Below are 72089 nucleotides of genomic sequence, written 5' to 3' on the forward strand. Positions count from 1 at the left end.
ATCAGCTAACTAGACTTCCCTAACCACATTTACTGTATGAGCAAGGGCTTGGCTCATTTCCTTAAAAATAGAATTTAGGTGCGTTTGAGAGGCCACAGGATATCAGTCATTCACAAGAGACTGGCAGAAAAGAAAACAGAACAAACAACAGGAAAAATAATTGGTGATTTTCTTTTTTATAGTTTTGTTGCTGGCTGCTAAAAATAGGTTTCTCTGAAGAATTACATGGATAGACAAGTGTAGTGAGTCAGCAGTGCATTAAAGTAGGGCAATGAAGCACAAGGATTGCTTTCTTCAAATAAGCTTCCAAATGTAATTTAGATTTTGTTAGCTAGTAAATAGGTTCCAGCAGAACTGATACAGCTGAACCAATATCTAACATCAGTTCACTGGAGTGTGGCTGTACTCCAGGGCTGCAAATGTCAACATAGCAAAGCATTTTATGAGCATCTATATTCTGGACAGTTACATCAGGCACCATAATTTTGTCTACTTGAGTCCTTAATAAATGTATTCCCTTCACATCTGCACATCATGGTATATTTTCCAAGGTAAGAAGCCTCGGATCTATTTCAATTTGCACACACTGATCTTGTAATTGTTAATTAGCAGCACAGTTTCCGACTAGTTGGACTCCTCCTTTTCTTAATTTACCTTCTGTTTCCTAGTGGTTATACTGCTACATATTTTACACAACACAAGATTTCCAAAGGGTGTTGAACAAAAGAAGCTAAAAGGTAAAGACTGCTTTCAATGAAAATAATAGCAAAATGACCTAAAATTTTTGCTTACACAATTTGGTCTTTTTGATCAACGGAAGTTTATAATTTCACCTTCCTAAAGGACAGAGTCCATCAGTTTTTCTTAAAGAAAAGGTATAAAAGCTTTTAAATATGACTAAAAAAACCATTAGATTTGAAGTTCTAAAATCAAATTTGTTGCCACAAACTAAGAACTCATTTTTTTAGATAGGAATAGATTTAGTTAAACTGCCCATGTTAGATCTTATTTAAACAATAAGTAAAACAAGAAATTCCGTTACTGGATCCTGGCCTAATAAAGCTAATGTTCAATTTCTAGCATAGTGAATTAGAGGTCCTTACATGGGCTGATATAACAATGAACTGAAAAGAAAACCTTTTAACTAAAACTTGTTGAACTGTGAATAACAGGAGTATTTGTGAAAGGGGGGCGGTATGGGTTTGGCTTTTATGTTTGTTTGTTTGTTTGTTTGTTTGTTTTTCCTGCAGAATAATGACTAAGTCAAGTAATACAGGCATTTTAATTCCTATAATAGGCATTTATTTATAAATGCAAAGGTTAAAGAGCTTATTATTTTCTTTTTAAACCAATTAACAGATTACAAGTCATTTTGGAAAAAGAAAAAAAAACCCAAAACCACAAACAACCAAACAATCTGCTCCCACAACTTTAACCTTGAGATTTCCCTCAATGCAGAACAAGGATGAGAGAAAGGGATGGGAGAAAAGGAGGGAAGGAGAAAAGAAAAAGGCAAAGAAAGGTTTAATAATACCTATTTTTCAGGACACTGGCTGCTAATACACATAGTTGCAAAAAAGGAATAAAAAGGAAATGTTTGCCCAGTGTTAACAAAATAGAGAACACTATTTAAATTGGTGAGGGAGTGGTTGTGTACTCTTCTTTCCCCGCTATAGCAACATTGTCCCTTTCCTGTGTTCTCTACCTATTGCAAGATTGTCCTTTGCCCCTAATTTCATTTCCCATAATCTCATTTCCCATAATCTCATAGTCTAAACTGAACCCAAACCTCAGTGTCGCTTTTCCCTTCACTAACCTTTTACATGGAGGTTGGATTCATCCTGTATGAGGAATCTAATCCCACTTCTTTACTTCTCCCACTCATCACAAGGACACACACATCTCTTCAAACCCTTGATACCTATTTTTACTCTTTTACTGAAACATCACATCACAACATTGTCCTTTCTGTGTTCTTTGTCAATTACCAGAATTCCAGCTCTACACCTTCAGATTCACCAGAATGATGTGTTAGGGTACATGTTGTGCAGGCCTTAGATAAAATATTTGTTCTGGTTTTACAGAAAACTTTGATGTCAGCATTAATCTCTGTAGCAAGACCTGATTGCATTTATATGTAATTTTGCTAAGTCTTCTACAGTCTCCCTGCTGTAAGTCTTCCTGTCTGTTACTCTTTTCACAGAACGAAACAGAATTATTTTAAAAATCTATATGTATTCCTCATATCTCAGATTGTACTTGGAGGTAAAAAGATTTATTCTATCAAAGTGTGTTATCTGTGTAAACAAACATGTAAGAATACATAGACTAAGAAGCAGTGTGCAAGAGGTAAAGGCTCTTGTATCAGGAAAAATGGATCTAGAAGATTGCCCCATAGTCCATGAGCAGTTAATACATTATAGTTTAAACATATGCAAGTTCAGAGAAATAAAAAACAATAATAAAATAAACCCAACAAAACAAATGTGGTGGGTTGACCCTGGCTGGGGGCCAGGTGCCCACCAGAACCGCTTTGTCACTCCCCTCATTCACTAGACAGGGGAGAAAAAGTGTAACGAAAAGCTTGTGGGTCGAGATAAGGACAGGGAGAGATCACTCACTAATTATCATCACGAGCAAAACAGACTGAACTTAGAGAGGGAATTCATCTAATTTATTACCAAGCAAAACAGAGTAGAGGAATGAGAAATAAAATCAACTCTTAAAACACCTCCCCCCACCCCTCCCATCTTCCCAGGCTCAACTTCACTCCTGGCTTCAACCTCTGCCCCGCTCAGCGGCACAGGGGGATGGGGAGTGGGGGTTACGGTCAGTTCATCACACGGTGTTTCTGCTGCTTCTTCATCCTCAGGGGGAGGACTCCTCTCATCGTTCCCCTGCTCCAGCGTGGGGTCCCTCCCACGGGAGACAGTCCTTCACGAACTTCTCCAATGTGAGTCTCTCCCACGGGCTACAGTCCTTCACAAACTGCTCCAGCGTGGTCTCTTCCACGGGGTGCAGACCTTCAGGAGCAAACTGCTCCAGCGTGGGTCCCCCACGGGGTCACAAGTCCTGCCAGCAAACCTGCTCTGGCGTGGGCTCCTCTCTCCACGGGTCCACAGGTCCTGCCAGGAGCTTGCTCCAGCGCGGGCCACAGCCTCCTTCAGGTGTCTCCACCTGCTCCGGCGTGGGGTCCTCCACGGGCTGCAGGTGGAATCTCTACACCCCCTCATCCTTCCTCCATGGACTGCAGGGGGACAGCCTGCTTCACCATGGTCTTCACCACGGGCTGCAGGGGGATCTCTGCTCCGGCGCCTGGAGCACCTCCTGCCCCTCCTTCTGCACTGACCTTGGTGTCTGCAAAGTTTCTTACATCTTCTCACTCCTCTCTCTGGCTGCAAAAGCGCTCTCTAACTGGTTTTTTTTCCTTCTTAAATATGTTATCACAGAGGCGCTGATTGGCTTGGCCTTGGCCAGCGGCGGGTCCGTCTTGGAGCCGGCTGGCATTGGCTCTGTCAGACACAGGGGAAGCTTCTAGCAGCTTCTCACAGAAGCCACCCACTGTAGCTCCCCCCCCCCCCGCTACCAAAACCTTGCCAGGCAAAACCAACACAACAAAACAGTCTATCAGTTTTATACTCTACCAAGTTAAATTCCATTTAATATATTGATTTAGCTCTCTGAATGTCCTGTAAGTTGGATTTGTCAGAGCTATCATTTAATGTTCACTGAAAAAAAAATGCTTGGGGAATGGACAGAAATTATTTGCTTCAACTACATATAAACTTGTCAGAAATATATGTACATAAATGCAACATGAGCCGGGAACTGCCTCCATATAGGGCAGAGCCAGTTCCAGCTGTCTCCAAGATGGACCTGTCTCAGCCAAAGCTGAGACAATCAGTGATGTTGGAAACTCCTCTATGAAGGAAGACCATGATGAAGCAGATTTCCTCTCTACAGCCCATGGAGGACCCCATGCTGGAGCAGGTGGATACACTCTGGGGGAAGCTGCAGCCCATGGAGAGGAGCCCATGCTGGAGTTGGTCTTCTGACAGGACCTGTGGTCCGTGAAGGACCCATGCTGGAGCAGTCTGTTCCTGAAGAACTGCAGCCCAGGGGAAGGACCCACGTTGAAGAAGGTTGTGAAGGACTGTGTCCCATGGTAGGGACTCTATGCTGGAGCAGGGAAACAGCATGAGGAGGGAGGAGTGGAGGAGGAAGGAGTGCCCAAGACAAAGTGTTACAAAGTGACGATAACTCCCATTCTTCATCCCCATCTACCTGCCACTCAAGGGGAAGAGGCAGAAGAGTCAGGAGTGAAGTTGAGCCTGGGAAGGAGTAGGTGAGAGGAAGATGCTTTTAGTTTTGTTTCTATTTCTCACAATCCTACTCTAGTATGAACTGGCAATAAATTAAATTAATTTCCCCATATCAAGTCTGTTTTGCCCTGTACTGTAACTGTTAAGTGATCTCACTGTCCTTACCTTAACCCATGAGCTTTTCCATCTTTTTTTTCCCCTTGGCCCACTGATGGATGGGGAGTGACAGAGCAGCTTGGTGGGTACCATGCAGCTGGCCAAGGTCAATCCGCCATTAGTACTAGGCTAAAATCTAATACCTATGTATTATATACATGGGTTTCATATATACCATTATATTCCAATATGTACTTAATACCCGTCTGGCAAGAAGTGGTGCAGAATTAGAACTTCTTTGCTATTCCACTAAGCAAATATTTTCTTCAATGACAATATCAAAAATGGTCCTAGCTTTTTTTTTTTAGGAAAAGAGCATGCATAGTAGGCAGGCAGCTTGCTGTTCTCATGAAACTGGTTGAAAGAAACATTTACTAAGTAAATGAATGGTTTATGAATATTTTCAGTAAAATTTAATAAAAATGATATGACATAAACATAAAGGAAATGGGTTCTGGTTTCCAGCTCTTGGTATTCCATGTTTTGTAAGCTTAATTAATTTATGTTTGTTCTATTAGTGCTGACTGGAAATTTCCCTTTGATTTAATTTTCATCAGCAAATCTAACTTCTACAAATATCAAATTTTCCCAGGCAAATGGATTATATTGAAATCAGAAGAACATATAAATAAATTACTTTGAACCAAGTAAAACTATTGAGTATTGTTGAAATGATTTTATCTTTCTGTTTTCATGCAATTTCATTATGAACTATAACCTGGTATTAAACCCATTGGGTTCACACTACATGGAAAAGGCTGAGGTACTGAATGTCATCTTTGCCTAAGCCTCTACTCGCAAGACTGATTGACTGATCTTCAGAAATCCCAGGCCCCAGAGCCCAGGGGGAAAGTCTGGAGCAAGGAAGATGTATCGTTGGTGGAAGAGGATCAGGTTAGAGAATACTTAAGACATTCATAAGTCACGGACATTCATAAGTCCATGGGCCCTGATAGGATGCACCCACAAGTGCTGAGGATGCTGGCTGATGTCATTGCAAGGCCACTCTTGATCGTCTTTGAACAGTCTTGGCAACTGGGAGAGGTGCCTGAGGACTGGAGCAAAGCAAATGTCACTCCTATCTTCTTGTGAGAGGGCTAACTGTTTTCTTTTAGTTCAGTTTGTTCTAATCTTTAATTTCCCATACCTGTTTAAAACTGATTAGGAACATGTCCAAGTACTTTTATTATTTTTAATTTTTTAATTTTTTTTTATAACAAAATAAGACAGAGTAATTGTTTGGGGTTTTTTATTATTTATTTAGCTTAATAGCACTTTTAGAATAATTATTTTAAATCCAGTTGTTATTACTGAAACAATATATCCTAAAAGAGTTCCTTATCCTTAAAAAATGAGCTCATGTCCTTGAAAAGACAGGGTTAAAACATTTGGCAATAGACTCAGATGAAGATAAGGATTTAGAAATAAAATATGCCTATACATGGATATAGTAAAAGAAAGAAGAACTCAATGTCAAGTAGATTTTTTACAAATATTAATACTGAAAAACCTGCTGTGCAACTTGAACTGTTTTGAATTCCAAGGCCTAATCTATAACAAATATGTTTACTTTTGAAAGAGATTTTTGAAGTGGTTTATTCCTATGTGATATGTGCTTAACACTGAGAGGAGTACGATAGGGATTTTCCCAGGTTTCAATATTTTTTTAACTGTAAAGCTTTTAATGTGTCTAGAATACATATTCTATTAAAAAAAAGTAATTAGATGATAGAAAACCAGAAAATAAATATGAGTAGGATGATAATATAAACCACATATATTCATTGCATATTTAAAATGATTAACTACCTCTATAAAGTTTTCAAATTGCTTTATTTTATCAATATTTTTGTAATGGAGACAGCTGTCTGGGATATTCACTACAAGAATGCCAAGTAATAATAACAAAATTCTAAAACAATAGCCACGATCCTATCAGAAATTCAATTTTAAGAATTACATGCATACAAACAGGAGTCAGAAATAGTACAAGATGTTTGAGTGTAACAAAAAAGTGCCTTGGGCAGTATATTAAAACCCCAAATTCTACACTTAAGAAACCTTCCCACCCCCCCACCGCCCCAAATACTTTAATTACAGACTTGGAAAAATTACTTATGGGACATATACAGAGAAAGGTGACCTTTGGTGACTGTATTAGTTATTACCTCATATTACAAGCAGAACATATTTCTTCTTATATGTGTGAAGACATTACAAGTCAGACTAGTTTTGGGGTGACTTGAACCTGGTATGTAGTTTTTACTACTACTACTACTACTACTACTTTTTTTTCTGTTTTCCTTTCTTTCCTTTTCATCCTTATTATCACTGAACATAGGAAGTTAATCCAAATTCTTCTTAATAAAATCTGTTAGAAATAGTTTGCAGTAGTTAGTTATTTCTGGTGATGCTTTATGTTGCATGTCTATAAAATAAAATAATTATATTTTAATATAGTCTAAATCCATTGCATACATTCATATTCATGCAAAGTTAGAAAAAACCTGTATCCAGTTATTCCACTTCATATGTTCATAAAATATTTTCAGTTATTTACTGCAAGCTGCTTTAAAACACATGAATTTTCATGGTTGAGGCATATTCCTTCTGTTTAGTACACAATTACAAGATTAGTATACAAAGGTTCAGAAAGGTTACAATAACACATTAGGCATGTATAAGCTGAAGATGTTTTTTCTGGGTTATGGGTTTAGATGATTCCAAGGAGGTGATGTATTAGTTAGTCAGTCCCAGAGTCTGCTAAACTAAGAATTCACAATGAATGTAAAGAAAAGTTAAGACTAATACTTCACTGTGAAAGGAGACAAATGCTCTTTAACAGTGGCTAAAACAACGTATAGTTTGAATGCATGACAAAGGAACTTTCGGTCTTCTTCCACAGAGTCTTCTACATTACCTAGTTCTACCTGTTTCCCTCTACAAAGTAATTTCTATTTCTTTCTTACAATTGGAAATTCAAAGTGGCAATAAAAATTCTTACTTAGGCATCTATTTTAATCAATTTAAATGGCAAAGTTTTATGAGTAGTCTATTTTTGTCTTTGAAATTATAGCATTGTAGCAAATATTAGAGATGTGATTCAAAATATCCAGGACATTTTACATACTGCCTTTAGCTGTACAATTTAGGAGTATATAGGAACATAAATCAGATCTGCAAGTCTGACTTTGTATGAGCAAAATTGATAATAGGTCATCAGGATTTCAGAAAGCAAACAGGGAAGATTTATTTCTAAGAATTTTGCTTGACACAAACAAATATCCTTAAAGGTATAGAACATATATATGTTTGACCATTATACAAATTGGTTATGAGAATTGTACTTTAGTGACCTGAGAATGCTTTAGGTATTTTCAGGAATTATCTGTGGTTGGTCAGCTCAAGAGTCAGTTGTTTATTCATCTACACAGAGAAGTATGTTAGCAGATACTGATGTTAAAGTACATAAATAAGGGCTTATTTAGCCTCTTTTCCTTCCTTCCTTCCTTCCTTCCTTCCTTCCTTCCTTCCTTCCTTCCTTCCTTCCTTCCTTCCTTCCTTCCTTCCTTCCTTCCTTCCTTCCTTCCTTCCTTCCTTCCTTCCTTCCTTCCTTCCTTCCTTCCTTCCTTCCTTCCTTCCTTCCTTCCTTCCTCTTGATCCTCTGCTCATTCATCCTCTTTTTCTCTCTCTTTGGCCATCCTGTACGTGAGTCTGTGGCCACACTGGCAGCAGAAGGGCCCGTGGGAGGAAGGCAGTGGGTTAAAAGTGGGCTTGATTTCGTGTAGTGTTACTTGGCAGTGTGCAGGCTCTGCCCCTGATGTCAACCGCCTGGGCAAATGCTTGGAATGGCAAAACTGAGGGGGCAGCATTTCTTTCACTCCACTTCTGATTGGTTTGCATGGCTCGCTATATGAATTGGAAGTGAGTAGGAAGTGTAGTCAAAACGTTTGTTGCCTGGGGCAGGAAAATAATTAGGACTTGTTCTGGCTGGGTGCCTTGGCACATCAACAACAGTGACCATAGTTAAGAGAATGTTTGGCAAGGCTGTTACTGTTAGACTTTTGAAATACATGAAAAAGCCTTCATGGCTGATGAGCCAGAAAAGACTAGTAAGCTATGAACATGAAAAAAACCCCAGATTTTCCATAAAACAGTACAAGAGAGGGAATTAATTTAGGTGACTGTAATTCAAGCTAAAGTATGCTATTACTCTAAAATTAATTTTTTGCACAGAAAAAAAAATATTCTTATAAAGAAATATTGTAATGTTTCCACAGTGATAGGTTAAATATATGTATTTTCTTCTGTATATAACTGTCACCTCACTTACACTGGATTACTGACTTTAAATTTAAATACACCTAAAATAATTTACCTAAATTTACATAAATTTATACATTTAGTCTAAACTGGTCAGCTACAGTACTTCTACAGTCAATGAAAAAGATCAGCATCTTTGGAGCACAAATTATTCCACTTGTTTTAGGCATCTAGATTCCTTTAGACATGACTATTTCTTTCCATTGATGAGACAATCTTGATGGATCATATCACGTTACCATATCAGAACCATGATTCTGTATCACACAGTAAAAGACAATATAAAAATTACTACCATCCCTACCAGAATACCAGCTGAAACATTACCAATATTTTTTGCCATGCCGTGTACTGAATGCAGTACTAAATGCTCTCAGAATCTTCAAGTAGTTTAGCTGTCTATTCTTTTTCTATGTTCATGACCCTTTCACTTATCAGGACTACAGTCTTTGCTTCAACAGCACAAATAAAGTAGAAACAGATTTTTCTTCCCTGTCTTTACTATCATTCCTTTTCCAAAATGTCAAAAATCAGCATTGTCACATATGCAGAGTCAGGAATAGTCAGCTGAGGTTTAGGTAATTAGTAAGTGGGTACAGTCAAGTCTTTCAACTCCAGAAACACAACAGAAATCTTCACTGAAAGGTCACTGACATCACAAAATTTGGTTATATCCAATTACTTTGTTTGACATCCTTATCATGAATGATTGATATGATATTTTCCATGTGAAGACTGTGAAGAAAGTATTATGAAGTATTTAAACTATGCACTTCCAGGTAGCTAAAAATAATTGCAGACCACCTGCTGAGGTCAACAGCAGAAAGAATTTATTAGGAGCCGAAGTATTTCTGAATCTTCTCCTAGAATATCTAGCAAGAAGCTCCAATAGCTAGTAACTGCTCCAATACAGCTCTAAAAGCTGTCCTTGATGAAAGTGAAGCCAGTTTAGTAGGTAGATTGTTGGGTTTTTTCATTATCTCACCCAGTGTCTGTGTCATTATTCACTGAGTGCCAAATAAGCGTGAATTATATTTTTCCAGACCCTTTGATATATATTTTGCAGTTGTATAAATGCCTACTAACCATGTTTTAAGGGAACACTAAAATCAGTGCAGTGGAAAGATGACTACGCAAAGTGATTGTAGCTGACACAGAGCATGTATTATGAAAACTCTTTTTCTAGGTTTTATGAATCTCTCACTGAAAGTCTATCCCATCTGGAAGATTCTATATGTTGTCCCCAAAATATACAAATTATATACTTATTAATTATCCTGGTTTTACAGGATTTTCTCAGAAGCTAGAAACTTTTTGTTTTATTTCCTTCTGTAACATGTATGCATAAAAATGACTGTATACCTCAGGAGAGCTACAAAGTTAAAGAACCAACAAACTGGCTCAGCCATTTTTGTTCCTTTCAGTAATGCATCACGCTTCATAGTGTGTATCTGTAATCGGTGTCAATGTAGGGATCACGCTTGTATATATGCCACTACAGGCCTGAAGTGTTTCAGCCCTGACCAGTGTCAGGGTTTCAGCTGAGACAGGGTTAATTTTCTTTATAGTAGCTGGTATAGCTCTGTGTTTTGGATTTAGTATGAGAATAATGTTGATAACACACCGATGTTTGTAGTGATTGCTAGGTAGTTGTAATGCCTACACTAAGCCAAGGACTTTTCAGGTTCTCAAGCCCTGCCAGGTGCACAAGAAGCTGGGAGAGCACAGCCAGGACAGCTGACCCAGACTGGCCAAAGGGATATTCCCTACCATATAACATCATGCTCCGGATATAAAAGGGGAAGCCATCCGGGAGGCAGGATCGCTGCTCGGAAATAGACTGGGGATCAGATTGTTTTATTTTCCTTCTGCATGTGGTGAGCAATTGTAGTTGTGCATCACTTGTAGTAGTATTATTATTATTTGGAGTGGGGATCAGCAAGTGGCTGCATGGTGCTTGGTTACCAGCTGGGGTTAAACCACGACACTCAGAAATAAGTCTGAATATAATACCTAAAAATCACAGAATCACAGAATCACAGAACGGTAGGGGTTGGAGGGGACCTCTGGAGGTCATCTAGTCCAACCCCCCTCCTAAAACAGGATCACCTAGACCAGGTTGCAAGGGATCACATCCAGCAGGGTTTTGAATATCTCCACAGAAGGAGACTCCACAACCTCTCTGGGCAGCCTGTTCTAGTGCTCGGTCACCCTCACAGTAAAGACGTTTCTCCTCATGTTGAGGTGGAACTTCTTGTGTTCCAGTTTGTGCCCATTGCCCCTTGTCCTGTCACTGGGCACCACTGAAAAGAGTCTGGCCTCATCCTCTTGATACCCGTCCTTTAGATATTTTATAAGCACTGATGAGATCCCCTCAGTCTTCTCTTCTCCAGGCTAAACAGACCCAGCTCTCTCAGCCTTTCCTCATAACAGAGATGCTCCAGTCCCCTAATCATCCTCGTAGCCCTCCACTGGACTCTCTCCAGTAGTTCCCTGTCTTTCGTGAACTGGGGAGCCCAGAACTGGACACAGAACTCCAGGTGTGGCCTCACTGGGGCAGAGTAGAGGGGGAGGATAATGTCCCTCAACCTGCTGGCCACACTCTTAATGCACCCCAGCATACCATTGGCCTTCTGGGCCACAAGGGCACATTGCTGGCTCATGGAGAGCTTGTTCTTCACCAGGACTCCCAGGTCCTTCTCTGCAGTGTTGCTTCCCAGCAGGTCAGCCCCTAACTGTGCTGATGCTTGGGGTTATTCCTCCCTAGGTGCAGGACCCTACACTTGTCCTTGTTGAATTTCATTAGGTTCCTCTCCGCCCAACTCTCTAGCCTGTCCAGGTCTCATTGAATGGCAGCTCAGCCTTCTGGTGTGTCGGCCACTCCTCCCAGTTTTGTATCATCAGCAAAGTTGCTGAGGCTGCACTCGTTCCTTTCATCCAGGTCATTGATGAAGATGTTGAATAAGACGAGACTCAGTATGGACTCCTGGGGCACACTGCTAGCTACAGACATCCAACTAGATTATCACAACTCTGTTAGAAAAAAGGTGGAAAAAAAATTATCATGGATTTAAATTAAAATGTTTTCCAAGCCTTCTGAGTGTGTACGTGCATTATATGAAAACCATAGTCTTATTAACCCACTGACCCCATAATTAGCACCAGTTTTCAGCATACATAGAAAAGCACATCTTTATGAGGAAGGTTTGAAACTATGGAGATTTCATTATATTTTCAGGGTCAGACTGATCCTTGACAGTTGTATTGTATAACAGTCTCATAAATAATTTAACTAAATTATGTCAAATTAATTAACAATGAACATTATTTAATGCTTTAGTATTTCTTCTTTCCTTTTTTTTTTTTTTTTTTCCCCCCGGGGGGGGGAGGTGTTTTTAATTTACATCAAAATTTCAACATAAAACCAAATAGATTTGAAGAAAAAAGTTCCTCTCTCAGATCTTTTTTAAATACTACTTCTCTTATGTGCATTCCTTCAAGTCATGTCCAGGACTATTTTTTACTCATATTCAGGGTTTACATCACCTGTGTGAAAGCTCATATGGTGATTTTGCTAGGGAGCTGAATAAAAAAGTTAAGCACTTTGTTTAATTTTGACTATTTATTCATGCTTTCCAATACAGAACTTGACTAAATACTTTTCTAGCTCACATGCCATTGTCTGCTGGATGATATTTAAAAGGTTTTTGCTAGTATCCAGCTACTAAATTTTCTTTACCTTTAAAGTACACTCTGCATTTATAGATACAGCTCTCTTGACAAGCTAAATTTTATGCTAAGATGATGATATAGTTCCCACATCACCCCTATTTTCTTGCTCTCATGTGATAGACAGAGGAGAAAATTAACTACAGAATAGCTCCTGCAGTGACTAACACATGGGACAGATTTGCCTTAATGAAACCACAAAGGTCAAAATATATGTTTTAGATCATTAACTGGCAGGGGGCTACATCATGTTGAAAACACATTGAATAATGACCCACTTAACCTGTTCTAGTCAGGTCAGTGGATACACCCTTCCTTTTGCTGTTAGAGTAGCAAAGGCCAGCATATTATTCGCATCTGCATAGAACAATAACTTTGTGCAGTGGGGAACAGCATCCATCTTTTGAGGACTGTGAGTAGAGAATCAGCAGAAGTAGTGAGGGTTCCACAGGAATATTTGTGCTGGAAAGCACTATAACAGTAAGCAGTAATGTTTACAGAGTTTAGGAAAAAAAAAAAAAAAAAGAAATCTGAGTGAAGTTGTGGTAATTGAAAGTTTGGAGTAATGTAAATGAATGAGATTCCATAGGGAAGGGGTCAAATATGGTTCAGTTAACTGTCTCCACTGGGAAGTAACATTATTTTAGTTTTTATGATAGGTTATAACAGTTTATATAAAAGGGCTGACTTAGTTAATAAAAAGGACATTATATCAGATTGTATTCTGTTCTTGTAAAACTGCTGGGAAAAAAGAGCAAAAAGATTTCATTTTGTTTCATTTGGGTTGTTTTACTTATTGGATTTTTTAATTTTCCTATTGTTTTATCTAAAACAATTATTTGTCTCTAGCCAAATTAGGATGGAGCAATCTTTAAATTAAGGCAGAGAGAAATTCGTTACACTTACACACAAACTGGATTATTTCAATGATACATTTAAATTATTATATTTTAGGTCATGAACTTTGCTTAGTTAATGCTTGAGCAGTTTTTAGCACACTGTGGTTCTCTCCTCCTTAATAATGTAAATAATAATAATGGTATGAATGATAATAAGCTTGTAATGGCCAAGTTCTTCACTTCCAAGCAATATTAAAAAATAGGTCTAAGGTTCTCTTCTCAAATACAGTACTCTAAAACAGCTAACGCATGTCTCCAAGAACCTAAACATGACCTTGAGTGCTTTGCTCACCTGTAGTGTCTTTAAGCATTTATTGGATGTTCAGTCCATCAGAAAGAAAACTACAACATACGTTTATGCGTGCTCTTATATATGACTTCATGCAAATATAGACCAATAAAGCTTCTGTAATACTTAGCACTGAGCATAATCCTAATCATAAGTAAATGGGGTAAAAGGATATAGTTTTGAATTGGTGAGAGTACACTTCATATACTTCCCCCCTAAGCTATATAAATAATCCAAATTCTGGTCATTATCTCAGCAAGCAGATTTACATCCATTAAAGATCTTTGCTTAAATCTTTATCTTTATAAGGTTCCCCAATGCATGTTTCAGTCGTCTAGCTCTCAGTCTTTCCTTTTTGGCTTCTTAGAGTAAGAGAACAAGTGGAAAGGCACCTTTTCAGAAATACTCCACTGACTTTATACTTACTTTTATTTTCTCCATGTGTTAAGCAGATGCTCAATCCTATTTTCTTTGGAGACCGAGGATGATAATTTCAGTGAGAAGGAAATGTTTTGCTTAAGTATGGAACCCTGAATAGTCTCTCTTCTTCAAAAAAAAAGTTCACATCTCTGAAGGTGTAAGGGAAGAGTTCTTTGGGTCAAAACTATATTTCTGGCATTCACCTAGAAGAATCTGACATTTTCAGAGAGAGTTATTTTAATGCAAATAAAACAGAACATACCATTCTGGTGTTTGAATAATTAGTGTGTTTGTCTTCCTTAAACCAAACCGAAATTCCAGGCAGAGAAAATGTGTCCATGTCAGGGTGAAAAGGTTAGTCCTAGATTAGGTTGCTGATAGATTTGTTAAAATCTTGTTGCATGGTAGCCTACCTGAGAAAAAAGAAATGCCTCAGTTAGGTAGATACTTGTCTATTATTTTAAGTATCAAAGTCTTGTCCTGTAACAAATGATTGACTGTGTTTGTGCAGTTGAAAATGGCCCTAAAATCAGTGAAAGCCAGGACATTGTGGTTTAACCCCAGCTGGTGACTAAATGCCACCCAGCTGCTCATTCATCCCTCCCACTCCCAAGGGGATCGGGAGGAGGATGGAAAAAAACCCTCTTTGGTGGAGATAAAGACACTTTAATAGGATAACAAAGGAAGATAACAATAACAATAATAACCACAACAATAACAGTAATAAAAATAATAACAATTATAACAATGATAATAATGATAACAATACTACAAGTCATGCACAAATGCAATTACTCACCACATGCAGAAGGAAAATAAAACAATCTGATCCCCAGTCTATTTCCGAGCAGCGATCCCACCTCCCAGCTATCTTCCCCAGTTCTATCCGGAGCATGACGCTCTATGGTAGGGAATATCCCTTTGGCCAGCCTGGGTCAGCTGTCCTGGCTGTGCTCTCCCAGCTTCTTGTGCACCTGGCAGGGCTTGAGAACCTGAAAAGTCCTTGGCTTAGTGTAGGCACTACAACTACCTAGCAATCACTACAAACATCAGTGTGTTATCAACATTATTCTCATACTAAATCCAAAACACAGAGCTATACCAGCTACTATAAAGAAAATTATGTCAGCTGAAACCAGGACAGTATCCACCCCTTTCTCCACATCATCTCTGTCATGCCCAGGTTCTATGATTCCCAATACATTCCAATTAATCACCATCACTTTTTCTGTCTTTTGATATGTTCATACAGATATTCCCTTAGTTTATGAGCCATCACTCTAAAATGTCTGTTGAGTTCATTTAGCCCATGACTTTGGGCTTCATCTGTGATAACAGTCTCTCAGGGCAGAAGAGATGTTGTGTGATGTTGGATTGTTACATTCTGCATTCAGAGCTCATAGCTGTATCTGGCATGGTCCATGCTCAGAGTCTTCAGGTTGAAGATGGTAATCTCAAGGAAGTTGCTGGGCACTCATTGCTGAAGCCACTTCTGGTTTCATCACCTCTGCACCTTGTTCAGCTTCATCAAAGTTCATTCTTCATTAATCTGGGTGATTCTTACTGTAATACCATTGTTGTGGCATATAGCAATCATAGTAGTGATGACATGCAATATTATGTAGCAATCCACATCATACAATTTAGATCATTGGCTATTCTCACCCCAAATCAAATCACTTTGAAGGTACACATTGGACTTCCCCATCCTTCTGCATCACCCACCAAGTGCACCCAGGTCCCTGAGCAAAAGCAATCCCACAGATGGGTTTGCCTTTACCCAAGGCAGGAGTAACTCAGACTGTCTTCCTCAACATATTCTTTATATGCACTATGGGGACTTTATCCTCTTTTACAGTATGTGGAAGTTTTGATTGGGCAGGGCCAGCTCAATTGGTAGACCCCCTAGTGTTAACTAACCAGGTGGCCTTTGCTAAATGTGTATCCCAATGTTTGAAGGTCCCACCACCCATGGCTCTCAGTGCAGTCTTTAGCAGTCCATTGTATCGTTCAATTTTCCCAGAGGCTGGTGCATAGTAGGGGATGTGATACACCCACTCAATGCCATGCTCTTTGGACCAGGTGTCTATGAGGTTGTTTAAGAAATAAATCCAGCTAGCTGAGATACTGTTCAGTACAAGCAAGGAATTGGAAATCTCCTTTTTGAGTTGCCAGACCTCCTGTGACAGATTCTCAAACAAATTTTCAGATTTTTCAGACAATCTTTCAATGAGACTGGAAGACAAGCCCATAGAGAGGAAGAGATTTTCTTCAGGTTGCCAAATTTGGCTAGCCACTTCATTCAATAACTCAGTTTTCAAGTAGAGATCAGTGATGAGTGGTGTTCCTCAGGGGTTGGTACTGGGACCATCTTTGTCGGTGACATGGACAGTAGGATTGAGTGCTCCCTCAGCAAGTTTGCCAATGACACCAAGCTGTGTGGTGTGGTTGACATTCTGGAGGGAAGGGATGCCATCCAGAGGGACCTTGACAGGCTGGAGAGGTGAGGCTGTGTGAACCTCATGAAGCTCAACAAGGCCAAGTGCAAGGTCCTGCATATGGATTGGGGCAGTCCCAAGCACAACTACAGGCTGGGTGGAGGTTCTGAGGGTGTTGGTTGTTGTGAAGCTCAGCATCACACAGCAATTGTGCTTGCAGCCCAGAAAGCCAGCTGTGTCCTGGGCTGCATCAAAAGAGGCATGACCAGCAATTCGAGGGAGGTGATTCTGCCCCTCCACTCCATTCTCGTGAGACCCCACCTGCAGTACTGCATCCAGCTCTGGGGCCCCAGTACAAGAAAGACATGGAGCCGTTGGAGCAAGTCCAGAGGAGGGCCACAAAGCTGATCAGAGGGCTGGAGCACCTCTCCTATGAGGACAGGCTGAGAGAGTTGGGATTGTTCAGCCTGGAGAAAAGGCGGCTCCGGGGAGATCTAATTGTAGCTTACCAGTACCTGAAGGGAGCCTACAGGAAAGATGGTGAGGGACTGTTTGTCAGGGATTGTAGTGACAGGACAAGGGGTAATGGGTTCAAGCTGAAGGGGGGTTGATTTAAATTAGATGTTAGAAAGAAATTCTTTACTGTGAGAGTGGTGAGGCACTGGAACAGGTTGCCCAAAGAGGTTGTGGATGCTCCATCCCTGGAAGTGTTTAAGACCAGGCTGGATGAGGCTTTGGGCAACGTGGTCTGGTGGAGGGTGTCCCTGCCCATGGCAGGGGGGTTGGAACTAGATGATCTTTAAGGTCCCTTCCAACCCGAACCATTCTATGATTCTGTGATTCCATGATTCTGTGATTCACTGTTGGTTCCTCTTTGTCTTTCCAGGCCATTACTGCTAATGACTTAGCATACACTGGTGGTGCGCTCTGTAAAAGGCTCCGATATATGGGTCACGTACATTGGACTTCATCTGGACCTGTGGGTTACTGCATATTGTCCAGATCGTAATAAATGATCTCCCACATGGCTAATTCCCTCAGGTAGTGGATATCTCTCTCCATGGTGGTCCACTTGCCTGGGTGACATATAACTTCTTCACTGAAGGGACATCTTTCCCTCATGCCTGATAAGAGTTGCCTCCAAAGGCTGAGGACTTGTGTCCCTTTCCAATCGCCTTGTTAATGCCCCCTTCCCTGGACAGGGATCCCAGCTGCTTGGCCTCCCTGCCCTCCAGTTCCAGGCTACTGGCCCCGTTATCCCAGCATCAGAGCAGCCAGGTGACAAGTTGCTTGCCTAATCGACAACTAAAATCTTTTCACATATCTCGCAGCTCTCTCACGATAGAGATCAGGTGGCTATTTCTGGTTCTGTCTCTTCCTCCTGTTCTTGTGATGGCCCTGTTTTGTCATCCTTTACTAAACAAGTGGACTTTTGTGTCCATTTCTTCTTACGTATAGGGGTGACTAATACCGGTGTGGGTTGGTTCTCTGGTTCAGCTGCAGTACTTATTGCCAGGGTTTGAGTAGCCACGGTGACTATTGCTAGGTTCGAGTAGCCACAGTGCTTGTTGTGAGGTTTGGAGTAATCACAGTGCCTGTCACCAGAGTTTGAGTGGCCACAGTGCTTGTTGTGGGGGTTGGAGTTGACGCAGGGACTGTCGTGGGGGTTGACCTCTGGGTGGTATTCTTAGATAGTTGTTTAACTCTAAACAGGACCTGAACCACATTCAGGAGACCTGGCAATAGAAGCATGTTGGTCTGAACATACCAAGGATATTCAACATTCTCAAGAGCTATTGTAATTAGCCTAGAGAAGAAGGGGAAGGTGTAGGAAGGTGTCTCCCCCACATAGTGGCTCTCCGAGGAGAAAAAGTAAAAAGTGTGATTATTGATAGCTTCTGACAGATGACTCCTGAAGTACCACAATGAAGCCATTACTGTCGCTCCACTGCTGCTGAATACAGATTCGGCCACCAAGTACAAATACAAAACTGCTCTGATTATCAATGATTTTATCATACTATAAGCCAAACAGCAGAGTGATAACCTTAATCCAACGGCCAGAGGTGACCAGAAGGTTAATATTTGTCTTGAAGACTGCAACTGCAAATCATTCTTTCTCACATAGCTTATAAAATCTTCAACTAGAATCAACGATAAGAAGAAAATTAAACAGAAGGTGGAAGCAAAGAATCTTTCTTTGCTGCAAAGATATAACTGGATAATGGGATCACAGGGAACATGAAAAAGTTCAAATGAGCATCAGAGCTTTCCTAGGAGGCACAAAAGATCATGCTGCTTTGACTTTCCCAGCCAACAAAAAAATATAGCAGAAAACACCCTAAAAATAGTATTTAAAATGTAAATCATCATCATATATTTTGTACAGTCAGGGGATGAGTAAACACTAAAAAAAAAAAAAAAAAAAGACAGGTCCAGTTATGACTACATGCATGACCTGTTGTTATTAGTTGTCTTAACATATGTACAAAACATATTCTGTCTTAACTGCATATAAAAGGCTGCCTTACACCACAATTCTGCATCTTCAGGAACAGTTCCTACTGACTTTAAAATTACGTATGTATAGTTTGACCAATTGTACAGCAGAAACTAACAGGGGAGTCTCTGAGATGACCAGGTTTTCCACAGATTTTCTCGGATATTAAACAACACAGTTAAGCATACAAGTTATAATTACTAGTTGGTCCACGTGCAGCAGGAAGGATCATGGGGACTGTCCAAGTACCCACCTGGAGAGCTCATGTAGCAACTAGTCAAATGGTTTGCTGTGAAGCCTGCTAGGAATTCAGTCAATAAGCAGTTAAATCAGTCCATTGTCTCAGCTAGGCAGAAACTAGCTGGAGAGTTTTTTGATCACTCAGGAAATTGATAGCTAAGTGCACTGACTCTAAAAGAAGGCACAGCTCTGATATTCAGCTGCATCCCAACTGATACTGTAGGGCAAACCTGAGTTCCATCCTTATATAACAATGTGCTGGTTTTTACTGGGATAGAGTTAATTTTCTTCATAGTAGCTAGTATGAGGCTATGTTTCGGATTTGTGCTGAAAAGAGCGTTGATAGCACAGGGTTGTTTTCATTATGGCTGAGCAGTGCTTACAAAGAGCCAAGGCCTTTTCTGCTTCTCACCCCACCCCACCAGTCAGTAGGCTGGGGGTGCACAAGGAGTTGGAAGAGGACACAGCTGGGACAGCTGACACAAACTGACCAAAGGGGATATTCCATACTATATGACGCCATGCTCAGCATATAAGGGGCTGGGGGAAGAAGAAGGAAGGGGGAGGCAGTCGGAGTGATGGCGTTTGCCTTCCCAAGTCACCATTACACATGATGGAGCCCTGCTTTCCTGGAGATGGCTGAACACCTGCCTGCCCATGGGAAGTGGTGAATGAATTCCTTGTTTTGCTTTGCTTGTGTGTGTGTGACTTTTTTTTTTTTTTTTTTTTTTAACTTATTAAACTGTCTTTATTCCAATCCATGAGTTTTCTCACTTTCACTCTTCTAATTCTCTCCCACATCCTGCCATGGGGGCAGTGAGCGAGCACCCGCGTGGTGCTCAGCTGCTGGCTGGGGCAAAACCACAACAAACAATTATCCTTAGATTTTTCACACATTAACAAAATACAAATGCTACATTTTGCAAAAAATTATGGGTTGTGAGTTTACTAGATGCTAAAGAATAGGTTCCTAAGGAACACTTACATTTTTTTTCAGGAAATAATAAAGAAGAGTAACAGTAAGGCATGGATAAAGATTCTTGAAACAAAGAAATCGTTCTTCACTGACTGGCGCTTTTACACTTCTAACAGTGGGAATTCATGTGCATTTTTTGTTTTGTTTTTCACAAGAAAATGAGTACAGAAATGCTAGATCAGACAAATTGTCCATATATTTTAGTCTCCTGTTTATGACAGTTGCCAGTAACAGAGGTATTCAGAAAACTGAGACAGCAGTTCTTGCCTAGTATACCTTCTCAGTTTCATGGAAGTCTCTGTTAGAAATTGCAGAGATGAAGTCTGCATCCAGATCATCCAAACAGCTTATGCATCCATCATCCTTTAATTTGTCTCATGTCTTTCTTAATGTTTGGCCTCCACAACATTCTGAGTCAAAGATATTTATGACTGTGAAATGGGTGTGGGGGTGGGTCAGAAAGCAAGCTAACTCTGCCACCTAGAAATTTCATAGGGACCTGTGGTTCTGTATTAAAAAATAAATAAATAACAACAACAAAAAAAACCCTCAGTGACTATTCCCTATTTGCCTCCCTTATGCTATCTGTGATTCTGGAGTCATCCACTTTACTTCACCCTCAGTTATCACTTTTTCTGACAGTGATAGGCAAAAAATATATTTAGTCTCTTGTGACATGGAGACCATTCAATATTCATGATCATCCCTGAAATCATGGTCAAGTTTTGAAGTTTTGGGTTTTCTTTCTTTTTTCTTTTTCTTTTTTTTTTTTTTTTTTTTTAAATTCTAATATGACTTATAGTTATTACCTGATCAGAACTGCAAGGAGTGATCATGGTGTCATGAATTTATGTAATGATTTCATCGGTTTCACTTATATTATTTTTTAATTTTTTAAAATGTTTTTATAGCTGAGGATTGGTCTCACCTTTTCAAATAAATATTTGTATAACTCCAGGATGCTTTTATTGAGCACTAAAAGATAATTTGGAATGATCCTTGTTTAGATATTCATCATAATTTCACCACACACATTATTTTGAATTTTCTACATTAAAATTCATAAATTGTGTAATCCTATACAATGTAAAACAACTACATGTGAGATTCATCCCACTGAGCTTTCAACATCCATAGCATAAACATTTGCACTGTAGTCTCTATTCATAGGAGATGGAGAGAAACAGGCAGTTTGAGATGGATGGTTCATTTGTTTTCGTTTCCTGCAAGGTAAAATGAATTGCACAGTAGAAGCACTTATTGCTCTCCACTGAACATAATAGCATTTTAGATTACTATCTCAGATGTAGCCATCGATACTGTAGACAGAGTTAGACGAACTGAACTACATTTCTCATCCAAGGTCTTTCTAAAACATGTAAGATGGAAAGACTTCATCAGAGATATACCATGCTATTGCTTAGCACAGTAGTTAATAGGCTATCCATCCACTCTGAATAATGACTTAAGCAGTTTTATCACATATAAAGTGTTTTGGAATAAATTTAGCCTTCATTCACAGACAAACCACATTTTTAGTTCTTACTGCTGGACTGGTGTTTGGGGGGTTTTGTTTGTTTGTTTGTTTGTTTTTAAGTTCATATGTATAATAATCAGGAAAAAACATAATACAGTGCAAATGTCAGTCACGAAAAAGGATTAGTTAGTGAATATCCACTGCCAATATTCTAAAAATAAATATTGCTTTCTGTATAGCTGCAACTACAACCCAGAAAATAGCCGGATTATGAAAATTCCTAAGATAGTGACATCCTGAATTTTACAATGGACATTTTATACCTTCTGAGATCAGTCCCTAAATCAACAAAGGAAAAGATTTTTTTCTTATAGTGACTGAGCATATTTTTGTGTTACAAAGAAAAATAAATTTGAAATCTAACCTAAGGATCAGATCTAATCCTCCACTCAGCCCCTGTAAAAATTTTAATGTGTATCCAAAGAATTGACAACCTTTATGAAATTCGCCTTCAGGAAGTAGATTAAAATCTATGTAAGCAAGGCTTTCTGTAGTAGAAAACAGTTTATCGTCTCATAAAAGAAAGGGAAGCCTGTGAGTATGACAGCTGACACACTCCACAGGGGATTCATCTCTATAAACACTTGTTTTCTGCTGGGGTTTGTGGAGTGTATAAGGAGAATTAAAAAGAAAGAAAAAATGGTTTCATAAAATCTTAGCAACTTAATTAAAGCTTACTGTAAGTATGGATTTTTTGCTGAGATGAGGCAAGTTGGTGGATTTTGTTTTACAGTAATATCCAGATAAGCTTTCTGGGGAAGTCACATGGATATGCTGTACAAATTCACAATGAAATTAATTCTACACTGTCTTTTTCAGTCTCAGATAATACTGTAGCTGCTACACAAACCTCTCATGTAGACATACTAATTTTCATAATTTATATTTTCCACTGGCTCAGTTGATTTTTTTTTTAGACAAAGTATAGTTAAATGATATCATCTACTTTAAACTGTTTCCAAAAGGGTCATGGCACACTATTCCACCATAGCTATAAAAAGTAATGACAGTATGGCAACAAGTGAATAATCAAATCACACAGGTATTATAGCCCTAATTTACAAATAGATGTTGCCAGATATATCAGGCAGATATACTGGGAGATTGTCTCATCTGTATCATTTTTAGTATTGAACTAAAAAGTTTTACGAAATGAAATATTGAAAGTATTAATATCAAGTGTTTGAAAATTATTGAGATGTTGATACTAAGGTCTTCTAGGTGCTAACACACTTTAAATAGTTGTTCTAGCCGCAGCCTTATCTGCAATTACAGACTTGTCTAAAATTTAATTATAGACATGAAAAAAACCCTCCCCACAACAAACCACAAAATAAAAACAAAGTTCACATGACTAATGTGTAAAAGCCAGGTTAAATAAAATATTTAAACAAGAGTACGACTATATAGGATGAATATAGAAGCATACTCCAATAAAATAATTCAGAAAAATCCTTCTTAGACTTCTTAAATTATTAAGACTTCAGTATTTCCTTCATTACTTAAAATTATATCACTAGAATTCTTATTAGAAGAATTACTTTTGCTGAGATACCTACTTAAGTATCTATATCTACCTTGAAGTAATTTCAGATCTGGAAATTAGGTACTCACATTTTTAAATATCCTAGAGGACATTGTGTATTAGGCCTTTTCAAACCAAGCTTAACTGACTCTACCAGCACAGAATTCAATTAGAAACGCAGCTGGAGCATGAATTGCCAATCATTTACATAACAGCCTCAGTCAAAAAAGGCTTCAAAACGTGACTCCTGCAACTCATAGTGAATGACTGAATCTTCAGGCTCAAAAGTTCACAGGTAGGGAAAGGAGACAGTATTGTGCATTGATCTTGGCTGGTCATCAGGTGCCTGCCAAGCTGTTTTCTCACTCCCCCTCCTCGGCAGGACAGAAGGAGGAAAATGCAGTGGAAAGCTTGTGGGTTGAGAGAAGGACACTGCGATTACTCACCCATTACTGTCATGGGTAAAATGGACTCATTTTGGGGAAGGTTAATTTAATTTATTGCCAATTAATAACAGAGTAGGATAGTGAGAAATAAAAACAAAACTAAAACCACCTTCCCCCATCTCTCCCTTTTTCCCAGGCTTGACTTCACTCCTGACTTTTCTACCTCCTCCCCCTGAGCAGCGCAAGGGGATGGGGAATGGGTGTTGTGGTCAGCTCTTAACAGTTCATATCTGCTGCTCCTTCTCCTCATGCTGTTCCCGGGCTCCAGCATGGAGTCCCTCCCACAGGATACAGTCCTTCATGAACTTCTCCAGTGTGAGTCCCTCCCACAGGCTGCAGGAGAATCTCTCCTCTGGCAGCTGGAGCACCTCATCCCACTCTTTCATCTCTCACATTGGTGTCTGCAGGGCTGTTTCTCTGAAATATTTCCACTCCTCCCTCACACAGCTCCTGGCAGCATTATTTTACCCTTCCTTAAATATGTTACCACAGAGGCAGCAGCAGCAGCTGATTGTCTTAGCTTTGGCCATCAGCAGCTCCATCCTGGAGCCAACTTAAACTGGCTCTGTCTGACATGAGAGCAGCTGCTCGTGTCTTCTCTGTCTGACACGGGGGCAGCTCCTGCTCTCTTCTCACAGAAGTTACTCCTGCAGGCCCCTTGCTACAAAATTATTGCCATGTAAAAACAATACAGACAGCCTGTAATGACCGAAGCTCCAAAATGTTGACATTATGAACAGAAGATGGAAAATGTGGTCATTTTCTTCAATAAAATGGAAACGGCTAATAAACACCTAATAAAGTATTCTTATGTGTAACTAACTCCCATCCTTCCTTCACAGGAGGCCTAACTTGAGGGTTACAGTATTTTAGAATTTTTCTCTTCATTCTTACATTCCTGGCTTTCCATTAGTCCCAAATACCAGTATATGTCTTCCCAGAATGTTACTGGCCTATTACAAAATGTTCTTGGAATTTTAAATTACCTCAAACTTCTTCAATACTTAGACAGAACTCTCCTATTTCCTGCATGCATGTTTTAACCCACAGGATATTGTTCAAACACAGTGTTAGGAGACATCTGTGCCAGCTTCATCCAAAGTGTATTTTAGGAGAAATTGCTAATTTAGTAAATCTTACTCAGATAAATCCTTTCAAAATATGAGCCTCACTTCTGCGGAAGTGGGTTTATGCTGATGCTAGAAGCACAGTCCAGCCTAACTCTTCTCATTTAATACAAATTTCTTAATTTGATGGCTATTTTGCAATCCATGAAGTCTAAGACTTCATCTATTCAACATAAACTGAACTAACCTTCAGCATGGTTGAATTTTATACTAAATTTAAAATGCTATTGTGTTAACTAATGTTAATAATTTCCATCATTACTCTATTACCAAAAGCAGATTCGGTGGGGTTTTGGTTGTTTTTTTTTTTTTTTGGGGGGGGGTGGGGTGGGGTGAGTCTTTTAGCCCATGTGTAGATTTAATTCCTGTTCAGAGATCTTAAATGGTTGTGTGACACATCTTAGGAAGTCAAATTGTGTTTCAGAGGTAGCAAGGTCTGGCTTCATCTTTCAACAACCTCTTACTTTTAATTCTTTTTTACTCCTCTTCCATTTTTTAGCACAGTAAATACGATTTTTGGCAATGCTAATAAATGTCACAGGTTTTATTTTGATGTCACTGCGCAGGGTATGTGGGCTTTTCTTGCCCTGAACTGGGGGAAGTTTCTGAGAGTGAAGTAAGACATACATTTTTTGATAATGTAATGACAGTCTATTAATCATACATGAGTTTAGGTTGTTGTATGGAGAATATGTAAATGTCAGAAGGGAGCATGAATTGTACAGCTAATAGCATGTAATTTAGAAGCATTTCCTTAGTTAACTCAAATTTTGGTCATTCAGTAATTTTGGTCATTTCCTATTTGAAAAATTATTGGAGAAAGCTGATGAAATTGTTTGGCCTTGTAGAAAGCAAGAATTGACCAAATAGGAAAGAAACTATTTATACTGTGACAAATCTCTTACAAATCTCAGAGATTTCAATGATGTTTGCAAAACCATTTTCTCTCATTTTTGGTTGTCCATGCAGCTATAACTCTTCAGTTTGTTATGACTGAAGCTACAGTTTAGCTATTATTATTAGTGTTATTGAAACTAAATATCTAATGTATTCACATGAAATCTCTGTTTTTCAGAATCAACACATGCAATTAAAAATATACTATTTAGGGATGTCTACTCATAACTTTTTATTTCTACCCTGGGTCATGTAAGCTAACTATAGCTATCATTCTGCTGATGCCTGATATCAGGCTACCTTACTCTTAGCATTATAATGGACTCACAAGTCTTAATTATTCTTAGAATCTGTAGTATTATCTCAAGAACCCATTGCAGATCAATCATTGTTAAGTGGCATGCTTCCACATTGGTCCTGATCATACAGCACTTTTTGGAACTTCTGCACTTTTTACAACTTGAAACAAAATTACAGAATTATATATATGATTGAATGCCATTAATTTTGACTATTACTTCACTTATCTCCCAAACTGACAATGACATACTGTGAGGGAGATGAGTGTGAAGCAGTTAAATATTCCACATAATATATGTCTAATAAATACACTGTTTTCATTAATCATTCTGCATAGATTTTCCACTTCATTCCATCAGTTTTCAATTAAAGTTATAAGAATTACAATTAATTTAAAGTAGTAAACTTTATTCTACACTAAGCATTAGTTATGCCAGCATTAGTTATGTCTAATTCTTAGTAAAAATTACTTATGGCAAATTTATATTTTTTTATTTTATTTCCTTACAGGTTTCAGTATGAATTGAGAAGTGAGGAAATTATTTAAGGATTCGGCATTAAGTAGTCATAAAGTATGTGTACAGAGAAAGATACTTACTTGCTTACATGTAGGCAGCAGGAACAGTGGGAAATTCAGTGAATTAATTTGTAAGAGAAGGGAGTCTGTTTAAAGGAAATCTTTACAATGTGATGGAAGAAACATGGCTTAAATTTTGAACATTGAAATATGCTCAATTCATACTACTTGTGGCTTTATTAGATTTGAGCTTTAATGTGTTGTTTGGTTTTTTTTTAACTTTGAAATACCACATGAATTAAAATCAAAATATATCAGACAAATACCATATGCATTAGAATATGAGATTTTCACTTTCAGGTGAATTCTTAACCCGAATATATAGTTAAAGAACATACTATTTTTACTGTATGACTACTATAAGTAGGCAAAATGATTCTCCACTCATATTTCCTCTTAATTCATCTATTTTAGGCTATTATTACCAATTCAGGTATGTATGCAACACGCCTCCATTATTTAGTCTTTTTTGACTAAATAAAGACTAAATACTAAATACTAAATTTTGACTTTTGTTTTGTTTTTAAATTAAAAGTTGATTGAGTATTATATAGGGGGAAAATGTAAACATATATAGAATAGGAAAAAAAGCCCATATACCTTTTCATGTTTGTTCCCATTCTTCTATATTTTCTCTCGCTGCATCACATTTTTATTTAAAAAAGTTTTATTTTCCTTGATATAAAGTTATTCAATTCCTTATATGGGCTAGAAGAAGCTTCTTTCATGTCCACATTTACATGAACTTTTTCTCGTTTTAAAAGATATTTTCTTAAAATATCTTTCTTTTTATTTTTTTTTTTTTTCCTTGCTCGCTTGGATAACAGCAGCCATTGATTTGTAATTATGTTGATTTACTGCAAATCTCAGGTAATATTTTGTTTCTTAATTTGTTCAAGTCAGCAAAAGCCTTCATTTTTTAACATGACAGTAATTAATTAAATACTTGCTATTTAACAGCCTTTAGAATTGCATACTACCACAAATCATAACTTGAATTTTTTTATTTTGTGCCAGTAGGACGGTCAGGCAGATGCCACAGGTTGCCCAGAAAGGTTGTGCAAACTCTGTCCTTCAAGATTTTCAGGACCTGAAAGACAGAGCAACATGGCCTGATCTCTGAGCTGACTCTGATTTGAGCAGGAGTCAGACCTCCAGTGGCCACTTCCAATCTGAATTATTCGATGTTTATATGATTTGAAGTTTAAATACCTCCATTTTGTTATCAGTGAACAACCTAAAGAAAAAAATGCTAAAAGTGCAATCAAATATTTTAGGACTTGGTGGTGGTGATGACAGAGTGCAGGAAGTTGTTGGGTTTTTTGGTGGTGGTGTTTTTTTTGTGGGTTGTTTTTTCTTTTTTCCCCCGGCCTTTCTAAAATCATTATTTTTCAATAGACTCTCCTTTTGTTGTCCAACCCATTTTCATTATAGCCTTTGTTCTATATATGTTGTGATGTTTATTTTATACACAAGAGGCAGAATTAATTTCAACTAAATTTGGCCATCTGAAATACCTTATTGAGTTTAATTATTTATGCTAGCTCAGTAGTAAACAGAGAGAAAATAGCATCTCTAGAGAATGGCTAATATAATCATAAAATAGATATCTACAATGGGAAGCATTAATTAATTTTTGAAACCTCCTGCCTTCTTTACTAAAAGAGCCCTGATGATTATCAAGGAACTGATACAACATCTAGACAGTCAAAGTTAGGATACAGTAATGACATCGACTAATATTAGTTTGGTTAACATTGTTTCCAGATGGTACTTTCTGCATAATTACGTTCAGATATGATAAAAGATTTGTATTCTTGTGGTCCATTTCCACTGGCTGATCAAGACTTACTATTGATATACCCAGCAAGTGAGTTTATAAACTGAGGATTTTTTCACATCTTAATATGGCTCGTTTGGATTTGTCTCCAAATTAGCTGACATAGAGTTTAGGTTTACAATTACATCAGGCTTACAAGACAGGTATTTTTGGCCAGTACACTTTCCTGATTTGAAAGCTATCTCCACATTTCTTGTCTCATCCTTGTCAACACCTTTAAATCTATCTCTAAAGTTGGAAATTTAAGAATCTGGAATGCAAGAAGTCCAACATATAATTAAAATTTTCTAACTATCAATATTCTAGAAATATTTCTAGTATTTTCCATGTGCAAAATAAACCATGCATATTATTTTTATAATGCTAAATAAGAACTGTTATATTATGCAAGCATGAGAAGATAAGGGTTAATTACGTCTTTGATCAAAATGCACAAATCAGCTATTAATTCATTATGTAAATTAGGTTCACATCTGGAATAGGCATTTTGGTAAATATAAGTCATCATATACAAATTTATAAAGAGGAAATATTTTTGTTAAAATAGCAATAAAAACTAATTTATATTGCTGAGCTAGTGAACACCCCTAAATGCAGTGATTTATTATTGTAGAAGTAGAAAGATTTGCTCCTGACTGGGAGAAATGAGACTACTAAATCCTCAGGGATGCATCACTCTCTTGTATTTGCTTCTTTTGTGTGAAGTCTCTTGCATCACTCATATGACTTTCAGGAAAGCTTCTTTTCTACACATAATTCAAATCTAAAAGAATTTTGACTTGATGCCTAGAAAGCAATTTAGCAAGCAATTTAGTTTTCAAAGGGAGTACTAAAGCTATCCCATAGATTTTGTTCTCAAGAACAGAAACAACCCAAGTGGAAGACTGTCAAATTTAGTTTTGAAAGAGCACTCTTTGAGATTCTGAAAGGAAAAAAGCCTAGTGGTGATCTGAAGGAGAAAGCAGTTAAAGACCTTCCCCTCTTCCATCTCTGTAATTTTTTGAAGCAAAAGCTTCATTATTGCATTGTTGATCGGATGTCACAGAAAGAAGTTTCTCTAAGCTGCTAAAGCTCCAAAAGAGAAAATGGCCAGAAAGAAGAGAAATACCTCTGATACTGAACAAAGAGGGATTTCAAATGGAAAATAATACCACAATAATTTAAAAGAAGATTCTCTAGACAGGAAGAAAGACACTGTCCTGCACGACATCCTTGTCTCTAAATTGGAGAGACATGGATTCAATGGATGGACCACTTGGTGCATAAGGAATTGGCTGGATGGTTGCACTCAAAGAGTTGTGGTCAACGGCTCAATGTCCAAGTGGAGAATGGTGATGAGTGGGGTTCCTCAGGGGTCGGTTCTGGGACCAGCACTGTTCAACATCTTTGTCAGAGATACAGACAGTGGGATCAAGTGCACCCTCAGCAAGTTTGCTGATGACACCAAGCTGTGTGGTGTGGTCGACACGCTGGAGGGAAGGGATGCCATCCAGAGGGACTTTGACAGGCTGGAGAGGTGGGCCCATGCAAACCGCATGAAGTTCAACAAGGCCAAGTGCAAGGTCCTGCACGTGGGTCGGCGCGATCCCAAGCACGACTGCAGGCTGGGCAAGGAATGGATTGAAAGCAGCCCCGAGGAGAAGGACTTGGGGGTATTGATTGATGAGAAGCTCAACATGAGCCGTCAGTGTGCGCTTGCAGCCCAGAAAGCCAACCGTGTTCTGGGCTGCATCAAAAGAGGTGTGACCAGCAGGTCGAGGGAGGTGATCCTGCCCCTCTACTCCGCTCTTGTGAGACCCCATCTGGAGTACTCCATCCAGCTCTGGGGGCCCCGGTACAGGAGAGACATGGTGCTGTTGGAGCGAGTCCAGAGGAGGGTCACGAAGCTGATCAGAGGGCTGGAGCACCTCTCCTATGAGGACAGGCTGAGAGAGTTGGGGTTGTTCAGCCTGGAGAAGAGAAGGCTCTGGGGAGATCTAATTGTGGCTTACCAGTACCTGAAGGGGCCTACAGGAAATCTGGAGAGGGACTGTTTATCAGGGAGTGTAGTGACAGGACAAGGGGTAATGGGTTTCAGCTGAAGGGGGGTCGATTTAGATTAGATATTAGAAAGAAATTCTTTACTGTGAGAGTGGTGAGGCACTAGAACAGGTTCCCCAGAGAGGCTGTGGATGCCCCATCCCTGGAAGTGTTCAAGGCCAGGTTGGATGGGGCTTTGGGCAACGTGGTCTAGTGGAGGGTGTTCCTGCCCATGGCAGGGGGGTTGGAACTAGATGATCTTTAAGGTCCCTTCCAACCCAAACCATTCTATGATTCTAGGATTCTCGGATTCTCGGATTCTAGGATTCTAGGATTTCAAAGATAATCGGATTTTCTTTTTCTTATTCTGGGAGAAACCAATCTGATACTATTTTTAATCCCCTAAGTGTCAGGTGTGTCACAGTTGCCAGAAACGGGTCTAATGGCATGGAGACTTGATCCCATTATACAAAGAGTCTAATTAAACAGATAATTTTCATTTTTTGAGGATTTAGTTGTAATCATCTAGCTTTTGATTCACTGAATAATATCTTAAGGCAAAATCTAAATATATCATCAGATCTCAACCACCTGGTTTATCTTATTGTGAGGAGAAATAATTTGTATAAAGTAGGAATAAAAATCATCTACAGAATTAATTTTAATCATGGCAATTTTACTAACTGTAAAAACAGAGATAAATTCTCCAAAACCCAACAACTTCACAAAACTATTTACTGATGCTTCTATTATGTGAACACAGATCATGGGTAACTCTAAGTAGTTTTTTTTTTTTAATGGAACAGCTTACTCCTGTTGGATATATTGCCGAATCTAGAAGGAGCAGGAGCTACTAATGACACTTTAGCATTGATAGACAGTACAAGACTATAAATATAGTGTTGGAATCTGCTAGTTCAAATTAATTTTTTGAGGTATACTCTATTTTACTCCATAATAATGAGGCTTTCTTATACTTCAAAGAGCTGACAAATGTATCACAAAATTAAAGAATAATGTTGTTGAACTATGGTGGAAAATTGTTCATGTTGGAAATTTAAAAAGCAAAGCAAGGAAAACATTACGTCAAATGATGAACTGGGCTCTTCCTGTCTCAGGCAAAATGGAAAACACCACTATGGTAACCCTAGGCATAAATATTGCAGGCAGAAAAAGATTAAAACTGCTTTACTGGTAACATAGGACAGTATGTTTGGAATAAAAATGTGTATCCTATAAAGAAAATAACATGTCTCAGCTCCACACAAGGCAAAACATTACCCTTTTTTTTTCCCCTCACCTTTCCATGATTTCACTGTGTGCTCCATTGATCCCTTGCCCTGGGTGACTGGCGTACAAGGACTGTTGTTTGCTATAGGCATAGTGGGGCAATGCATCTTCGTAAAACTAGTTGGGAAGAAAATAGCTTGTGGGGTTTTGAAAGATTGCCAAGTATAGCAATTAATGGCATTCTATTGTTTTCACACTGAAATAATTCTTCAGATATTAGCAGGCCATCCATTTCTTCCTTGCATAAGTCTGTTTGGTCTGTGTAGCTATATAAGAGAAATGGAAATGTGACATCTATGTATAGACAAATATTTGTGTAATTTCTGTTTTAAGAAAAGGTAGCTACTGTAGAGATTAAAAAAAAAAAAAAAAAAAAAAGGAAAGAAACAAACCTTTCTTTCATGTGAATGGTGACCAAAGGATAATAGCAGCTATGCACTGCTCACATGCGCGTTTTGGCTTATGTAAATTGTCAACTACAATAGGACTCACACTATGCTATCATCAAGAGACTTGATCAACAGCACAATGTTCCAAAGTCCTAAACTTCTTGTTGTTGTCCTAATAAAATTTTTAGAATAAACTTTTAGTGCTAGGAGGTTATTTAGGTGACCCAGTGGGTTTTTTAGTGTGCCCGTCCCCCACAATTTTTAAAAGATTGTTTTTATTCATCAGTTAAATGGAAAAAAGAAAAAAGTAGTAGAAGTGAATAAGAAAGAGCACAGGAACTTTGCAAGATACTAATTCATTGAAGAAAATGTTAATAGTTATACACAAATTACTTCTTAATAAATCAAGAAAATAGTGCTCAAGGAAATGCCAAGAGTCTTTCTGTCCATCCATTAAAGTTTCATCCTTTAATTAAATCAATAAACCAGCAGGTAACATTATCTTCTACAGACTTGAATGTGTTTTCCACAAGTAAAATGGAAAATTTGCATCCAATTATATACTAATGCTTTTGCATTAAAAATTATTATCTTTCTTTTAAAGAACTGTTTATTGAAAGAAATAAATCCACTTTACTTTTATTACTGGGTATTTAAAGATTCTTAAAATCTTAATATTTGAGGAGTCATAAACCAGACTGAGGAACATTGCAGCTTGTCTCACTTATTCAGTCTGAATGAATGTCCTCTTCATGTCCTGACTTCTTTTCAAGACATGCCAGCTGTTAACTGGATTTATTCTTCCTCCAGTCCCTGTGTGTTTAGTCAGGGGAGGGAGAAGTGTATTGTGCATCTTTCAAAAACTATCAGGGAAACAAGAAAAAGGAAACAGATTGTCATAGAAAAAATAAAGATAGCCCCAAGCAAACTCAGGACTGAGGAGGAAGCAATCTCCACCATATGCATCATTCCAGGTAAGACCTCAGGATGGTGACGAGTTCTTGAAAATCTACCTGTTCACCTCATTTCTTTAAAGGTCCAGTGGGAGGTTGAGCACAACATTGAGAAATAGGAGTAAATACTTGAAGGTTATGTATGACAATTATAATTGTTCCATTAATGAGGTGTTTCTACATTAATTAGATCATATAGACTGTTGAATGATTAATTGGTATAATTTGTGGCTCTGTGTGTAAGGTGTGTTTCCTTTTCCCCAGAACAATAATCTGGATGTAACATAACTGAAAAAATGAAATTGTGGAGTAGAAAATTCAACGACTGTTTTAAAATTGAATAAGAGTAAGACTACGAAACAGTGATTACTTACACCAGAATATGCTCAAAACAAAATAACACAAAATAGATAAGTGATCACATATGTTACGCAAGGATGAAATCCTAGATATCAAATGAATAACATAATAATTGTATTTTTGATAGTTTTGAATTTGTATTTCTGTTCTGCTTATAAAAAAAAAAAACCCTCAAAAAACTTGGTTTTATCTCATAAAAAAAACACTGGCGTTTCGGGGTTTTTTTTAGTTATTAGTTTTTTATTTCAAAATTTATCGAATAGGGAGAAACACCCTTTTCCTTGCTGCCAGCTCTGGTTATCATATATAAGCAACAAGAATCTATCAAACTATCCAATAATCTCTATATACTAAACCTGGAAGCACTACTGATTTATGAAGAACATAAGTGAGACTGTCTTACTTTGATTCAGACCATGAGCATACTTTTAAAGGGAATGTCCAAATTGTCACATTTACTGAGGACTTGGTTTGTTGAAGCCAGTAGTTTTCAACATGAGTGGATTAACTGGATGATGAGCTCCAAGAATTCATCTGATGCCTCTCCTTGAGGAATATTTTTTTCTTAACTAAAACTCTAGAAATGCATATGGAGTAAATATTGAGTCTTCAAAAGCCTGATTGTCTATACAACCACTTTTGTTGTGCCTCAGTGTACGCTAATGTAGACCTGCCAGTGTTGCCTAAGATGTTATTGCAAAAATATGTCCACTAAACATGACTAAGAGCAGGTTCTTTTCCTAAGCTTTTAAAGAGCTCTATTCATATTTTTTAAAAAATCCAGAACTCATCTGTTATATAGGTTTTGGCTGTACAAAAAAACCCCATAACATTAACCTTTTAGTCCTTGTCTGCATGAAGACTTCCTACTTAATCATATTCTGGGCCACTTGAGGTACAACTGTACCTTTCATGTATTTAAGTTTCACTGCAACATGAGAACAACATTTATTTATGAAAGGATTAATGTGTTTTAGTAGAACTAGATGACTGATGGAAACACTGATGATCAGCTACAGTGTGCTACAATTTACAAAAAATGTTTTCCTAATACTAATACCCACAATAATAACTGTAAGGCAACCGCCTTGAGTTGGTGTCAGTTATCATTTGGGGAGGGACCATCATAACATTTGTCATAAGAAAACTAAATGTCCTGGTTCTGCCTAGGACAGAGTTAATTTCACAAGGAGCCAGGACAGGTGAGCCAAGCTGGACGGGGGCTATTCCATACCATGTGACGTCATGCTCACCATAAAAGGGGGCTAGTCGGGCAGGGGCGGGGTCGGCGTGGTTCTGGGACGGGCTGAGCGTCCGGTCCTTGGATCGGTAAATTGTTCTCTGTTACCAGTACTGTTGTTGATTGTTTCCCTCTCCCTTGCTGTCCCAGTAAACTGCCCTCATCCCAACCCTCGAGGCTTTGCCGTTGTTTTTCCGTTCTCCTCCCCATCCCGCTGGGGGAGGGGTGAGCGAGCTGCGCGTGGCACTTAGCTACCGGCTGGGGCTAAACCACGTCACTAAACAATATTATTGTATTGATTTCAATTGTATTTGGGGTAGAAGAATAATCTTTCATTTCCAATACTTATTCCCATGAGTCTCGTTTTATTTAGAATCTCAAAGTATAATAGCCTGAGCTATGAAACAACAAACTTCACTGAATTCCTCATCCTCAGATTCCAAAGAATGGGTTTCATGAAAGAATATAAGTCAAGCTTAATATTTTTAATGCTCCCTTCAACTCTGTAAGTGTAGTGATTAGCTAATTTTTTTCTTATCTAAAGTAAGACTGTAAAAAGATCAAGCATAAAACCAGTGCAAGACCTTTTAATTTTATCCTCCATGAATACACTCCAGCTTTAAGTCATGTATGTCCATAGTTTTTAATGGAAAATACAACACACATAGCATCAAGGAAGGATAACCTAAAAATCCCAAGTAAAATCCTATTAGATGTCTAAAGTTAGCCCATAAGAAAAAAAGAAGCATGGAAGTGTTTCTGATCTGTTGGCAGTTTTTTGGAATAGAAATGGATAGACTATAGAACTGCTCTGGACCTATTGTGCAAAACTGAGAGTGAATCCTTGCAAATATTATTTAAGAAGATTTGCAATTTGTGGGTTTTGTTTCTTCTTCTTTTCAAATATAGACCTATTTTCTTTGGAATCTAATATCCCAGTTATAAGATCAATTGCCTCGGGAGTATGAAAAAAGATCAAATTCAGTTTTGGCCTTGTGACTTTCAAATCCATAATTCCAATCTTCCTATTCCCATATGGATTTGTCAATCACCAACGCATAATCTACAAGACATCATGCATCACAGCTTCTGCTGTAGCTGATTCATGGTAAGGCAAAGAACACAAACAATAGAGCATAGTCCATAGCAGTTGGCTGAGGCTCTAGTTCCTGCTATAGAGCTATTCATGCTTATTTAATTATGCTGGGTCACAGAACAGATCTAGAAATAATTAACAGTGAAAATGTCTTTTTCTTTTAGCCCTGAAGATTAATGCATTTCATAACTTCAGTATGATGCAGAATAAATACTTTTCTGGAAAAGTGTGAGCAAGGTAAAAAGATAATTTTTACATGATGGTTTGTCTTAAATATTGGTCCAGTCTTGCCCATGCAGAACTCCTGAATCTTATTCGTTTTATCCCATTCCAACCTAGAAGGTCTTTCATGGCCAAGAGCATGGGGACACTGTGCCTACAATTGTCATCTTACAAGTTATCATCATGTAGATAGCCCAAGGATAGGTTGTAGTCAGAGTGTTCTTTTATATTCAGTTGACTATGTTGACTTTATCCCTGTGGAGCTGGCAAACAAAGGGGAAAGTATAAGCAGTCTTTCTGAGGAATATTGCCAAACTGGAAATGAAGACCTTCTGATAAAACTGCATTAACTGAAATACCAGAAAAGTTAGGGTACTGCCTTACCGGTACACAGTGTTGGCGTAGGCATGTAAGCCAGAAAGTAGCCATGTCAGGCCCAGAGCCGCCATCACTGGAGCTTTTATATTACTATAAACATATCAATGCATGTTGGATTATGCTGATTTTTCATTTCACTCCAGATTTCAAATTAAATTAATAAATAGCTTTAAAGACAAATAAATAAAACCTTCCTAAAGTTACTTTCCCTTGTAGTAAGCTACAACAAGCAACCCAAATAGAAGTAGGTGGTCTGTATGGTTTTCAGTAGGAGGAGGTGAGCCACATTAGGAAAACAGTTAAGATCTGCTGGAAAATACATGTTATATGTTATCCTGACAAGGAATTTCTGATGTGATCAAAGAGAAGCAAATTGTAATCAATGCTATTGTAACACTGATGATTTACATTGACTAATATGTCAAAACAAGTTCTCAACAGAATAATGAGCCGTATTCATGTCGATCATTTTTTCTTTCTTTCCTTGATTGTAATTCCTCAACTGCAAACTGCATTACAACCAAAGATATTCCAGTTCCAAGTAATCCATGTACTTATGCAATACAGAATAGAGGTGAATGAATGAATCATCAACTTACTGCTGAAGGAGAAATGATAGACAGGGTTAAATTTTACTTTAAATTTGTGTATCTTTCTTTAAATCATGTGCATCTTATTTTAGCTTATTGTCCTTTTAACACAGTTCAGTAGTCAGAAACAAATTTTAATTTGTCAAAATGAATAGCTGCTCTTGAACTGCATTATTAAGTACAATGCTAAATACTGCTACAGTTGAAATACAGCAGCCTATGGATCAAAGTGAAAAGGAGGAGGTCACCTCAAAGTCTTCGTCTGGCAGATGAGTTCTAAGTGACAGGTAAAAAGTAAATAGACAAAATATAAGTTGTGAGGGGTGCTTGGAAAAACAATGGGTGCTATGGAAAACTTCCAGGTAAAGCTTTGGCAGTTTCAAATGTTGTTAAGAAGAGAAAAAGAAACACATAAAATTTGATAATGTCACTATTCAATTTATAGCTTTGTTTTCTGCTCAAAACCAAGATATAACAAATGTTGCAACGCCTGGTTGAAAACTCTACTTAGTATTGCAATAAATCCCAATATGTCACATTTCTATACTTGAAGAAACAAGATTTTTGGGTATGCCAAAACATTGAAATGTAATTTAATTTTGTATTCCTTCTCAGTATGTATGCTTGACTCTCAATAGTGGCTCCAGCTGTGCACAGGAAATAATATAAAATCTTTAGGTCTAGATTTTCAAATACCGATTAAAAGGTTAAGAACATTTATGCAGAAAACAAATGTCAAGAACATGAATTTCAAAATGGTCCTGTTGTTCTATTTGTCCATCTCTCTTTTTAAAAATATTTTTGAATGGATACTATTTTAGCATTATAAGTGCCCTAGTTGAGTATTTCCTAGATCCAGCACTGACAGCATATTTTCAGTGCCACCTCTGTTTAAAAGTAAAAACTGTAAAATTGGTTATAAAATATATGAGGATGGGAGATACCCGGAGTTTTTTTCATTGTTTTAGTCCCCAACTACCACAACGTGTATCTGTCAGACACTTACCACAGAGGTATCACTCTGTTTCTGATTATCTCTGAAGCCTGTTTCTGAAGACCGAGGTTTACTGAAAGGTAAGGATACTATTTCATATGTGGGAAACTTCCAAGCTGATGCTCCCTGGAATAATGGGTGTAGGTGGGATTTATTTATAATAATATTTTATGGAGAAAATAAATGAATAGGATGCTGGAGGAGGGAAAAAAAAATATTTGGAGAATAAGGAGTAGAGAGTTACAAATGACAAAAGAAGGGACAAGAGAAGGACTGTGATCACCTGCAAGTACACCTAATGGGAAGAGGTTCTCTGAAGGTGTCCAAAATGCTTCTCAACCTTACTTCATGGTGCTTTGTCCAGAGATGTGATGGAAAAAGAGAACGAAAACAAGTCTTTTCATCATATTTCCTACATGTGTACCTCTGAATTGGCCTGGGCCAGAAGCAGGGTAACAAGGCGACCTTGCAATTTCTTGGACCTTGAATGTAAATAGGTGGGGCACAAAGTGCGGTCAGAACCTCATTATGATATGCTTGACAGGGCGGAAGGAGGATCAGTATATGTGTGCACCAGGGTGTCCACTACAGCAAGAAGGAACATGAATATGCTTGTGCCCACCACTTCAAGGATTATTTGCCAGGTCATGTTCCTGGTGAGTCACAGAAATCATCTCAAAGTACTAGCTCACCCACTAGAGTCTGTCATCTTCTTCTGATGTTCATAGGTCCTGCTGGTGTATAGCTTGACATCACAAAAAAGCAAGGAAGTGGAATGATCAGAACATGGCTCTGTAGAGGTGGTTTTGAGGCATGGCTTGAGTGCAAACCATGCCATTAAGTGTCCTTAAGAGTTCTATGGGTGAAGGGAAGGGAATGTGTGGCAGAACAGGTGTGTGTAGCAAAAGTCTAAACAGGACCTCTGAGGAGACAGAGGTGAGTAGTGGGCAGAAGCTACTCTTCTGCACAACTTGCCCAGTTTAGGATAAAATTGTAAAATTCAGGGTGATCATGACTCATTAGAGCAAACAGTGGGGAATACAGTGAGAATACTCTGAGCACAGGGCAAACCAACTGCAGCCCACTAAGTCACAGTGACTACAGTCCAAGAGGTCTGTGATGGAGAGCTATTTTCCAGCCCATCAAGGAAATTTTCCCTTTTCTTGGAGATAAGGATTCTGCTGCAGTGTCTTCATGATGACCATGGAGTCTTGGTCACTCCAAAGATCTTTTTGATAGTGAAGTGTAATACTTTGTCCAGCAGCTCAGAAAAGGCATCACAGATTGATAGTGAAGATCTGCTGGTTGTAATGGAGCACTCAACAATGCAGTGAGGAGAAATATGTAGGCTTCATATAGGACTACCACAGGGATTTAGGTAGTAGGTGTGGATCTCACTGCAGATGCAAATCAGGCCTGGTATCATCAGCCATGTTATGCTCAGGTCTTGGCTCCCTTTCAATGAGGGAGTATCCAGCCCTCAATGCTCCTGACAGTTATCTCAAGCTATGTCAGTCCCTGAGGTGCGCATCATGAAGCCTGCCCTTAGGATCTGCAGAACTTGCCCACAAAACTGTCTTTGTGCAGATTTCTAAGGACCTTGCACCTAGATTGCCCTAGGCCCTAAACCTGGTGACATTCAGACTCCAAAGGAATTCCCGCTTTGGCTCCAGGAACCAACAGTATCTATTCCCCACAGAGGAGACAGCCCAGGGCTCCAGGGTTCCCCCAATTCCTGGTCCTGTGATTCACAGTACAAAACTCCTTTTACCCCAAGGAGAATCAAACCCTGCTCAGTCTCCAGTAACATCTTACACGGAAAAACATTGTTTCATTACCAAGACACCATGGTTCTCAGGGTCAAACTGTTTAAAAAGATGTTGGCTACATATTGACCCCCTAGGGTCATCATACTGAGTCATCAATGAGGGACTCATACCACAAAAAGGTGACTACAAATTTAAGGTTAGGGACAAATCCTCCAGTTTCATTTGAAGTGAGGTAGAAAAGGGGCTACCCAAGGAAAGGATTGGCTGCCACAGTCCTCTCGCATTAGAAAGATTTTGGCAGCCCACTCCTTCCTTATCCAGCTCCTTTGCACCTCTGCTCCAACTGGATCCTCTATACTGTGTCTCTGTTGCAACCCTAACCATGAATTTGGGGCTTAATCTCCTTGGCTCAGGCTTAGCTCAAGACCTCCAACCATTGCTCTGGTCAGCAAGACTTCAAGTGAAAAATCTTTTGGCAGCCCGACTTTTCTTTGGGTGGTCCTTCTGCAGCACCACTCTAACTGGCACCCCAGGCTTTATGAGCTCTTTCTGTCTAAAGCTTAGAACATCTCTCCTATGGAGAAAGGCTGAGAGAGTTGGGGTTGTTCAGCCTGGAGAAGAGAAGGCTCCAGGGAGATCTAATTGCAGCCTTTCACTATTTAAAGGGGTTTCTAAGAAAGTAGCTTGCACTACACCCTGACAGTACTCGTACATTTAACCACAGTATTGACATCTTCATATGTTTATATATTATTGTGCACTTATATAAAAAAAATGCATTTTACCTGCATACTGAGTTTTGTATTCAACAAATAACCCGATGCAACAGCCGTCCTAAGAGAAAAGTTAACCGTGGTACTGGAGTGTTATGTATAGTTTTTGGAAGTAACTGTTCCAGATCAGATGCATTTCCCCACACATTTTCTAAGCAGTCAGGAGAAGTCTGTGCAGGCTGAACTAGCCACCAACTTTGTGGGTTTGTGATACGTACCTTGAGGAAGCCCATTTAGGCTGAGTCAAAGACTCATCATTATCCTGAGAAAGTCAAATGACAGGCTGGCTTGTTAGAATGGAAAAAATGGTATGTAGTGCAACAAGGCAATCCCATAGAGCACTTGAAAACAAGAAGCTCTTGGTTTTCATGATTTTATGTTTTGCCACTAGCAGAATAGAACTTCATGTTTACATGCTTTACTTGCTGTAAAAAACCGGATCATTTACAGTGACGGGTGGGGGCAGAAGGCAACCCACAGCTTGAGGTGGAGAATTTTAAGGCATTTAAAGTGTCAGTAGCTTTTACTACTGTTCATTTTATTTCCATGGACATATGCTGGTGCTCTAAGATACTCTTTGTTTCTTAGATATCCTCAAGGCCTAGGCAAAATATGTCTGTGTTTACCACAGTAAAGAAAGGTGACGTATCTTCATGCTGTTAGATAGATTTATGCCTAGCCAGACTGCTCATAATGACTGTCTATGTGAAAATACTCTCAGTATAAATCCTTCAGTACTACAACTCACTCTAGTGTAGCACGTGCATCTTCTTCCTTGGTTTTAGCTTTCGGTGGATGAGATAGTCCCCACGAGCTGTTAAAAATGGGCTGACTTTATATCATTACCTTTGACAACAGTTTTTATATGTGAAGTTAATGAAATTTGTTTACACTCAACAACAGAAACAAGGTTTTATTTCTGAAAAGAATAAGGTATGCCCTCTTTCGGCATCCAATGCCCTTTGGAAAAATTCCTATAGTTCTTTCTTACGTCCTTCCCACTCCTGTTACTACTAAATGTAATCAAATCCAGTCTTTTCATTCAATCTACTGGTTATCATACTGCAGCCACAACTCTTGGCTCAGGATGAAGGAACTGAGAGTAAACTGCAGCGCTGCTTCACACCCAGCCAGAGTTCTGCTAGGCCAACGGAGAAAGTCTTTTAATTTTATCTGAATGAAATGCTACTGAGAAAGGAGGGAAAGCTATGCAGTATTTATATAATATAAGTTCCCTACTATCAGTTTTGCTCTTCTTATTCACTAGGTGGAAATTTTCTTTACAATCTTTTGAAGACCTATAAACCCCTAAGATACATCTGGTTTGAGCTGCAGCTATTTCTTTATTAATCTGAGCATTTTTTGGCTTTGGCTCTTGTACATTATCTAAAGCTTGCTCAGCCAGCTGGCCTGAGGAAGAAAGCAAACTCATTAGAACATGCAAAGAATATGCCTGGCATCACCATTTCAATTCCTGCGTGGTAAACCCACAATCTACAAAGAAATTTCAGAAGGACTTTGTTGCCAGGACATCCGCAGGAGATGGGAACAATGCCACAAGAGGTCAAAAACAATCTAGCTAAGGGTTAGTTTTCTGTGTACAAATGAATAATTTGCTGTCCACTAAATATCTACCCAATTATATGGTAAATCCTTAAACATCAAACCTTTGCCTTTGAATTATTGCCTTAGCAGACTTGTATGCTCGTTCTCCAAGCTGTGGATAGGGAGAATATAAAGATGTTTCTGTGCATTAAGCAAAAGTTGATCAGGAGGAAGCAGGTAGTCACTTTGTTCCTGGCAACTGAAGAAAGATAAAAAAGTACAAAGGATAAACTCTGATGAGCTTAGAAGGTTTTCTGGAAAGAAAAAAGAAAGAAAAAAGTTTTTAAAAAAAAAGAACATGCAGTTCCTACTCACTCCAGCTCAGCTCCATCAGTGTCAGCAGACACTGAAATAGGGTCTTGGGAATGATTTTGCCTAAATGGGCATTTTTAATTTTTGGAAGTATAGACTGGTTTCAGTCAGCTACTATTGAAAGAGACTGGGATTATCCACATGGCAGCAGGTTTTAGCAAGCAGAGATTTTTCTGAGTGGCTATGTAAGCTTTAGCTTTACCATTAATTTCACCATCTTTCATTGCATCCATGCTACTAAATAAAACAGTGATAAGGTTATTCCTAGGCAGTGGCATATTCTTCTTATTTGTACTGCTTGCTTATGGAACAGGAGTATTTTACCTGTCCCTGGCATGGAATTGCATTGGGACAATCAGTCTTCTCTCAAGTACTTTCCAGACCAATGCCAGTTAGCACTGGCCAGGGATTATTTCTCATACCAACTTCAAAAGTAGTAATTTTTGGATGCTAGGCAAGTTTAATAGCACATACAGGGATAGACTGCTCTATTTAGCATCAGGGCAAGAAAACTTTCCCGGTCATTTTCTAGTCTCACAGGATAGGCATAGGCCCTGTGCTTTTATGTCTACATATTCTTTGGTATCATCTGGGGTGTGGCTGTGAGGAGGGTCTATTAACATCATCTTGGCAGAGGAGACACAGATACCTCAATTCCTTGTTTCTTCTTCATAAATGTTGAAAATAATATTATTGACAAAGTTTAACTCACCTTAAACTTCCATAATGAGGACATTTAAGTTATATACAACTGACAGTTTTATTTAAAATGCCTATAAAACAAACTGTGCCTCACCATAGGAATTAATTCTAATTGTTCAGGAATTTGGTTGGACTACTAGTACAAAGGAAGAAGTGTAAACAGTTTACCATTAATATTTTGCCATGTTTATTTGCATGCAAAACAATATTTTCTATTGGAGTTTGAGCCTTTAAAGTTCTCTGAGCTGATGAATAACTGACTCTACAAGTCATTGAAAACCAACCCATCCCTGAATGTTCATATTGCCCTCCCCATACCTTGGCCATGTGTCTGAGACTTTCAGTGTTAGCAGTTGTACAGATACAGAGCCTGCAGTTCCATTAAGGATGTTCATTTTGGAAACTACAGATTTCAGGGTAGGGGTTTTTAGTATATCAAAAGAGTAGGCAGAGAAGTTCTGATTGATTTAATCATGAACTAGGAATATAGTTTTGATTTTTAGATGAAAATATCAGAATAAAACAAATGCCCCAAAAACCAAACAGCACAGTATTCTTTAATGTAGAAAATGGGAGGAAAATTCTGATCTGCAATACATCTATTTTCCTCAATTACTGATCCTGTTTTCAAGATGATTCCAACAAAAGCCCCTCCCCATCCTCATCCATCTTTCCTCATGACTGCTTTAGTCCAACTGTTGGCGAACAAAGTGTTACATTAAGATGAGAGTTTTATAAGTAAAATTAATCCTAGAAACATGTTGCCTTAAAACTGAGTTTGTATTTAATTTTTTTTAAATTTTTTTTTACTCTTATTAAATTGGAAAATTGTGTTTATTCTTTCTGTACCTCATATTCTGGACATGGTATTTTTTACATTTGCATAACTTGTTCAAACAGACAAAAAAATATCCCAAACATTTATTCTCATATAACTCAGAAAGAGAAAGAAAAGGGGAGGACCTTGGTGTGGAATAGAATTCATGCTTATTTTCAGACTTAAACCTATGTATCATAATTTAAAATAAAAAAGTAAAGATAAATTGTTCTCTTTCCTTTGCTCCTAACCTCTTTGATTTCTTCACTTCCTTCCTACACATGCAGCTTTCCATTCTTCCAAAATGGTATGAAGGGAATGTGATAGTTGTCTCCTGGTAACTCAGCAGCTATGCAGGAAAACAAGTCAGACTTTCTTTAGTTTACATTGAAAGTAGGCAACCTGTTTCTTCCTTGCTATTTCACCTCTCAAACCATGAGGTTTCCACTGTTATTACATTCAGTTCTAAAACTTGCAATTGTTTTAAAAGTTACTCTTAAATATGGAATCCAAATGGGCTTATTGCTATGGGAAGGTACTAATAGGACATTAACATACATTCCCACTATCCATTTAAATAGTGCATGAAGCTATGTCTATACATCAAATAAAGTCATGTAACACCAGTTGCTTAGTTATATACCTGTCACACATTTCTTAGCCTAACCAAGAGCATGACCATATCTTGCCCTGAAAACAATTATGCATTAGTCCTTGTGGTAAGCAAAAAAAATTCAGAAAGGCTGCTGGAAGCATTCATAGACCATTCATTCTTTTTTCCTTCATCTTCTCCAGATTTCCACACTTCAACTTCAGGGAAGATGAATCCTAGTGTTAAAGCCTTGCACAAAGGAAAGCTCATTAAACAAGGCTTCTAGTTTCTTTAGTGCCATTAGAATAATGCTACAAAAACTGGATAAGTTTATTCAGTTTAGTTCAGTAGCCTTTTTTTTTCGCTTACTTTCTCTTATTCCCGTGCAAATATTAGTTTTCATATAACGTGAAACATGTCTAGGAAGCATGTCTAAAACATGTTTTTATTGTGGTAGAGGTTTAAGATATTCTTTCAAATGTCTTGGACAGAAGCATTTTTTTGTGTGTGTGAAAGAAAACTGTGCTAGCCTAGCAAATGGATTGGCAGTAGATAAAAGAAAGGAAACTCTTTTACAGTTTTTTTATAGTTGAAAACATCATTTACTGGCCATTGTGGAAGTGAGGAGGTGTTCCTTTTTTTTAGGTTTTTTTTTTTTTTAATTTTCCAAGAACAGAAACAGAGAAAACATAGACCCGAGTTATTCGTGAACACCTTGTAAAATTAGCTGAATTATATTACTATATCTAGCATCTACCCTTATTACTGAGAAAGGTTATTGTTTTCCTGGTTTAAGGGGAAAATGAAAATAATTATTAAGATAAATTTTTCGTGGTTTTACCCCAGCCGGCAGCTGAGCACCACTCAGCCGCTCGTTCTCTCCCCCCCCTCCTCGGGATGGGGGAGAGAATTGGAAAAGTTAAAGTGAGAAAACTCGTGGGTTGAGATAAAGACAGTTTAATAGGTAAAGCAAAAACCACGCACACAAGCAAAGTAAAGCAAAGAATTCATTCACCACTTCCCATGGGCAGGCAGGTCTTCAGGCATCTCCAGGAAAGCACGGCTCCATCACGCATAACAGTTATTTGGGAAGACAAACACCATCACTCTGAATGCTGCCGCCCCCCTTCTTCCTCTTACCCCAAGCTCCTTACAAACTGAGCATGACGTCATATGTTATGGAATATCCCTTTGGTCAGTTGGGGTCAGCTGTCCCGGCTGTGTCCCCTCCCAAATCCCTGTGCACCCCCAGCCATCCCGCTGGCAGGGTGGTGTGAGAAGCAGAAAAGGCCTTGGCTCTGTGTAAGCACTGCTCAACAGCAACAGGTCCATATAGCAAAACCATCTCTATATTATCAACATTGTTTCCAGCACAAATCCAAAATACAGCCCCATGCTAGCTACTATGAAGAAAATTAACCCTCTCAGCTGAAACCAGGACAGGAATAAAAATTCTAAGTTAAAATGTTTTGCTTTCATGGCCACAATGTAATCAGAACATCACTTTGTAAAGAAATGACTTTTGTAATACTTTGCAAGCATTTAATCATCATGTCCAAGCTGCTGTAGTGATAGGACAAGGGCTAAACAGCCTTAAGCTAAAGGAGAGTAGATTTAGATTAGATATTAGAAAGAAATTCTTTACTGTGAGGGTGGTGAGGCACTGGAACAGGTTGCCCAGAGAAGCTGTGGATGCCCCATCCCTGGAAATGTTCAAGGCCAGGTTGGATGGGGCTTTGGGCAACGTGGTCTAGTGGAGGGTGTCCCTGCCATGGCAGGGGGGGTTGGAACTCGATGATCTTTGAGGTCCCTTCCAACCCAACCCATTCCATGATTCTATGATTCTAATTGATTTTATAGTTAATTACACATGGAAATAATCCGAACAGTGTTGTTAATGTGGAAGAGCACTACGTATAAGCAATGTGGAGGGAAAAAGATGATAATATTAGAGAAAGAGCATATATAAGGATATGGCTACTTGTGCTTTTGCTAAGATATCTTTAACATCTATTGTTCATCTTCTTCCTTTAATTTAAAGATGTCAAAAGTAAAACAAAAGTAGCAAAATGGATGGTAACTGAGCCCATCTCAATCTCTAATTTGAGAGGTTAACAAATCTCAACATTACTTTTATATTGTGTATGTGCTAAATGCTTAGGTGTATATATATCAGAATACTGAAGATAGATACTTCTGTCTTTTTGGAAGAAGAGTGAAAACATAGCATAGAGTATTCAGTAATGTCATCCAAAATGAGATGATGGGAGGAAATCAGAAGACATGGATTGATGAATATTTGGTGGTCAAACAGAAAACAAGCTTGGAACTTGCCATAGTTCAGGATGTTTTTATTAGAGAATGAAATAATGTACAGTTGTTTTTTGTCTCTATATTTAAGATCAAAGCCAAATAATATTGACTGTGAGGCTTTGGTAACCTCCTTTTCTCTTCTGTCTTTCTTTGTACCAAAAGCATAAGGAAATATGCTTCCTCATTTGGAGACAGTAATTCAAACAATGTATCAGTCAGCAGCGGAAAAAAATGCAGCACAAATAAACTGCATTTACAGAGATGGAAATGCACATAAAAATATTTGAACTTCAGAAAAAAAACCCCAAACCCTTTAATTATATTTCAAGGGTGAAGCTGCTGTGTGAAAAATAAACAAACTTTGCACCACTGAGATATCATCACAGGCATTTTTATATACCATTCCCACAGGTCCACCACAGACTAAAGCCAATGAAGAAGAGGTTCCTTTGAGAGAGAGGTTCTCTGTCCGGATGAGGATGTGCTCTTCTGACAGATTTAGCAAAAGTAAAGTTTCTTAACTTTTCTGACAGTGTTAAGGAGAAGTGGTCATTTCTTGGATAGCTAAGACTTCAGCAAGCCAAAAAAGGGAGAAGAGAGGAACGAATGTGCACTCTGCAAGAGAAAAGCTTAAGAGAAATAGAAGAAAAGCTCTTTTGCAATAATGACTCGTTAGGATCCTAAGCAGAGAATGTTTTTCTGAGGCCTAAGAAACACAGAGAGGACTTCACAGCATACTTGCAGAATCATACCTGGCATTTGATTAAGTGCATCTGTCTTTTCTGATTTTCCTTGTGAGGTGATCTAAGACTTCATCCCACATTTCAATAGATCCCTACAGATTGCATAGGAAGAATCACCCAGGGGAAAAAGGAAAGCAGCAGCCTTGGTACTGTCATCACTCTTGGCTGTTACAGGTAGGTAACTGGAAGCCAAAGAAAAAAGTGAGACAGAGGTAGCTATTCTCATAAGGAATACTATTTCAGGCACTGCTGATATTTGATTTAAATTATTACTTTTCTTGCCTTTTTTCCTGTCATGTTAATACCCTAAAAAGTCCAATTTCCTGTTCTATTTCTATTATGTGTTTTCTGTGTAAGTAGTTATTGCAGTGTCAGATGGATAAAGTAATCTGTTATCTGTTAAAATACTCTATATTAAAATAAATTACTGTTCAAAACTACCTCTTTGTCTTCAAAAATCATGCTGAGACCTACAGACATACAGTAAATCAGTCGATGAAAATTCAATTTGCATCTATGTAACTTTTCAAAATAAGTTTCTTCTGTAGCTGACAAAGATTTAAGGGGATAGAGATGCACGTATTTTCTTTGGGCTAATCAATATTGTGAAATGCCATTTATTTTACATTTAAGAGGAGAGATCTGTAAAATTTCTTTTTTTTACAGCTCTGTAAACATTCTTTTGTTTTAGGTATTGACTGACTATATGAAATACCTTCCCAAAGTTGTCTTTGTGCAAGTAAAGCCACCTTTTAACAAAAAGGAAAATTTTAGTGTCTCTGCCTTGAATATGGACAATTACCCAGAAAATAATAAATGAAATTTTTGAATGAAGCTGTCAGAATAGAACATTAAATAAAATGAAGGCAGAATACTATTTATATTCAGGTACTTGAACAGTTTTTCATACCAATTCATACCAGAAGCTTATTAGCAGAATGGTTTTTGACTGCATTAAATAAAGCATGAAGTGATGTCCCAATGATAAGACTGTTCAGCAGGCAACAATAGGCTTAGTTTGGATTTTTTCATAGTGAACCTAATTAAATAAAGCTAATAGTCACAAAAAGTGCAAACTAAGAGATGAATAAAAGTTCTGAATGGTTTATAAATTAGACTATAGTATATCAAGCTCTAAAATTCCCATTGGCTTATTTTCATAAATAAACCGGGATTGTGATGGCCTTGTAGCCATCTCCCCTACCCAGTTTCCAGAGACTGGCTAAAATCTGCTGTTGGAAAGATTGGGTGGCCACTCAGCAGAATCCTAGGAAAGACTTCTAGGTGCACTGGTGGGGTTCATCGCACCTGCAGTGTAGAGGACTTGTATCCACATACATTTAAGGTCGGTGAAAAGAAACAGAAAATTTAAGTCATCAAAGTTATTTTAGACATCTTCCTTAGGCTGAGGTGATTCATGACCTAAAGGTGTCTATCTCTTCCTATTAATTATAAGTGGAGGTTAGCATAGACAGCTTAAAGTTCTGGTTCAATAGGCAACTCGTTTCACATGTGTGAAACAGCATTTTCCTAAATTCCATGAAAACTATTCATTTAAAAATGCTGCAGGCATTCTCCAGCCATCGTCTCTTTTGGTAATCCAGTCAATTTCAAGGCAGTATTTAAGAAACTGACAGACCTTCACAGTTGGACACATCATCAAGGAGATATGGTTAACTGTCCAACAAGTAAGCATGTAGGAATTCAGAAATACAGGATTTTACTTTCAGAAGAACTCAGCGTGACTATGAAATTTCTGACTGAAAGCAGGATAAAGGTGATAATGCCAGCAAGCTGTGAGAGCTTGCATTTGGATTTATGAACATAAATTCCTCATTGGGACTGTGAGCAGGCAAGCAGCCAGTTCCAGTAGAGGTTTACAGCTAGGCACTAGTGGTGAGGTAATTCTGAACTGGCATGGAAATCTGGATCCAGATGATGCTCCTTTGATAGCCTTTGGCAGTCAGAAGGCTGCCACCTAAAATTATTTTTTATAGCTGAGTGGTAGTTGTCAGGGAAAACTTCAGGGCAGATCTTTCACAAGCTCACATGGGACTCTGTAAAAAGGTCGTTAGGTGTTATCATCCTATTTATGGCTAGCACCTTGCTCTACATTTACAGCAACCAGAAGGAAAGTGGCAGATTATATTTGCTAAACACTCCTTCACAATTATGTCTTCTGCACTTGGCCAGGACATAGCTTTTGATAAATTCTCTCTTCCACTTTTCAGGCAAAACACCAGCATAAGCACAATTTTTCCTGCCTTTCCTTGGAACCCAAGTTGAAGAACCTTTAGTTTTGATTTTCTGTGATTAGTGACAAATACTAGACTGTCATTTTGGAAATCAGTATAAGTCACTAATATGAATATGAATCCCTTATTCTATACACAAAACAGTAGGGAAGACTGATAATTATTTATCAAACATTATTTTTTTAATTATTCAGAGTTGATACAGCACAAACCTCTGACAAGAAAATAAATAAATCTTGGGAGACATAAGAGAAAACTATTGACTACCCAGAGACTATAGGGGATGGAAAGGAAACACTAGTTAAATTAATTGGTTGCAGCTCTAATAGCTAGTGTTTGCAGTCATTTGATCCATACACAGTCCGGTTTCCTGATATCTGCCAGTGGAATTAAAGAATTTTTTGCTTTTTTTAGAGTCAGTGAGATGGAAATGACAAGGACTTCCAACTGTATAAAATGTAATAAACTTAAATACAGCAGCTTTAAATGAAACAGCTTTTAATATAACAGTTTTAAATAAATCTGTATTGGTTTCAGTCGGGAGCTGAGGTAGTCCAAAAGAAGAACTGGAAAAAGAGGAGGTATCAAAGCATGCTTAAAATGACACATGCTTTCCCCTTCAGTTGTATGTTGTTGGTTGTTTTCTTTCTTTTTTTTCTTTTTGATGTATTTTCACTTTTTTGGAGGGAATAGAGAACCTAAGTGGAATTTTTCCTGCTTGCAAAATATTTGGCATGTTTGAAATTGGCTGGATGGTCACACTCAGAGTTGTAGTCAGTGGCTCAATGTCCAAGTGGATATCAGTGACAAGTGGTGTTCCTCAGGGGTCAGTACTGGGACCGGCACTGTTCAACATCTTTGTCATCAACATGGACAGCGGGATCGAGTGCACCCTCAGCAAGTTTACCGATGACACCAAGCTGTGTGGCGTGGTCGACACGCTGGAGGGAAGGGATGCCATCCAGAGGGACCTTGACAGGCTGGAGAGGTGGGCCCGTGCGAGCCACATGAAGCTCAACAAGGCCAAGTGCAAGGTCCTGCACGTGGGTCGGCGCGATCCCAAGCACAGCTATAGGCTGGGCGAGGAATGGGTTGAGAGCAGCCCCGAGGAGAAGGACTTGGGGGTATTGATTAATGAGAAGCTCAACATGAGCCAGCAGTGTGCACTTGCAGCCCAGAAAGCCAACCGTGTTCTGGGCTGCATCAAAAGAGGTGTGAGCAGCAGGTCGGGGGAGGTGATCCTGCCCCTCTACTTCGTTCTTGTGAGACCCCACCTGGAGTACTGCGTCCAGCTCTGGGGGCCCCAGTACAAGAAAGACATGGAGCTGTTGGAGCGAGTCCAGAGGAGGGCCACAAAGCTGATCAGAGGGCTGGAGCACCTCTCCTATGAGGACAGGCTCAGAGAGTTGGGGTTGTTCAGCCTGGAGAAAAGGTGGCTCTGGGGAGATCTAATTGCGTCTTTCCAGTACCTGAAGGGGGCCTACAGGAAAGATGGTGAGGGACTGTTTGTCAGGGAGTGTAGTGACAGGACAAAGGTTAATGGCTTTAAGCTGAAGGGGGGTCGATTTAGATTAGATATTAGAAAGAAATTCTTTACTGTCAGAGTGGTGAGACACTGGAGCAGGTTGTCCAGAGAGGTTGTGGATGCCTCATCCCTGGAAGTGTTTAAGACCAGGTTGGATGAGGCTTTGGGCAACGTGGTCTAGTGGAGGGTGTCCTTGCCAATAGCAAGGGAGTTGGAACTAGATGATGTTTCAGGTCCCTTCCAACCCAAACCATTCTATGATTTTATGATTCTATGAAATACAGGTGCTTCTCAGAACAGATATAGGTCATAGTAAATGAAGACAGATAAATATACTTCATAATTAGCATACTTATAATGATTCCATTTTTGTGATTGACTGTAGATATGTATGTATATCTACATATCAGAGAATCAGAGAGCACTGTGATGGGAATGGTTAAGAAAATGTCAAATCAGGACAGTTTTAGACTTATAAACAAATCTTACCGAATGCTTTCATTAACAACATAGTGCTAATGGTTAATTCTCACATGTCATTAATCATCATTGATACAAATACAAAATTGTTGGTCTTTAACAATCGCATTCTAAACCAGCTGTGCAGATGCAGTCCCACAGCGATGGCTTCAGTCCCTGGTGGCTCTTAGTCATAGAGGCCACGATGATCAGGCTTGAGAGCTCTTTGACAAAAGTTAGAGCCTAAGTGGGATTATCTTCTTCCTTTGGTTTTCCTCACTGCTCCATTTTTTAAAAAAATATTATTCTATTACCTCCTCTCACAGAAAAGACAGCTGTCATCTGTTCCTGAAAGTACCTACCTTCTTTTTGGTTTTACCAGTCATCCTTCCTGTATAGTTGGCAAGATGTCCTGCCTGTCTGCAGTCCCTTGCGCTTCTCTGTCTGGTAGCTTTTTGTTACTCGAGTGTCTCCTACATGTAACTAAAAACATCTTTCTTTGCTTCTTTGATGGTCACATAGCTTACATACTCATGTAAAATGCTTGTATGCTATGTTTGGTCCTGCCATCACTGTTACAAAGCACCTAAGTGCTGTTGTTAGCTATACTATTTCAGTATGCCTACATTTCATTTCAAGGCAAACTAATACTAATTATATTCTAGTTTATACATTTATGTTTGATAGGTGCTGCAGGCCTCTGTTTTGTCTTCATCACTGCCCACCATCACCAGACCTGCCCACCAGATGAGGCTGCAATGGGAAGGGCCTTGCTGTGGAGGGAGCATGAGCAGGTTGATGGTTTTGTTTGTATTTGGCTCCAGTGAGCTCTTTACTGAACATGGACCAGCTCCCTTCTCAGCTCTTCTCTGGGATCAGTGTGCCTGTAAGGGAAGAGAACAACTCCTCTGTGCTGGATCAGCAGCTGAAGTGTCCTGAAGAGAAAATGTTTGTGCTTGGACCTCACACAGCAATCATTTGGTTCACAGTAAGAATTTGAGCAGAAAGCACAGAATAATGCTGAAGCAGGTATCAGATGAGCCAAATGGTTCAGCTTCCCTGCAGTCTGATTGTTTGAAACAATCCCATTTCAGCATAAAATAGCACATGCTAAGGAGGTTTCAGTTTTCCTTTATAAAGTACATTCATTGCTTATGTTGTTGAGTTCTATGTCAGCATGCCAAATTCAGTGAAATATGCTGCAATTTAACATAAAATCTTAATTAAATGGGAAGTCAGTGTTGTATTATGGAGAAATTCCAATCTCTTTGGAATTAGCATTGAACTTCCCATTACCATCTCTAAAATTTGGCTTTGTAAAGTAAGGTTTTGTAGTTTTTTTTCCTTCAGATACTATTTAATTAAATGACGTTCCAATGGGATTTTCCATGGAAAAAATGTATGATAATTCATTTAATATTCATTAAAATATTACTATTTTTTCAGCAACTTTATTAGCAATAGTTTGTAAGCGTGTAGAACTTTGAGGACTTTTGAGACGAACAAATTTCTACAACACTTTGCATCTTCTGGTCAGCCTAAAAAAAGGAGATAATGGCTGAATAGAGGTAGTAACTTAGGTTCTAAAGTTTGCAATTAACTTGCTTGCAATTAACGCAAACTTTCAGTTTCATCTTCTGGTCAGTTAGGTACCTAAATACTTTCAGCTTCTGTCTTGATCTAACAGATTTAACTATGTAGGTATGTATGCAAGTTCCTGCATGTCTTTTCTTGGATCAGAAAACGTCTTTTCTTGGATTTGAAAAATGTCCAGCATAAGGATTTCATGAACTTTTTAGAGTTCAGTGCTACTAAAATAACCTGTATTACTAGAAAACTGGATTTATAGGATTGAGATTTATACTAAGATTTTTATTTGCTTCAAAAAAGCAAACAACCACCTCCACGTACACTTTCTCTCAGGATAGGCAACAGTGTAATCAGCCAAAATCTTATCTTTGAGAATCTTGAACTCAAACCTATACTTACCTGCCTTAATTAAATCACCCTGGTTGCAAAAAGTGCTATCAGCACTCTGAGCCTTGGAACTGTACAGTTGTTTTAGTATTGATCATCCAGTCAGGCACATCTAGCCTGGACTTTAAACTTCACAGTTATGGGGAATAACTGTGCTTACATCTAAAGAAATGATCTGTAATTACAGATCTAATGTCTTAATAATTATTGATGTAAGATCCTAATAGGAACTCAAATCAGCAATTTGGTCCTGAAGGTAGAGTTTCAGGATAGGTTATGCAAGTGATGTGCTTCTGAAAATAAAAATCCAAGTGTAAAATGTCAGACACCTGAAAACTAAAGCAATAAAATAAAATAAAATTATTCTCACTATCTGTTCTGCCAGATGGAACTACCTATAAACTCAGAGAATATATGACTCAAGGATTTAGTTAAAAGTATAAATAACAGGGCAAATCTGAAATTATCCAAGAAAATGGTTTAGTTCTTCTGTATTCAATATTCTGAACCTGAATACTCTTTCATAGTAGCCACTTAAACTAAGTACCTCAATTTGATTTTAATATTCCTTACATAGGATAATCTCACATGAGTTCAACTGCTCTTGAAATGTTTATCTTTTCCCATTAGCGACAGAGGGAACACAGTGTAAGTATCAACTTTTCAAATCGTCATGATGAATCCAAGACCTAGGAGTGTGAAACTGTAGTTATACATGTGAAACTATAGTTATACACAAAACCAGAAATGTTTCTCTTTTGACAGAGCTGGACACATAGATTTTGTCTCATGACCAGCCTTGTTTATGATTAAGAAACTATGCATTCTTGCTAGGAAGTACTTATTTCTGGATGGTCCCATAATATCAGCTGCATGCCTGTGATGAAATTATTCCTCAGAGCGTCAGCTAGTCCTTTTCCACATGAACTGAGGTACCGGATGTATACAAAGCCTTTTCTGGATCTGTTCTTGTGTATCTGGTACAGTCAAGAAGTAAATTTCTGCTGGAGAACACTATAGCTCTCTCTTTAGGAGGACACAGGAAATACCTAGTAATATGCTGGACAGACCTAGTAGATGTGGAGCTGGAGATGTTGGCACAGTGGAATCTATAGAAACATATATAAAGAAATAAATTATATTCTGCACTATATTTATTATAAGCACAGAAAATCAATATATATTATGTGTCCTGGAAGCCATGACTGAAAGTCAGGACCTGCTCTTCACTGCTTATAGGCTTAATTCCTGTATTACAGAGACAGATCCTTTTCTCTGTAGTCTTTTGGCATGAGGTATTTTGAATTTCTTCCTGAGTGTTTCATAGCTACAACAGAAATGAAGAGTGACATAATCCTAGAAAAGTTCACAGGTTGATGATTATGGAATAATGATGTCATGCAAATTTGGGCTCATAGATCTCTCACTCTATAAGTGAATATTCAGACCATGAAGCTATTTCATAAAAAAAGCAGGAGCCACCAGTAGCTGTTTTAAAAGCAAGAGTCTGTAACTATGGTAAGTCATAATTCTTACTTGGGATGCGTGTGTGTATACTGGGAGATCAACTGAATGTTGGATCACTGGAGCTCAGTATAATTTAGGAGAGAAAAAGGATTTGAAATATTCAAAACATGGAAGTTCTGCACAGGCACAGAAGCGTAAGTGTAGATCCCAGAGGACTTCAAAGTCAAACAAGGGCTGCTCATTTTCACAGAGATTTTCTGGAACTTAATTCTGTATTTAAGTGCTTGAGTTGCACCCAGTATATTGGAACTATGCCAGGGGAAAAATAAAAAAAAGAGAAGAAAAACAGAACTTTGACCAAGATAAATAGAATTTTCTTTGCAATGAAGAACATTTTTCTTCTTTTCTAGTAGTATACAGACTCCATAAAGATTTTAGATTTTATCTAGTTTATAATTTATAGAACTATTCGTAATAGACACAAAGTAGTTCATGCACCTTTAATTTAACTTTATATTTATATAAATAAAACATTTTTGTATCTTTGGGGAAGTTTCTTTGTGTATTTGGGTGAGTTTTTTAAAGATGTTTAAATATTTAAGTTCTACATGTGCTGCAAGGAGCTGTTATGTTGAATAAAAATCATTAATAATACAGTTTAGTCTATTAAATATTGCATAATTTCACAGACATATTTTCAAATTATTAACATAAGACCGTTGTATCTTTTACCTTGCAGGCAACCTTAAACTGCAAAGGAAGGTATATGGCTTAATGAATAATCTTCTAGGAGCCAAAGATAACCTTAAAAGTATTTTAAAATATTTTAAGTTCTTCCTGGCAAGGAGTAGCGTTAATTTAGGATTACTTAAATAGGCTTATAAACATCAATTGAAATTGCTTTTATCATCTCTAGCTTAGTATAAATTTACAGAATGTGATACAACCTGAAAAAGTGAAAAGGAGTGGACTTCTAGTTAAGGTTCCTGAGGCATAACATGCTTATAGCCCTGGAAATTGACATCACAATTATCTTACCTTTTTCATCGATAATAAAACACGTGTTCTAAAATTTTTTTCTTAATCAGAATATTGGATAGCACTAAGGTAGTTGCTCTAATGAATGAAGGATCAACAAAGGTGTATGTTTAATAATGAATTATTCTTTTTTTCTCTTTTTCTTTCTGAATAGGTTGAGTAATACTGGCATGTGTTACATTCTTCTCATCTCTATGCATGATTATTAATAAAACAAAAGCGGTCACTGATCTTCAGAATTCTACATTTGTCCTTTTTTTTAGGTAATTAAGCTTTACTGAATGAGAAACCTAAAACAGTAGTAGCTCAAATGTAATTCCCAAATGATGCCTAAAACTTGATCTAGTTTTGATGTTGAAACACCACAGGATGGAGAAACTAAACAGCGTATAAAACTAACCAACCTTGCAGCTCAATTTCTGTTCTACTACCATCTAGGTTGCAGTTTAGTAATTAAAGAAAGATTGGTAGCATGGCCTTAGTATGAGTACACTTACTTTTTTAACACAAAACAACACATGATGCATGAAAAATCATTGTTGTAATATAAGATTAAATATTGGTTCTAATAATAAGCATACAGCCATTAACAGGGAAAAATGCACAGAAGTGTTCTTCAGGTATATTAAAATATATGCACGTGATTAAAGCTGAGAATATGTTAATTTCTTTCCTGAACAAGGATTTTTTCCTTGGCCAAAAATTGTCAATAAATATGGTTACAGCCTCTCATCATAAAGTTTTTGAAACAAATTCTTATTTCTAGAAGATATTGTGTGTTTCAGCTAACATAAAGCCAGTAGATGGATTGCTTCTCTTTACTCTATGTTTTGACATTTTTTGAGTGAAAAGTAAGATGATACTGACATGGACTTGGGAAAGACACCTGTATGGCTAAAACTCTGACCTCATCCTAAAGAACATGGACCAGAGGTAAGCAAATACATTTTCAGTGATCTTTCAGTTTTCTGTTGAAATTGAGGTATTTCTCCAGCACTATATGCCAGTAGTTTAAAAACAAATTAAGTTTGGGAGTTGAGTTTTACACGTGAGTAAGAGAAGCCTCATACAGCCAAATCATAAATAAATGCCTTCCTCTGAAAATTATTATATATCTTTGGAGGAGTATGAATTGCTCGATTAAAAATTGTTGCTTTTAGTGTGAAATATTTCATCAGAATAAAACATACAAATCTGTGTTACATAGATGTGTCAAGTGTCCAGGATTCACTGAGTGACACATTACTTTGTCAGTCAAACAGTCGTTTAGTAAATGCCACATTTCTTAAGGGTAGATATTCCGCTGTCCAAGGAGCCCAGTGTTTCTCTCCCTGTATCCCAGACGCTCTGTTACTTCTCTGTGAAATCAGATACAGCAATGAAGTAAGTCTGAGAGAGGCAGTGAGAGAGAGAGAGACTTACCAACAAAAAATATCACATAGATAGATGAAAGGTTTATAAATAAAATACATTCCAAGACAATACTGAAGGAGCGAATAAATTCTAAGATGGCCTTCTCTGTGCCACAGCACTATGAAATCAGTCTTGTATTTTTCCTCTTTTAGATACATAACACATTGTGAACTTCTCTTTTTTGACTTTTTTTTTCCCCACTTACGCCATCAGCTTGATATCTCTGCCCCTGTGAGATTTAAAACCTGATGCACTGAGTGGAGCTTTTAATGCGATTATTACTATTACTGTAGTGTACAAAGAAAATGTTGATGCACCTCTGTATAATGTCTCCTATATATTCTGAAAAATTCCTTTTAGAAGCTAAATTAACACCTTGTATGCCTTTAAAGGCTAATAGTATGTTTTCTTCTGCTCTTCTAGTGAAAAATTAACCCCTTTATGTTATGATTTTCAAACTTCAATAGCAATCTTGCCATGTTCTCCACCTTCTCAATATATTCCCTCTGTTCCTCCCGTTATTCATTAGCAGAACTAGGTTTTGTTAACCAAAGAAATTCAACTTGGCATCTCTCATGCATACATATATACATAGATACATACATATATATTCATAAATATACATACTTCCATACATTAACATAACCATAAACACTTGTAATGTGTGTATATAAAGTGAGGATTTAATAGTTTGAGCTCTTTTCAGTTAAAGAATAGCTAGACTGCATTTTATTTTTAACTTTTTTTTTTTTTTTAATATTCACCATGTTTCAGATTATGGAGTGATATTATAGACTGATATAATAGACTGATATAATAGTACTCTATATATCCCAATTTCCATTAAATTAACTTTTTTTTTTTCCTGTTTCCTCCTCTTTTCTCTTTTTAACAAGGAGATTTGAGTCCCTGTGAAAGAAGTTACAGTGGTGAGAGTACATGAAAGTCAGTGTTACTGAAAAACACAACAGGACTATGAGGCGCAAGAGCTATTAGAATACTGGTTAATATATAGGCTAGAGTAGAATTTAAGGTGCAAAAAGAATAGATACAGTGTGTTAACAACCTGAGATCAGTACAATTTAACAATATAAAAGTTTTAACAAATCTAAACTTCAAGTATTATTAAACGTAAAATTCATTGAAACGGATTCAGTCCACCTAAATCCTACCATAATTAAGGAGTAGGAAACAATATTCCAACAACAACTTGGCTGCAATAACCCTTTTATATTTTTATTGCTGCATAGGCATTACAGATTCCTTAATCTATTAAGACCATCACTTCCAAGCCTCAAATTCTGTGGGTGTATAAACTGAAGCCCACAAGTGTTCAGAAACACTTGTTACGAGGTGATGATGATCATCTACCTGCTGCCCACAGTTTAGTTGCCATCAGCATTAAGATGAACTTAGGTTCTCCTAAAAAAAATTCTGAAGTACAAATGGTGTTCTCAGCATTAATAAATAGTGACATCATTGGAAGTGTCCATGCACAGTAAATTGCACAGGAATCTAGCAATTACAGCATTTCCCCAAGGAACAGGTGACACAGGTACCAGACTCCTTGACATAAAACATGCATTAACCTGGATTATGCCATTCTCCACTCTTTCTTTTGAACGGTGTGTGGTGTGGGGAGACAGAAACAGGGCAGACAAGTGACATGTGCATTATTCAATTCAGGTAAGCTGTGGATCTTCAGAAGCACCTTTTTCTCTGCAGTGATGATCTGGGAATGTTTGGCAACCACCTCAGAACAATGAATTATTTCCCCATCAGAATATAAATTAGATATTTAAGTCATTATTTTAAATAGGGTCCTTAAAATAAATTGCCTCTTTTAAAACCTTGGCTTCTGTTTGACCAATATTGCAAATATTAGCATTCACGGTATATTTTGAAAAAATACCAGTTGGCTGGCATATGGTAACAATCTTTCTTTGCTGTCTAAACAAGGACTCTGTGATTCATCAAAATACATACGGATCTAAAGAGAAATTATGAAACAGATATTTATTTTCTCATGGTCATCTTGCTGTAATTAGGTGTTTGCATCACTGATTTCTGGGAAACTATATAATGGTAAAAAATTCAGAATGGTGAGGTTCTGTAAAATTAAATATACTGCATATTAATTATCACTTTTTCTTTCAAAGACATTTCCAGCAGAAAGATGGTCTTAAATAGTGTCAGATCTCTCTGCTGCTTCTGCATATTTACTTCTATTACATTAAACAAAGCTTATTTTTTAAAAATACTTTTGTTACATCTTCCAGACTAGGATCTTATAAAGCAATGATATGAAACAAAATTAGCAATTAATATAACAATACTTTTATTCATTTAAAATCTTCAAAATTGTTTAAGTACATTTTTGCTTCCTTTTTAACTTATTGTACATTTTAATTCCATATTTCACCATTCAAAATTATGTTTTCTTTTCTATCTCGGTTGTAGCCACATTTCACTGTGTGATATTTGTGCCCACAACTAATACTATTACATTTTATCCAGAATTTTTCTTTCTCTTCTGAATGTTATCAAACTTAGACCTACATGTTGTCTCTATGTTTAGCTCCCACTGAAGTCAATAGTAAAACTTTGAATAGCATAAATAGTTGGATAAGACCCCACTGATTATCAGAAAACAAGACTGAAAGTTTAAGTTACATTCATTACTGCCAGAGGTTGACAGAGTGCTAGCTTCTGGTTTGTGTGGGGGGCACATTTTTGTCTGGTTTTTTTCAGAAAATGCTTCAGCTGTGTGTCCTGGCTGCAATAAAGACCAACTCAACACGGGGCAGCATTAGGAGGAGGATAGTCACAGGTTGAGGCAGATGATCCTTTCCTTCTACTCAGAACTGGTGAGATCACATCTGAGACCATATCTGGGATTCTGTGTCCAGTGTTGGGCTTCCCAGTACAAGAGAGATACGGACATACTGGAGAGAGTTCAGCAGAAGGCCACCCAGCTGGTCAGGGTCCTGGAGCACATAACACAAGGAGGAGAGGCTGAGAGAACTGGAGTTGCTCAGCTGGGAAATAAGAAGGTTATAGGAGGACTTCATTTCTGTTTGCCCCTGCCTAATGGGAAGGTGTAAAGAAGATGTAAGTTAGATGTTTCTTGGAGGTACAGAATCAAGGACAAGAGATGGCAGACACAAGTAATACAGGAAAATAAGTTTCAAAATTAATAATAATAATAATAATAATAATTTGCATGATGGTGATGAAGCACTCAAACACAATTTCCCAGAAAGAATTGTATCCTTGGTGATATTCAGACCTGACTGGACATGGACCTGACCAGCTAGCTCTGAGTTGGCCCTGCTCTGAGCAGGAGATTGGACAAGATAACCTCTGGATGTACCTTTCAACTTACATGATTCTGTGATTCTATGATTTCATTTGTTTGGCTTTCTGACCAGACAATAAAAATGTTCTTTGCAGAGTTCAGGAAACTGCAGGTAGCCTCTTCTTTAAACAGCATCATGTGATAATCTAGATCATCCCTCTGGTTCAAATCTAGAGCTATTCCTTATAACCTAACTTCTCTGATTAGACAGCTATCAGTCTTTAAATTTGTTTAGTACTGAAGATTCCTCCTTTGTCAACATTCTCATTTTTAACAGTTCTGCTGATAACATCTGTCTAGTTGAAAAATTATGGAGCTGTCTGTACCCAAGTCTGATTACACCTAAGTTAAACAATGTATTTCATTTTGTTTGGGAAACTTGCAGAGTAGTTGGGTAGGTTTCTTTTTTAGGTTTTTAACGCACTGTGGACCTGATGAACAAATTAGGCAATAAAAGATGTTTTAAGACAAGAAAAAAGGTTTTATGAACAAAGTAAGGACAGGAGAAAAAATGGAAAATATAAATAACTCTGACTGCCATCTGAAGGTAACCTTAATGACATCCATAATACTGGTCATGCAGGAAAAGTAAATGAAATTTGGCCTGCTATTACAGTGACATTTCATATTGTACATTAGTGCATAGAGTAAATTACTGATTATTAAACTGCCACTCAGCTGAAATCATAGTGAATCACACTAAACCAACTACATTTTATTTATATTCCATCTGAAATTAGTGACCTAATTAAAAACAAACTCATGCAAACACTCTAAAGCCTCAAATACTTTTTATTAATTTGAAATGAATGGCATGCAGATTAAAGCAGTTACAAGAAAAAACACACTTGTGCATTGTGCATTATCTTTGCTTTTCAACTTTCAGTTGTTTATCTTATCTAGATTATTTTATCCATTACCTATTCAGATAATATTAATATTCTAATTTACCTTATGCTCCTTTAAGAACTGTCAATTATTGTCATGCAGATTTGTTCTGAAGTGAAGAAAGTGGTGTAAGCTCTGACTTCCCCACTAATCAACAGGATGAGGACATAATTGTCAACTGATTTTACATTAGCATGTAACGCTAACTCTATCTTGCAAAAACTTCCTCTGTGTTACTGGAGGTAGAAGAGTTCCTGTAGTCAAGACTTTGGGGATGGCAACTGAGCTTTGTGTGTACCTTTCCTCCTGTCCAGAATGACACAGCTTCTGAAATGGAAAAGTGAAGAAACTCAGCTAATTTAAACACATTAGATGTGATTTGTGTGCCGTAAATTCAGTCATCTAAACTCTACGTATTTTGTCTACCTTTGTCATCTTATTGTTAGTAAAAAGAGATGGGCCCATGAAGGCACATTCATCCAAAAGTCATCAGAGGGGTCATCCAAAAGGCTTCAGAAATCAAAAACTGAGGAATTAGAAATATATTTGATTATACCAAGACACTATGCCACTTATTTCTATGTTTTAATCAGTTTCTATCTATGTACTTCTGTATCTCCTTCCTCAGCATGTGTGCCCATCCACAGAATCACAGAATGCTTGAGGGTGGAAGGGACTTTTGGGGGTCATATGGTCCAACCATCCTGCTCAAGCTTGGCCACCTACAGCAGATTTCCCTAGACCATGGCCAGATGGCTTTTGAGTATCTCCAAGGATGGACATTCCATAACCTCTCTGGGCAATCTGTAACAGTGCTCAGTCCACAAAATAAATATTGCTGAGTCAAGCTGTTTCTTACTCTATACCAAAGAAGTCTGAAACATCTGCTTTACTTTTTATTAGTTACTTTGAGAGATGAATCATTTGTATTCACAATATCCTAATTAATTGACCAAATTGATAGTAGCACACAATAGCTGCTATTTAAAAAATACTGTGCACACCTGCAGCTTCCAGGTGTACTACATTGCCAACTGTCAAAGCATTTATTGTGTATGTTAGGTAAATCAGATATCTATAGGTAGCAGACCATGTATGCTATTTTTTTTTTGGTTGCACATTTATATTCCTTTTAAGTAGAAGTGATTATTTTTGATTGACATGAAGAAAATTTATTCATATACACAACATAAGAGAGGTAATTAGGGACAAAAATTAGATTTGTTATTTAAGAATGGTTAAAGAAAATGTTGTGGAAAGTCCAGTTTAAAGTTAATATCACTGGCAGAACGAATTTATGGAATGTGACACAATAGACAGAAAGATGATATCTTAGATAGAACAAAGTTATGATTAATAACTTCAATGCTAAAATCATAAAGCTTCAACTCCATGAGGTAGAAAATGAGGAGCCATTGGTTTGGAGAACAAATACAAGTAAGGAAGATGATCCTGAGCATGGAATTTTGAATGGATATTAGGAATACAAGAAATAAGAAAGAATAATTTGAAATTGTATCAGTCTATGCTTATGATAATAGAAATTTGATACAATGCTTTTTGAATATTATTAAAGCCATAACTGACAGTGCAGTAAAAAAGGTCTTAAAGCAAAGTAACACAAATATGTGCAAGAATTAAAGAGAAACATAAACCAAAAAAACAGCTTGCAAATGTGATTAGGAGTGCATTAGAAAAGGAAACAACATTTAAAAACCCATTTATTTAGAAGATTTGAAAAGGCTATAGACCAACTGTACTCAATCAACCTGAATAATTTGTCTGAAAGTGCAGGTTGATATTTGGTGGACAATAAAGTACCTCTGAACATATGACAGCGTATAGAGATTCGACCACTTCTCTGTATGTGCAAGTACTACTGTCAGATTATTTATTCAACTTATGCTTCTTCAGTTGCTTAGGGAAATGTAGTCGAAGTAATGGACCCAGCTTTGGGAAGAGACTGGAAAGATATGATAATCAAAGCTCCAAAGGCAGTTCATTTTTCTGTTTACAATTATGAGTTGGTCTAGGAAAGGTACAGGCCTAATTTAAATTTCACCAAGAGAAAGGATGCAGTTAGAAATTCAGATTTATATTTGGTGAGGGAATAAAATTTTGGGCATTACAACAGGAGGATATGCACCAGACCAAGGGTTAGTATGGAGTTGTGAAATGAGTTACACCTTAAAATTAAGTCAGGATACTTTTCTTGGAGATCTCCACTTAAAAAAGAAAATACAGGTTAGAGAGGTGTTTCAGAGCAGCTGTCAAATTTGGTATGATCTTAGACAGACACCTTATGGAAGAGATGTAGGAATTTCAAATACATTGCCTACAGAGTGTGTTCAGTCTAAAGTGCTATGACCTCATATGCAATATGGGTACGAAGCTCACTGTGGAGATTGAGGTGTTGGAAATTTGAATGGATATTAATTTCATGTATATTGTATAATTGAACAAAATACACACAAGTATTACACGCATGCCCTAAATCTTCTCAGTGATGTTAAATCAAACAAACATCCTCAAAAAACTTATGCCAGGATCTTATTATCACCTTTATTTTGGATTCTCTCACTCATCACAATGTACCTGATAGGGTCCATGCAACATGAGATGAGGTTAACTACAAATGTTATTGAAGTTCAGTAGTGTGGACTTTCCCAGTATAAACAAAGTGAAGAAAGAAAAGTCCTTAGGCATTCATTTTTCACTTTCACAGAATAAATCAATTTCAGTGTATTTTATTGTACATCCACTCTGTTCATATGCTCAATGTTATCTAATTCTTGTGTAGTCATTGCCATACAAAAGCAAGTAACTCTCACCAAATGTAATAGTACCGCTTTTACATTTATAGTAGCATAAAGTGTTACAGCTACTTAGTGCTGATATATATTCTCAAACACCCCTGCAGACTTTTATATGTTAGAAAGATTGCATGTCTAGTAAAACTAAGACTTAGTGAATATAAAAATGCCATCCAGTCCTATAAACCAAGTCTGCCATTTGCAGCATATTTTGCAGATACGTCTCATAATATAACTTATAAAAACCTTCTTTGTGTTGTATGGGTTCATCAGGTTTTAAGAAATAAAGAAAAAAATAGACAAACATTCCTTCCACACTTCAGAATCTGATTGCTACAGGAATGAGCAACTAGCAAGCCTCCAAATCTCCTTATGAGTTATGCAAATTTTTTTATCCTTTCTGCTGAACTTATTTAATGAGATACATTACTACAAGTATCATCTCAGCTGTTATTCTTGCAGCTATTTCAAATGAGCATAATGCTGAGCATGTTCAAATTTAGTTCTTGTTTCTCATGTAATTCAAAGTACAAATTAAAAACCTTTCACAATAAACTTCACAAAGACCAGACTAACAGAAAGATCCACATCTTAGTTCAATACGCATATATTGAATTCTTGGGATTTCTTGGGATGGGTAGGTGGGGTTCTGGTGTGCAACTGAGTCACAGAGCTCTAATTTTGTTGGTGGATAAAAAGCAGTGCTAAAGCAGAAGCTCTGAAGGCACACACATAGTGGATGGTAATTATTGGGAGATCTTACTAAAGAACTAGAGATGTACCATGTGTTGTGCACATTTTCTGCCCTTCCCAGTATGACAGTCTGCATGCAGTCAAGCATACAGCTGTTAATGTCATAACTAGCTGATGCTACATTAACTTTCTGCTTTTAGTGAAAATGAAGACCAGCAAAACCCCTCCCAATAAGCACTTCCTACTGTGCTAGCCAGCTTCCCCATAGCTCTTCTAAATCACTAACAATCAAATCATATCTGCCTTGGGTGCTAATTGCATGGGAGGAACTCTACACATTCCAATATGACCAATAAAAGCAAAAAAAAAAGGTAGATAAAAGAGAAAAAGGAAATTACATTAAAAATATGAAGAGAACGGATATGTTTAGGTCAGAAAATACAGAGCATTTGTGGGTTTTTCTTGATTTAAATGGTCTACATTGCAATTTTAAATGTTTTTTAATCTAAATTATTGGTTTAACATTTAATAGCTTCTAATTTTGTATTCTGTGGGGAAAAAAATCAGATCACGTGACAAAGTGGAAGCTATATAGTTCATAGTTCATTACATCCTCAAAGGAATGAATTATGCAAAGAAAGATACTAAGGCAGAAGAGAAAACAGTGGTATCTTTAATTAGCATACTAACAATTGCACTTGGACTTTATAATAAACACTGTATTTTAAGAAAATGGTCTATAATGATAATGACAAATCTTATTTCATTTCTAAATATGTCATTCATGTCAAACTGAAGTTGTGGCATTCAAAGAAAGGTTAATATTATTTCCTAAATATGTTTCACTGCTACATAGACATGACAGAAATCAGTGAGAAAATCAGCTATCTGGGTTCTACAAACAGTATGTTATGCTAGAACAATGTTTTGAGCAGCACTACTGAGAGACTATATTTACATGACGTGTGTGTACATAGGAGACCAGAGAGTTTTACCTGTTATCAGCTGTGACAATTTAAATATAAACTTAAATGAGAAACAAGTGAAGGAAAAAGACCCACCTCAAGAGAGAAAAGAAAAACCCACAAACATGTGCTTTGAAAAGGCAACTGTTTAAAACTGTGTGTAGGGAGGAAAAGCCGAACATGAAAAGCTACTCAAGGTTGGAAATTGAGAAATGGATTAGGACTACTATACAAATGTGTGGCTACTTATAGCAGAAATAGAGCAAGAAATGGAAATATGTTAGGGTCAGAAGTGAAGCGTAGGAGATCTAGAATGATGGAGATGTTGGCATGTAGGAAAAGGACTCCTGTGTTTGCTGCTGAAAAGGGAGAAGGATTAAGGGTAGAAAGCAGTTGATTGAGATAAAAGGGAGGGAGAGGAGGAGGAAATCTGGCTATGAAATTTAGACAGATTGGAGAAGTGGGAAGTAAGGTGTGAAGAGTAAAGAGAGGTGGTGTTTGTGTTTGCACCTACAGTTGCAGATGTTGAGTGATAACCTCCCATGAAATAGTCTTAGTTGTAACAGCAAAAACTAAATAAGAAAAAGATAGAGTTTTTTAGTGGGATCATGGAAAAGAGACGGATATGATTCTATTGGTTCCACCACATTTTTAGGTTTTTTAGACAAAGAAATTAAGACTGTGATTATACAGTTGATTCTTATGACTGTATCACTTAATATGCTGCTTCAGAAATTCTTTTGTTACTTAATGGCATTCATGTGATTGTCTCCAAGACAATAACCTTTAGAATTCTTACGTAAATACAGCTAAATCTGGAAATCATTACTCACAGTAGGTCAAGACAAAAATGGGCTTGGATATTGAAAGAACCTTAACAGTCACAAAAGCCGATATTTATAAAAGAATGTAGACTAGAATTAGACAACAAAGTTTTTCAAACTAAAAGCTACATAAAAAAAGTCTAGTCAGAAGTCATACAATGGAATTTCTGAGTTTGCATCTTTCTCAAGAATGTGTTGCTAGGCCATCTTAGACACTATTAAGTCATTAATACTCTTGAAACTGTTTTAATATAAGCAGTAAAATTCCAGAAGGTATCTGCTACCTACTTAGCAACTCTGACTATGAGTTACTCTCCTATGAGTAACTATGGCCTAAAGTCCTTGATTACATTAATTTTGGCTCTGCAGTGTTAGTGTTACTACCTAAAAAGTCTTTTGCTTTATCCTAAGAATAGCTTGACTGCTGTTCCACATGATAGTCCAGAAAGTGTGAAATAAACTGTGAATATTATTGATCAGAATGGACTAGAGCAGACTGAAGGACTATAAAAAATATAATCTAGTCTACAAACTAAAGGTGCAAAAGAGGACTGGAAACTGGACTGGAAACTATGCTTGCCCTTTATGCGGCAGGCAGGACAAAAATGCTCTGCCAATACTGGAAATCAAAGAGAGAAAAGGACATAACAATGGCAGAAGTTTTGATTTTGTTTTCGTTGCTTCGCCTGCTTCATTTCTTTTGTGAGCCTCACAGTGACCCCAGGAGTGTCTCACATAGTTCACATAAATTTTAACAGATGGCCTAATGTAGGGCTGAATTTCCCCCTTTACCATACAGGAGTATGGAATTTTCTTTATTTGTTTGGAGGTTTTTTGTTTATTTGTGAGAAAGCTATATTAAACAGTTGGACTTTGCATTTTGGCCACATAGATTTAATTCAAATAGATTATAGTCAAAACTGGTACACTGCACCTGCCATATTCTCATATTATCTTTTGTGTCTAGAATATAATGCACAATAATAAGTAGCACCACTTTTGGACAGAGACATGGTTTTAGAATAAAAATTCTCCCTGAAATCTGGGGTGTTATTTACAACTACTTTAAGATTGTTCCTTTCAATCCCTTTATGTTCTTTTCTTAGGTTCCATCTAGCTAAATACCAATCGCACAGATGGGGATGGAGAAGAGAGAGATATATCACTGGTTTGGAGTCCATATCAATAAATTCTGGGTAGTCCTAAACCTTGCATTAAAATATATTGGTCAACAGTGTCAGACTGTCAACAGAGTCTGGTCCATAAAGTGTTGTGGTTAGACATAAACAACCCAGTTACCACGATGATAAGACTTGCTCAATACTGACCTCCTAAATTTTGTCCCAAGAACTAATGCTTTGTGGAGCATTTATCAGCTCACAGCTGGTTCATGGAATATCTGAATACCTGCTTTTAATCTGTGGAAACCTGGCTGGTCCAGTGGTGAGGCTTTCTTCATTGCATACAGATGCAATCAAGGTATCACTGAAATTGTCCTGCAATTTATTTTTCTGTGTAAACAGCCATTGTAGTTGTCATAGCTGTGTTGTGTGAGTGACAGAGGAGGTGACATATCTTTTGCAATATGGTATATTGTACTAGCAAAAGAGAAAGCTCCTGTGGGTGATGAACACAAATCTTTTTTTTTTTTTTTTTTTTTTTTCAAAGGAAAGTGAAAGATTAACTGCTTTCCTTGTAGTAAGAGTCCAGGATTTAGAGTATACAGTAAGCAGGATGCAAGATGCCCAGACTGGATACTTTTACCACAAAAAGGGCTTTGAATTCGTGTTTACACTGTATACCTTAATATTCCAGCTAGCAGAGAACAGGTTAATTGGCAAGAACAGGTTATCACTTTTATTTTACCTTTTTCATTTCTAGTAAATATTATTTGGACTCTCATATCAATTAATAAAAATTAATCACTTGGGAAAAGGAGGCACCTGGCTAGTCATTTTTTCCTTCATGATTTTTTAAGTATTTTATATAAAACAAAATGTCTATTTTAGCCCTCTTTATTATTTTAAAGTGGTTTAAAACACTCTAATGGGAGTTGTCCTCCTTGGTCTTTTTAACTTCCGTAAATCTTATTCCTTGGTTTCTACAGTTCGCAGGTCTTCCCATAGGACATTTTTCAGATCTAACTGTCCAGTATGAATCCGATGTGTAGTCAGTGTGCATTCAATTAATACTGTGTGACTCCAACTGACAGACCAGACAACATAGGCACATCTGGGAGCTTCAGGAAGCACGCATTTGATACCAGGCCTTCTGCATATGAAAAGTGGCAGCTGGACTGTCTGTGTGGAACAAATCCAGCCTATCCCATGTGTCAGAAACAGCAAGCATAAAATGAATATTCAGGCTCTACGTGTTTGTCTGAGGTTTCAAAAAATAAATTATTTTTGTGTATTACTTTCCCAGAAGACCAGATTGCCTGTATTAAAGCACTGAAAATTTTTTTTCTTAATTTATCACTCATTACTACTACTACTACTTCTACTACTACTATTACAAGTAGCAGGGACACCCTCCACTAGACCAGGTTGCCCAAAGCCCCATCCAACCTGGCCTTGAACACTTCCAGGGATGGGGCATCCACAGCTTCTCTGGGCAACCTGTTCCAGTGCCTCACCACTCTCACAGGGGAGAATTTCTTTCTAATATCTAATCTAAATCGACCCTCTTTCAATTTAAGCTATTACCCCTTGTCCTGTCAATACTTTGGGGCAGTTTTTATTCTTGAGTCAAGGCCATAGTATTTTGATGTTATACATATTATGTGTGAGGCCACTGACTGGATTAAAATCCTTTTTGTTCTTCATGCTTTACAAAGAGCCTGCATTTCAAGCAAGGGCTGTCATGAAAATTCTCAATACACCGCTTTAGCTCTTTTCTATTAATTCCATTATTTTCATCCATTTTTCTTCTAGTCTTTAAAGAATATTTTAATTAGCAAGATAGAAACAATAAATATAAAAGCAATAATATAAAGAATATTTGTCTATAACAATATATCTTTTATTCTGAAGTGGAAGAGAGCTTAGAAATAGCTTTTCTCATTTTCCCATAAACCAGCTATGCAGAAAGAAAATCAAGGACAACTCAGTTTCTTTTTACTATATTAATGACACAGTGTTTCACTATCAAATACAATAACTCATATACAGAAAGCTAATGTATAAAATACCCTAGTTACTGACTGAAAGAAAAAAAAGTTCAGCAATATAGAAGCCAAAAGACAGTTTAGCATAAGTTAAAAAAAGACATCATCAATATTGTTTGACAGCACACAAGGGCATCATTTATACCAAAACGCTATGAAGGAATTATTTAATAATTTCTTCAGGTGAAAATAGCATCTGTGGAAGTGTTTGTTTCTGCTCTTGACATTTAAACTTGCAAGTAGTACTTAAGGATATTTTGTATGCTTTGGTGAAATTGTCTAATAAATCCAGACTTACCTAGCTTCTTCTGAAGCAGGTCATTCAGACAATGTGGCTAAGTAAGCATAACGTCCTAAGTGTTATGTTGACTTTGTAAGCCTTGGACTCAATGTCAGATTAGCTGAAGCAGCCGATACAGTCATGGTATTTTAGCTACAGCAATACTGCCATTAAGAAATAATTTATTGCTGTTTGTTTTCATGGAAACTAATTACTTATCTTTAGCTGGGACATTCATGAAAGAATTGCTACTTGATTTAAAATTAGATTTAGATGCCAGTTATTTTTCAGAATGTGCATTGATTAGTATTTCCAACAATTCTGTCTGCTGGAAAAGACCTGTGCAGACTTTTGTCATCAGTATTTGGAAAGCCTTTGTTTGCATTATATATGGATTTCATGCTGATTCCTAAATGAGTATCTAGGTAGACAGCAGTGATTTTGCATGCTACGCAACTCCAATGACAAGAAAGTACAACAACATTTACAGAAATTCCCTTTCTTTTAATTATTTTGGGCAAATAATTACTCCTTTTATATGCAAACAAAATTCATACTCAAGCTCTAAGTGTACTCCAATTCTTTACTTAGTAATACTTAATCAAATGTTTCCAAAATACTTTCAACCAGGATTTCAAAATAGCTTTTAACTAAATTATAAACCCTAACAATGGAAAGTACCTCAGCATTCATGGGTGTAAAACTGTTCCTTTTTTATTGGGTGTAAATGTCAAGGTTTTGGTGGCAGGGTGGGGTGCTGCAGGGGCCTCTGTGAGGAGAGGCCGGGGCTGCCCCGTGCCGGACACAGCCGGTTCCAGCCGGATCCAACCGGCCCATCACAGGGCACGGCTCAGCCCTTCAGGCACGATGGTGGTGTCTCTGTGGAAACGTGTTTAAGACAGGGTGGTAAACACTGAGACAAAGGAACAACAAAGCCAAGAGCAATAAGGAGTGATCTATGCCAGAGCTGGTAACACCCCAAACCAAATGTCTAAAACCTGGAGGGAAGGAGATCTTAGGATAAAGGGTTTTTCTAATAATTTTCTACTGCCTTTCTGATTTCAAGGAGTCTATGCTTAAGCACCTGGAGAGGTCAGGTTTTAACTTCAGGCTGTGTTTTTCAGCAGAAGGAAAGTGGTAACAATTGCATTACAACTCCATGTCCTTCTGTGTACAGAGCCTTTGAGGGTTGAGTAACATTTGATATGAAGTCTTATGCCAATATCAGAAGTTACAACCCAGTTTTTAAGACTCGATCTGAAGTCACAGA

The sequence above is a fragment of the Balearica regulorum genome, chromosome 1 (assembly GCF_011004875.1).
Source record: "Balearica regulorum gibbericeps isolate bBalReg1 chromosome 1, bBalReg1.pri, whole genome shotgun sequence".
Lineage (NCBI taxonomy): Eukaryota > Metazoa > Chordata > Aves > Gruiformes > Gruidae > Balearica > Balearica regulorum.